The sequence below is a fragment of the Triticum urartu genome, chromosome 1A (genome assembly GCF_056163025.1).
Source record: "Triticum urartu cultivar PI428250 chromosome 1A, HENAU_Tu73, whole genome shotgun sequence".
NCBI lineage: Eukaryota > Viridiplantae > Streptophyta > Magnoliopsida > Poales > Poaceae > Triticum > Triticum urartu.
The window spans coordinates 326,092,642-326,164,730 of record NC_141873.1 but is presented as its reverse complement, the minus strand read 5'-3'; the positions used below and the strand labels follow the sequence as shown (position 1 = coordinate 326,164,730).

At 49.9% G+C, this 72,089-nt stretch overlaps 1 protein-coding gene across 1 annotated transcript; it reads right to left on the bottom strand.

Moving 5' to 3' along the window:
* Positions 1-51,149: 51,149 nt before the first annotated feature.
* LOC125509535 (aquaporin NIP3-1) lies at positions 51,150-55,763 on the bottom strand. Its single transcript, XM_048674524.2, has 4 exons — positions 54,836-55,763; positions 51,984-52,409; positions 51,817-51,878; positions 51,150-51,727 (listed from the first exon to the last, which is right to left on the bottom strand). Exons 1-4 carry the CDS (start codon positions 55,052-55,054, stop codon positions 51,532-51,534), a joined length of 903 nt encoding a protein of 300 aa, XP_048530481.1. The 5' UTR covers positions 55,055-55,763; the 3' UTR covers positions 51,150-51,531.
* Between the last annotated feature and the right edge of the window lie 16,326 nt (positions 55,764-72,089).

Genomic DNA, 72,089 nt, shown 5'->3' with positions numbered 1-72,089 from the left:
TCTATTATAACCTTGGAGGAGTATTTATTTTCTGCACCGACTGCAAAATTCCCTTTGCACTGAGTGGATGGATGGATGGGGGCATGTTTGTAGGGTGTGTAGAACCTGCAGGCCGCATGTGCCCATCATGCCATAAAATATACAATCTCTCCGTGTCATCATCTACAAAACTTGAGAAGTAAATAAAGGTAGATGGGGCTGATGTGCGGAATATCTTGGGCCATGGCCGCAGGGAAGGAAGAGGACAGCTCCACCTCCGTGGCTCCATGTTCGTGTTGGGAATCAGACTCTTCTTCCTGTTTTTTGTTCGTAGTACTTACTGGGCTTGCAGCATCAATGTCACTGTCTGGAGGAGCAGAGAAAATTTATGCGAGGGACGTGGTGGGCCTGGACCGCCGGTGGAGACGAGTTTTACACCTCCTGCATGGGGCGCCAGCGGCCCGGTGGTCGGTGGGGCGATGCAGACAGTCAGGGGAACTTTTTCTCAAAAAAAAAAAAGACAGTCAGGGGAACGGAAGTGAGATGGGCAGATGGGTTTTATTACAACCGAGGCATGCAAAACTGTGTAACTGCTTCTGCTTTGCAAAGTACAGTGGTGCCCATTTTCTGCAGGGGTCATTCACTTCATGTCTGTACATTCAATTCCTAAATTTTGCTACTACGGAGTACTAGTAGGCTGCAAGTATTTTTTTTACGTCATATTTCGCTCAATTATCCAGCATTCTTGCATGTGCCCACTTTATTATTAGTCGTTGTGAGTGGCTCCAGAATCATCCTGTACGTAAAAGAAGATGCAAAATTCAGCAATTATCAGAGGTTGGGTGCGACATATGCCAACAGATGGCTTATCATGGTGGGAGCGGGTAGAACGTCGCCGGTACCCGGAAGCGGGATGAGGCATAGACACGAACGCTGGCGTACTTTACCCAGGTTCGGGGCTCTCCTAAGAGATAACACCCCTAGTCCTGCTCTGCGGGGTCTTTGCATGATCACTAATGCAAAGGGAGTACAAGGATGCTCCTCGAGCTGTATGCTGGAGGTAGGAGAAGGCAGGGCTAGCTCTCTCCTCCCTGTATGATCTGGTCTAGTTCTAATGGGTGGAACCCTTTGCATGGGTGCCCTGGGGGTTTATATAGGCCTACCCCCTAGGGGTACAATGGTAACTGACTGGGCGCAGGGTCCAGCCGTTAGTCTCTTCGCCTGCCGGCCTTTCTGCTGACTGTTGGGGCCCGTCGACTGATGGGCCCCGTCGACTGGTCTGGTACGGAGCCGATAGGCCATACCCGCCACTTGCGGGTCTTGCCGGCTGCTGATTACTGTAGTTGTGCTTCTAATGACGCAGGCTTTGTCATGGGGTCGTGGCTACAGCCCCGCCGCCTGGCGGGCGATTACTGTAGCCACTCCTTGTCTCGTTTGGTTAATGGCGCGTGGGACCCATGGGAGGGGCAGGCCGGCTCCCTTCGGGTCCGACTGGTGGCACTCTTGCCGTCTTCTGAACTCTTGCTGACCGGTAGGGCCCGTCATCCGTGGACCGTACTGACAGGCCGTCGTGGGTGCAGGGCTCCGCCCACTGTTGCTGATGTCAAGGATGGCATGGCAACAGTGCCGCGCCAGACGGAGATCTCCGTTGGTACAGCGCACTGTGGCCTAGTCATCCCCTGGAAAAGGGGAGGGAGTGGGCTTTATTGTTGCCACTCCCCGTCCCATCCCCCTGATGAGGGCATGGGCTTTGTTGGTGCCGTGGGCCGACTCCCCGTGGCCGGCTTCTCTGGAAGCCGCCAGGCGGGAGTCGGCCGGTCTTGACCACGCCTCTAGGACTCGGCCGCATGCGGGTAGTCGACTGTTACTTCAGCCGGCCTTCACAAGAAGGCTCTTCATCTGGAGTCTTGAGGGGCGCAGTCAGCCCCGATGTCTTGAAAGGTTCGGGGTCTCGGGTTAGCCTACCCGTGGCCCATTACTTCGACAGTAGTCCCCGAAGTTGATGAGGCGCCACGACCGATCAGCCGAGGAGCCTCAACAGTTTCTTTCTCCGAGTGCTTGAGGTGAAACCTCGTTCGACTTCTGCTGGGCCGACTGGTAGGAGTCAGACTCGCCCAATTTGACTTGTCCAAAACTTTCAAACGCCCCGGCGGGATCCCAATGGCGTAGCAGCTAAGCTTCCAGGCCACCGCCCGTTTCAGGCCTGTCACGTGGCAACAAGCGGCCGGGCCAGTCTGCCCACCCACATGCGCGGCGGGACATGCCTACAGGCAGGGCCCGCCACTACCACGCCTCGGCGCGCGAGCGGATTCGCTGCGGCCGGGGTGGTCGGTTGAGGTTCCCGCGGAGTTACTGCGCGCAGTAACTTTGCGCGATAAACGTGGGGGCGTGGGGTAGTGGGCGCAGTAGATCCCACAACCGCCCCCTCGGCTTCGCAGCCCATGAGTCTATAAGTAGGGGGAGGAGGGGAAGCGGCGGAGCACGTGCGCCCCGCCTCCTCATACTTCTTCCTTTCCCTCTCGCCGCTGCGCCTCAAGCTACGTCGAGCGCTGCGGTGATCCATTCACAATGAGCTCTTCCTCCGCCGCCACGCCTCCTATGGCGCACTCCGACACCTGGGACGGTTCGGAGGTCCACGACGATCACGTCGATTTCCTCCGCAAGACGCGTCGGCTGCCCGGCGAGGACCTCGTGCGGGTCCGTCTCGCGCGGAGGGGGGAAATCTTGCCGGCGCCGCAGGAGGACGAGCGGGTCGTCTTCCGCTCGCACTGCCTACGCGGCCTTGGCCTACCGGCGAGCAGCTTCTTCCGCTCTTTTCTTGAATTATACGGTCTCCAGCCGCACCACCTTACCCCCAACACGGTGGTGCTGCTGTCCGCCTTCGTCGCCTTGTGCGAAGGCTTCCTCGGCGTTCTCCCCACCATCGAGCTCTGGGGGGAGTTCTTCTACTCCAAGCTCGGCACCCAAGCCGCAGGCATGCCGGCTCAGTGCGGCGCGTTCATCGCTGTGCGGAGGTCGGGGGCCGACAACCCGTTTCCCTCCATCAAGCTGATAAAGTCGGTGAAGATGTGGCAGCGGTCGTACTTCTATGTGAAGAACGTCTTCGCGGAGGGCGACTGGGTCAATCTGCTGGCCTACGTAGCCGACCCGCCAGCTGGGAGGCAGCCCAACTGGTCGTATCGGGCCAGGACGCTGACGCCCGCAGGAGCCGGCGCCATCGCGCGACTCCGAGTGCTGACGCAGTCGGAGGGCCTGACCGGGCTGGATTTGCTGGCCGCCTTCATGGCGCGCCGAGTGCTCCCACTTCAAGGTCGCCCCCACATGATTTGCCAGATGAGCGGGCATCGGGACCCGAGTCGGATGTGCACCAAGAAAATGCCTCATAAGGAGGTAGCCTATATGGTGAATTATCTTGCGAATTGCGACCTCAAAGAAGAGTGGCAGTTCGGCAAGGAGCCGTATTCACGTGACACCCCTCCGCATCTGGTGAGTCGTTTCTTTTTCTCTTTTTCTTTGACTCTCCTGACTTCTTCGTTGTCGAGTCCGTCTTGTCCAATCTGACCAGTCGGCTTTGGTAAGAACCCCCTCCTCCAGCCAGCAGCCGGCATCATGGGGCCGACCGTGAATTCCTCCTCGACCGGGCGGAGAGCGACGTTGACGACCCCGACTTGGGGGCGGTGGCCCTGGAGGACGACGCCGAGGGAGGAGGCGGCGTAGTGGGTAGCCCGAGACTCGGGCCAGTCTCGAGGACTGGCCTGACGATGACGAGGAGGTCGCCCCGTGCCACCAGCCAGGAGCCGGCCAGCCAGGCGCGAGCTCGTCTGCCGCGCCGGACGCCCAAGGCGGCGTTAAGAAGCGCAGGGCCAGGCCGAGCCTATTCGGCAGCCGGCCGAAGAAGCCCAAGGGCTCGGCCACGGCGACCAAGCGGGAAGAAGCGGCTGCAAAGGCCAGCCGCTTCCGCAAGGAGGTGAAGACGCCGCAGCTGGTTTCTGCGTAAGTGCTACCTTCCTTTGCGCCTTCACTTTTTCTTCGTTGACTCCGTCTGAAATTCCTTTTTACATTCTTGACTTTAGGGCCCCGCTCTCTCTTGAGAAGTCGGCCGCCGACTCCGTCATGAAGTCGGCGGAGACCTCCTCCACCACCCGGCGGATTGATCCGGCCGCCGACCTCCGGGAGGCGAGGGAGCGAAACGCGCGGAAGGCGCGCGAGGAGCGGGAAGCCGCCCGCCTGAAGAAGGCAGAAGCTGACAAGGCGGAGGCCGCCGCTCTAAAGAAGCTGGCGGAAGCCGAGGCCTCCAATGCGGAGAAGAAGCGTGTTGAAGAAGCCGCACACCGCCAGTCGGCGGTGTTCGTCGTCCCTCTGAACTCTACGCCGCCACCACCGGAGTTCACGGTGCAGACTGGGGAAGTCGGCGACGAGAACCCGATCATGGAGAGGGACGGCGACGACATCGCCACGCCGGACGTAATAGTGCCGCCACCGCCGCTGTCCGGGAGCGCGCCAGGCGGGCAGCCGGCGGACCGGTGCCGCCAACTGAAAACGTGGTGGCGACGGGCCTGGCTCTCGAGGCCGGCACACCGACGCGCCGCCGTCTCGTGAAGGCGGCCTCAGCGCCGCGCCCGCTGGAGACCGGCGCCGCGAGCTCCACGATCCCGGACATCGAGGCGACGAGCGCCGCGCCCACTGGGTGGGTGCGGGGAGGCGGGACGGGCCCGTTGATCCGGGCGCTTATGGACGTCCAAGCCAAGCTCCGAGTCGAGGGTGATGCCATCAAGAAATGCACCAAGGCGTATCTGGCATCGCGAGTAGCCATCCGGGTACGCGGCCTTCCTTCTTTGTTTTTGTTTCTTGTTCTTCTTTGTGGGGGTGCGCCAGCGCACCCACTGGGTGTAGTCCCCGAGTTTCAGGCCGACTGCTGAGCAGGTGGCTCGGAACTCTAATCGGCGAGTTCCAAGTACCAACACTTGTCTGAAATTTTGTCACAGGATTACCACAACCTTCGCGTGACCACCTTCAATGCCAACGTCGAGGAGCTGGCCAAGCGGACCGCCGGCTTGTTGGAAAGCCGGGGTGAGTCCTCTTCCTTCTCTGTGCGGGCGCGCTGGCACACCCGCGGGCTCTAGTCCCCGAGATTTGGGCCGACTGCTGAGCAGTCGGGCCGGATCTCCCCGGCAACTATTCTTCTTTGTTGATGACTGACACCTTTTTCTTCTTCTTCTGCAGAGGCCAATGCCGCCCTGCAGCAGCAGCTGGGCGAGGCCAACACTGCGCTACGTGTCAGGGAGGAGGAGTGCAACAAGCTGGCCGCAGAGCGTGATCTGCTGGCCACGCAACTGTCGGAGCAGAAGGAGCTGCTCAAAAAGACTGAGAGAGAGGCAGAGTATAAGGAGACTGCCCTCCTTGCCAAATTCGCGACCGAGCGCTCCTCCTGGACTAACAAGGAGGAAATGCTGGTCTCCGGCTTTCATGAGATCGAAGATCTTGTCGACGGTGAGCTTCCCCTCATTTTCCTTTTCTAAGTTGCCGACTGCTAGTTGAGTCGACCTCTAGTCCTTAATCTTGTTCTTCGTTCTTCTGTCTTGGCAGACTTCTTCCCCGGCCACTCGGTCGCTGCCAACCAAGCCATCGAAGCGGATCGCGAAGGGCGGACGGCGGACGGCGCACAGATCGCTGCCGACGCCCCCCGAACTCTTGGTGAGCAGATCCTGAGCATCAAGGACGCCTTCGGCCGGCTCACTGGATGCTGCGTCGGCTTCAACGTGTCGGCCCCCAGGCGATTGCCGCCTTGTGGCCGGATATGCAAGCGCCGCGCACCCCCAGTCGGACTGCCGACTGGCTAGAGGTAGCGGTTGGCCGCCTTGAGGCCTGGAAGGGCTCTTCGGCCCGGGCTAGAGCGCGCCGGGCCTTAGAGTTCGTCAAGGTGTGGTACCCTGGGCTGAGTTTAACCCAGCTAGCCACGTTCCGATTAGAAGCTCAGGCAGAGTTGGCGGTCGTGGAAGACGATCTCGTCAAGCGCGCAACGTCGATCGCCGAATACGCCGACACTAGCATCTTCATCCCAGAGCGGGCTGAGAACGGCAAGGAGGCACCGCCGGAGTGGTTCGGGCTGAACCCGGACGACGGCGAGGACTCGATGGAGGTGATTGACTCCAGTGGCGAGGAAGAAGGCGAGGCGGAGGAAGGAGACGAGGAGGAGGCGCCAGAGGTCGGAGCAGACGGCCAACCCCAGCTCGACCGCGCCTCTAGCAAGGAGCCGTGCCCAACCGAGCCAGCTGCTGCCAGAGACGACCAAGCGGAGACCAACCAGCCGGCCGCTCCAGCAACTGGCACCGCCGACCCCTCCGGTCCTCCGAATCCGTTTGTAGTTTCCTAGGCTGTCGCTTCATCTTTGCTTTTATCTGCTAAATAGTCTCGATGAAATTGTTAATTTGCACAATTCCACCCGCTGGGTGTATCTTGAACTTCTGTTTTGAAGATTCGGCCAAGAACCTTTTCTATGTAAATATTTCTCCGTGTTCTATCTCTTTTTGCCCATTGCTCTTTGGCTTTTTCCTTTGCCGCCTTCCCTTGGTTGCCGTCTTGCCAGTCGGACAGCCACTCTGCGGACTGTTGCTGGATCAAGTACTTAGCTTCTTTGGGAAGGCAAGTACTTGGCCGTTTAGAGTTTTTTAGCAAGTTGATTAGAAAACGGTGAGCCGGCTGCTCAAGAGTCGGTTGTAGAAGGCTGGAAGCCGGCTTAAACTATGTACATGCTTTGAGTCCTTAGCCATTTTTCATGTGGGCACCCATTCTACCTTACTCCTGCCCACCAGACAGTCGCTCTGCGAGCTGCGGCTTCTAACAGGAGACGGCTTAAGTGCCACACACTACTTGTCCGGCTACAGGAAGCATTTCATAGTATAAGACGGCAAGTCCCCGGGCCAACTAGTCGAACCCGGTGCCAAGCGGCATAACAAAGAATAACATACTCATAGGCATAATTCTTATCATATAGATAAAAGAGGGCAGTCCCCGAGCTCTTCTCGGGGGGCCCGAAGTCTTCGTACTTTAATACAAAAGGTAGCGTGGTACATACTGCATTAACTGTAAAATCTTCGGAGGAGATTTGCATTCCATGGCTGCTCCGTCTCTTTGCCGGAGTCGTCCCTCTTGCGTGCTCAGGGCTTCTGAGCGTCGATCAGGTAGTAGGAGTCGTTGCCCAACACTTTGCTGATGATGAAAGGGCCTTCCCAAGGTGCTGAGAGCTTGTGTTGGCCGGCTGTTCACTGGATCAGCCAGAGCACAAGGTCTCCTTCTTGGAAAGATCTCGGCTTGATCTTCCGGTTGTAGTATCGGCGCAGGCTCTGCTGGTAGATGCTGGATCGGCTGAGTGCCAACAGCCGGCCCTCTTCCAGCAGATCGATGCCGTCTTGACGTGCTTCTTCTGCTTCCTCTTTGGTGTACATGGTGATTCGAGGGGAGTCGAATTCTATGTCCGTTGGGATGACGGCTTCGGCACCGTAGACGAGGAAGAAGGGCGTGAAGCCGGTTGACTTGTTTGGAGTTGTGCGCAGGTTCCAGAGGACGGCTGGCAACTCGTCAAGCCAGCAGCCGGCCGAGCGCTCCAGAGGCTCGACCAGTCGAGGCTTGATGCCAGACAGGATGAGGACGTTTGCTCGCTCTACCTGGCCGTTGGACTGCGGATGGGCAACGGACATTAAGTCCAGTCGGATGCCCTGCGTCGCGCAGAAACGGGCCAAGGCACCTTTGGCAAAGTTTGTGCCGTTGTCGGTGATGATGTTGTGCGGTATGCCGTACCGAATTGTGATGTCGGAGATGAAAGTCACAGCGGTCGGACCATTCAACTTCTTGATTGGTTTTGCTTCTATCCACTTGGTGAGCTTGTCCACTGCGACAAGTAAGTGAGCCAAGCCGCCTCGTGCCGTCTTGAATGGTCCCACCATGTCCAGGCCCCAAACAGCAAAGGGCCAGGCAATGGAATAGTCTTGAGTGCAGAAGCCGGCTGATGTGGCTTGGAGCGGAACTTCTGGCACCATTTGCATTTTTGGACCAAGGCCTTGGCGTCTTCAAGAGCAGTCGGCCAGAAAAAACCATGGCGAAAGGCTTTGGCGACGAGTGCTCTTGAAGCCACGTGGTGGCCACACTCGCCTTGATGGATGTCCTTGAGAATTGCTTGGCCTTGCTCCGGCTCCACGCAGCGCTGGTAGACACCAGTGACACTGCGCCTTACAAGCTCTCTGTTGACTATGGTGTAGGCTGCCGCCCGGTGTTGCACTTGTCGAGCTAAGATCTCATCAGTTGGCAGCTCTTTGTTCACCAGGAATTTGAGGATGGGCCGGGCCCATGAAGGTGCTGCAATTTCTGCAACTATCAGGACTGTGATTTGGACGAGGGCGGCTGGGCCGGGAGGCGGCGGGTTGGAGTTGGTAGCCGCTTGCTGTGTCGGTGAAGTCCCCGGGCCGATTGGCGCAGTCCCCGGGCTGGGTTCTGAAGTCTCTGGGCCGACTGCCGCAGTCCCCGGGCCGGGTGCGACTGTCACGACCCCTGCGCCACCTGCCGGAATACTCATACTGTCTACAAGGGCTCTCGAGTCGGATCCGACTGCTTCAGGAGGAGCCGACACGAAGATAGAGTCTGACTCTGGTGATGGCTTGAGGAGGTGCTGAAGGGCGACGCCAGATGGTATTGCTTGATGGGTGGAGCCGATTCGTGCCAGGGTGTCTGCTTGGTCGTTGTCGTTTCTTAGTACATGTAGAAATTCGCATCCCTCAAAATATCCACTAAGTTGCTGTACGAGGAAGCGGTAGCTCACCATGTTTGCGTCTTTGGCGTCACAATCACCTGACGACTGCTGGACCACCAAGTCGGAGTCACCATAGCATAGGATCCGGCGAATGCCAAGCTCTTTGGCCAGCCGGAGCCCGTGAATGAGTGCCTCATATTCAGCGACGTTGTTGGGGGCGGCAAAATGGATTTGCAGCACATATTTGAGCTTATTGCCTTTGGGAGAGGTGAGGATGATGCCGGCTCCCAAGCCGGTGCGCATCTTGGAGCCGTCAAAATGCATTCGCCAATGGGTGGAGTCGGGTGCTGGCGGCAGATACTGGGTCTCGGCCCAGTCGACAAGGAAGTCGGCCAGCGCTTGCGACTTGATGACGGTGCAAGGCTGGTAGTAGATGGTGTAGGGGGCCAAATCTATGGCCCATTTGGCCACTCGGCCCGAAGCATCCCGGCTCCCGATGATCTCGGCTAGTGGAGCTGTGCAGACCACAGTGATTGGATGTTCTTGGAAGTAAGGCTTCAGTTTCTTGGCGGAAAAGTGCACGCCGTAGCACATCTTCTGGTAGTGGAGGTAGTTTTGCTTGGAGGTCGATAGTACTTCACTCAAATAATATACCAGTCTCTGGACTGGTAGTGCCTTGCCTTCCTCCTTGCGCTCTACCACGATGACTGTGCTGACTACTCGGCTGGTGGCGGCGATGTAGAGGAGCATGGGTTCCTTAGGAGTCGGAGCCGCCAGGACAGGTGGAGTAGTCAACATCTTCTTTAGTTGGAGAAAAGCTTCATCCGCCTTGTGGTTCCATTCGAAAAAAGTGGCGTTCTTCATGAGTTGGTATAGGGGAAGAGCCTTCTCGCCCAGCCGACTGATGAATCGGCTGATGGATGCCAAACATCCGGTGAACTTTTGTACGTCCAACAGTCGGCCGGGTACTTCCCTCCTCTCAATGGCCTTGATCTTCACAAGGTTGCATGCTATGCCGCGTTCAGAGTCCAGGAAGCCAAGAAGCTGGCCAGCTGGTACTCCGAAGACGCATTTCTTCGGGTTGAGCTTGATTTGAAATCGGCGCAAGTTCTCAAAGGTCTCCTTGAGGTCTTCCAGCAATGTTCCATGCTTCTCCGTCTTCATCACCACGTCGTCCACGTAAACGTGGGCGTTTCTGCCGAGTTGCTTGAGGAGGCACTTCTGCATGCAACGTTGGAAGGTGGCGCCGACATTCCTCAAGCCGAACGTCATGGTCAAGTAGCAGAAGGCTCCAAATGGCGTGATGAAGGCGGTCTTCAGTCTGTCGGCCGGGTTCAACTTGATCTGGTGATATCCTGAATATGCATCCAAGAAACTCAACAGCTCGCATCCGGCTGTGGAGTCTATCACTTGGTCGATCCTTGGCAAAGCGAACGGGTCCTTGGGGCATGCTTTGTTGAGGCTAGTGTAATCAATATACATTCGCCACTGCTTGTTCTTCTTCAGTACCAGGACCGAGTTGGCTAGCCATTCTGGAAAGAACACCTCCATGATGAAGCCGGCTGCCAGCAGCCGGGCTATCTCTTCTCCAACAACTCTTCTCTTCTCTTCTGACAAGCAGCGCAAGGGTTGCCTGACTGGCTTGGCGTCGGACCGGACATGTAATTTGTGCTCGGCAAAATCCTTCGGGACACCTGGCATGTCTTTGGGGGACCATGCAAAGATATCCCGATTCTTACGGAGGAAATCGACGAGCTCGCCTTCCTATTTGTTGTCGAGGTTTGCACCTACGACAGCGTACCTCTCTGGGTGCTCCGGGTCCAAGGGTATCTTCTTTGTTTCTTTGGCCGGCTTGAACGAGCCCTTAGCTTCTGACTCCTTGGGATCGGGCGACATCTTTGGCTGCCTGCTTGCCATCACCACAACCCGATCAAGGAGCCGCTTCTCAGCTGCGATCACGAGGGACTCGGCCAGTCGACTGCTTTCTGCTGCGCAGGCAGACGACTTCTTGTAGTCGCCAGTTATGTTCAGAATCCCCTTGGAACTCGGCATCTTCATCTTGAGGTAGGCATAGTGGGGGACAGCCATGAACTTGGTCAGGGCAGGCCGGCCAAGTAACGCATGGTATGGGCTCTCAAGGTCCACCACCTCAAACCAAATTGACTCTCGGCGGAAATTATCTTTATCTCCAAAGAGGACGTCAATCAGAATCTTGCCGATTGGTGAGCAGGAAAGGCCAGGAACTATGCCATGGAACACTGTCCGGCTGGATTGAAGCTGCCTCTGTCTGATTCCTAATTTCTCCATGGTATCCTTGTACAGGATGTTGATGCTGCTGCCGCCGTCTATCAGGACTCTGGAGAAGCGAGTAGCTCGCTTCTCCATGGCAAAGGTGGCGTCCAAAACCAAGGCATAGGAGCCGGGTTTGGGCATTACTTCCGGGTGGTTAGCTCTGCTCCAGCTGATGGGCTTCTCAGACCAATGCATGAACTCTGGTGTCTCAGATGCTACTGCATGCACCTCTTGCTGCTGCAGCCGCCTGCTGCGTCGATCATCGGCCACGCTGGTGAACATGACATAGGTTCCATGCTCTTCTAGGTACTCGTCTTGTATCGCACCGACTGGTCTGACCGCCAGCTGCTGGGGCGGAGGAGGCGGCTGCCCAGCAGGTGGGGGAGGCAAAAGGCCGTCTCCCTTGGCGAACCTGTTGAGCCAGTGGCACTTCCGAGTGGTGTGGTTGGACGGCTTCGCACCACTATGGAATTTGCAGGGTCCATCCAAAGTCTGCTCATATGAGAAAGCCGGCAGCCAGTTGGGCTTGCCGCCCTTTTGACGTTTGGGCGGAGGCTGCCCTTCCGGCTGCTGGTCTTCGACTGTCGCCACCTGCCGGCTGGTGGAAGTCGGCTGTGGGGCTTTGCGCTTGTGGTCGTTCTACTGTTGACGCCGACTGGCGTCTCCAGCCGGGGTTCGAGGATCCTGAGGAGCCACCTTGCCTGTCGCACTAACTTGGATCTCTATCTTCATGGAGGAGTCGACCGTGGCATATTTGTCTACTATGATCAGCAGCTTGTCGAGGGTCTCCGGCTCATCGCAGAGAAGCCTGTGCTTGAGGAGGGTGCCCTCTCGGCATCCTGCAGTGAAGTACTCAATGGCCTGCACCTCGTGCACGCCCTCGCAGGAGTTGCAGAACTCGACCCAGCGCGTGAGGTAGTCGCGAGTTGACTCGTTGGGGCCTTACACGCACAAGGAGAGCTGGCGAGGTTTGGGTGGCCGCTTGTACGTGCTGGTGAAGTTGCGGACGAAGGCGTCGGTGAAGTCGACCCAACTGTTGATGCTGCGGGGCTTCAAGCTGTTCAGCCATGTCCGGGTCGTGCCCTGGAGCATGAGCGTAACGTACTTCACGGCAACACGTTTGTTGCCGTTTGCTATGCTGACGGCCGTGGAGTAGTCAACTAGCCAGTCTTCCGGCTTCACGGAGCCGGTGTATTTGGGTGTGTCTCTTGGGAGCGTGAACCCTTTGAGAAAGGGATCGTCTCGAATGCGGGGGCCGAAACACGGCGGACCCAACTCATCTTCTTCTTCAAGCGCTAGGGATCGGTGGAGACGGTCGATCCGGTGGCGGGCATCATTCTCTCCGACTCCCTCTCGGCGACCAAAGCGGTCGCCGAGCATCGGGTGATCAACAGGCGGCGAGGAGACTCGCCTTTCCCTGCGAGGGGGAGGAGGCGGATAGTCGTCTCGTCGTTCCATTGCTCTTGGGCGGCCGTCTTGGTCGCGCTCTATGGTGATGCGAGTCCGACTGCGGCTCGCAGCCGGCTCCTTGTCCTTTCTTCCATGGACGCCACCAGTCGGCATCCGAGATGTCGCGCCTTGGTCTCGGCGGGGAGGCAGGTCGTCATTCTGCCGGTGCGGCGCATCAGTGCGGCAGCCGGCCTTGTTCTGCTCCGCAGTCGCGTCAAGGAGTCGCTGGACGCGCTCCGTCATCAAGCGACGTTCTTCGTCCTCGAATTTGTCCAGCTCGTCTGCCGCCGCCTGGGCGGCTCGGATGTTCTCCGCAGGCGTGGCGTAAACGAGGCGATTTGCCCCGAACAGGTTGGCGATGGCCACGCCATGCTGCTGGACCGTGCCAAGGCGGCTAGGTCCAGCTGGAGCCGGTGTGCCGCCCACAGCGCGGTCCATCTCGCGCTGGCAGGCCTCTGATAGGCGTCTCATGCTGGCCAGCTTCTTGGCACCTTCGACTAGCTGAAGGTGGCGTGCCTCCAGTGTCTCGGCGTCGGCGTCTTCGGGAATGGGCGCTGCCAGGTCTTGCACCGCCGCGCTGAGCGGGTCATAATCACCCCCGCCGGAGTGCTCGCCATGACTAATGACAAGCACTTCCGTGACGGTGCTTCCGCCGCTCTCCGCGCGAGGGAGCGGCTCGTCGTAGACCACCACGTTGGTGGGGAACGTGTCAAGCGACGCGGTGTCGGAGTCGACCAACATCGCATCGGTGGAGCCTACGGACTCCAAGTCCCCATCTGGCTTGCTGGCGACGTGGAGTTGATCGAGGAGGCCCGCGAGGAGGCTGTCGGGGCCGACTGTACCCATGTCGGATGCGGGCTTGTCGGAGAGGCGGACCCCGCCGACAAGATCGGCGAGGTAACTGGCCGTGCAGGCGATTTCAGCGCCATGCAGCGCGTCGGCGCAGACTCTGCTTGGCGTGCCGGGCTGGCTGCGCTCGCCAGGGAGGAAAAGGGTTCCCGTCCAGAATAGGTCTCCGGACGACGGTGCACCTGACCCCACGATGGGCGCCAAATGTCGGGGGTTGGGTGCGACATATGCCAATGGATGGCTTATCATGGTGGGAGCGAGTAGAACGTCGCCGGTGCCCGGAAGCGGGATGAGGCGTAGACACGAACGCCGGCGTACTTTACCCAGGTTCGGGGCTCTCCTAAGAGATAACCCCCCTAGTCCTGCTCTGCGGGGTCTCCGCATGATCACTAATGCAAAGGGAGTACAAGGACGCTCCTCGAGCTGTATGCTGGAGGTAGGAGAAGAGGCATGGCTAGCTCTCTCCTCCCTCTATGATCTGGTCTAGTTCTAATGGGTGGAACCCTTTGCATGGGTGCCCTGGGGGGGTTATATAGGCCTACCTCAGGGGTAAAATGGTAACTGACTGGGCACAGGGCCCAGCCATCAGTCTCTTCGCCTGCTGGCCTTTCTGCTGACTGTTGGGGCCCGCCGACTGATGGGCCCCGCCGACTGGTCTGGTACGGAGCCGACAGGCCGTGCCCGCCACTTGCGGGTCTTGCCGGCTGCTGATTACTGTAACTGTGCTTCTAATGACGCAGGCTTGGTCATGGGGTCGTGGCTACAACCCCGCCGCCTGGTGGGCGATTACTGTAGCCACTCCTTGTCTCATCTGGTTAATGGCGCGTGGGACCCATGGGAGGGGCAGGCTGACTCCCGGGGGCCGGCTCCCTTCGGGTCCGACTGGTGGCGCTCTTGCCGTCTTCTGGACTCTCGCTGACAGGTAGGGCCCGTCATCCGTGGACCGTACTGACAGGCCGTCGTGGGTGCAGGGCTCCGCCCACTATTGCTGATGTCAAGGATGGCATGGCAACAGTGCCGCGTCAGACGGAGATCTCCGTTGTTATAGCGCACTGTGGCCTAGCCATCCCCTGGAAAAGGGGAGGGAGTGGGCTTTACTGTTGCCACTCCCCGTCCCGTCCCCCATGAGGGCATGGGCTTTGTTGGTGCCGTGGGCCGACTCCCCGTGGCCGGCTTCTCTGGAAGCCGCCAGGCGGGAGTCGGCCGGTCTTGACCTCGACTCTAGGACTCGGCCGCATGCGGGTACTCGGCTGTTCCTTCAGCCGGCCTTCAGAAGGCGGCTCTTCATCTGGAGTCTTGAAGGGCGCAGTCAGTCCCGATGTCTTGAAAGGTTCGGGGCCTCGGGTTAGCCTACCCGTGGCCCATTACTCCGACAACAATTGACTCGAAACACGCTTTCACCCTGCTTTAAATAAAGGCATAGGACCAAACAATACAGTGTATTGAGAATTTTTTTATAACCCGATCAAATAGAAAAATCAGTAAAACTAGCTGGGAACGCTAAGAATGCAACAGTGTGCAACTAAAGCCTTCAACTAGACATCTAGAAGAAGCATAAGACTCGTCGTTGCTCCGAAGGAACACCCTCACTCATCGGCGACACCCCTAAGAGGGTCACGATGCGAAGCGTCTCCACCAATCTGTCAAACGAGGCGGACATAGGTTTTCTCCCTGAGTGTCGGAGGGTAAGGAGATGGCCAAGGCGGTGCCCCAAAAGGAACGCAACACCTACATGCCTTGTCAGCTTCGAGGAGCAAAGCGTTCGCTCGCCCCCATCCCCACCGTGTCGTGGTACCAAGCCACCCCACCATGATGGACCGGGAACACCAGATCAAGATCAAGCTTTGGCCGCCACCGAAGAGGAAAGCTTGGCAAGGATCGCCCACCATAGTGCAGCTCATCATCCACATGGCCGAAGTACACTAGCAACCACGCTGCTCGCTGTAGAGCCAACTCGTGTACCCACCATCTGGGGTAGGTGCCCCGACGTCCAAGGCCGTCTCCCCGGCACCGCAGACCACTAGATCGCCACCAAGGTTGCACCTTGGCACATACATCACTCACATAGAGCTGAACCTCCACCGGTCCACGTGAGGAGTGGACCTCTAGCACTAGGTGCCCGATCCTGCGTAGATCTAGCCCCAAACCGATGATGCGGCCAAGGACGGGGCTTGCCGATGACACCCAGCAGTACACCTACATGCCACCATCCCATATGTCACCGTGAAAGTCGAAATATCCTATTTGCCGCTCGCTGCGGCAAGTTGTTGGGCGGACGCACAGGGAGATCGATTGAGGGTTCGCGCGTGGGCCGGCCCATAAAATGTTTCGACGGTTCCGGTTTTAGAAACCTTCTCGCTTGTTCCTAGCCATTTTTTCCGGTTTTGGGAACCTTCTAGGAGCTTCCTAACACTTTTTTCTGTTTCTTTTTTGTTTTTCATTTTCCTTTTTCCTGTTTATTAGTCCCACCACCGCACGCCAGGTTGATTAGTCCAAAATTGTGTCATCTTATACTTTTCATTTTGTGTCGTAGTCGTAGGATTGTTTGAATTTGACTGTGTTCACGCACCCGTTTGTTTGATTTCACCGGGATCTTAGGTGAGTAGGTGGTTTGGAGTATTGAAGAAGAAAACACAAGAATATGGGTGAAAATCACATTGATTGGCGTAATGGGAATCTACCATAATAAGCAACGATCGAGCAAAGCAATTTCTAGCCACAATATAGCTTCAACGAGAAAGACGACGCCTGGTACAAGCACGCTCGCTCATACCATGTGGCTCCAACTCCATCTGGTTAACTATTTTACCTCGGTGGCTTCAGATCATGAATCAGAGATATAGAGAGATCATAAACTTCGCCAGAACCAAGAACCCTAGCCTCCAGAAGGGGTCTGGAGGGGGGATTGATTGAAGGGCTCCACCACGCCATCACCTCGATCAAAGAGACTCTGGCATCAACCTTCATCGTCACCATGACGTTATTCGTCTCTTTGTAGCACCAAACCCTAGGTGGATTCCTATGTGTATTACATTGATCTTTCATCCATGATTACCATAACTATCCCTTTGGTGCTTCTTGTCTCTATGTCTGAGTAAAGCCCCTAGCTATCAGGGATAATTAGGAACCCTAGTATGTTTAGGTATTGAACACTGATAGGATATATCATCCTTTGCATGTTTAAGTTAATGTTTTTCATGAATGTTGTGTAACGTCGACCACTCGATATTTTGCGTTTCTGGCCATGAAGTACATTACTGTAGTGGCAATGGTGGGATGCAGAGGTAAAGAGGTGACGATATTATCCTTCCTTCCCAGGGTAATTGATAGGGGAATAACGAAGAACCAACCATTGACCGTGTCCATGGGGTAATCCTAAATCGCCATTGCCATAACATGCCGTGGTGAGGAATGATGGTGTCGTGTGTGTCATATGGAGATACACAAGTAGCACGTATGTTGCACCAAGTTCCGCCCACTTATAAAAAGATGTAAGGTGGCTTACTTATCCGAACATAGAACTATGCATTTGCATATGTTACATTAATGTTTATGTTTTTGAGGGTCTGGGTTGTAGATGCCCAAAACATGAGTGTTTTTGTTCACTTCGGGGATCTTTGTTGTTTAAGAGACATGTTGACTTCAGTTGTTTAATGAAATCATGTGTCGGTATACCGTATACCCCTCGTGGTCTTGTGCAATCATGTGTGGTACAAATTACAAAACACAGATGACCGCTTGTGTGTGGCATACAAGGAAATTTGAATCAGCATATCTTGGGATTTGGTATTGGGGCATATCGGCGTGTTGGTATTTGGTACCATAGACCCGAGCGTCTACACCCTGCAATAGATTTCAATTCTCAGTTGGGTAACATGATAAAGCATGGTGCCAACGAGTCGGAAACCAAGATAGGCAGGACTTGCTCTTCTTTGTAACTAGAGCATAGAAGCTACAAACTATAATCGATAAAAAAAGGGCGCTAATAGGCGCCGGCGCACCGGCTGAAACTTTTGGCCGGTCTCGCGTGGGCTATTGGATCTGTCTAACACAGAGCGCGCAGAACCGCTCGATCTCGCACGTATCGGACAGGCTTGATGTGGACCCGGTTGTCGTCTTCTTCGTCCGCCGCACATCGTTGACTCTGGCCGTCGTCGCCGTCTGCCACACCCCGCGTTCCTCGTGGCTCGCCGCATCGGTGGCTCGCCATGGCTGCCGCTCGCCGCTCGTCGTCGCCGCTCGCCGTCGCCACTCGCCGCCGCTTGCCGTCTCCGCTGCATCAAAAAAGGTACCAACTGCATCAAAAACAGGCGGTGATGTCGGCTGTCAGGTCCAACAATGTCGGGGCCGCCAGTTCCAGCATCCGTCGCAGCACCATTGGTGCATAGAAAACAGTCATGTGCATCAACGACTCGCCGCTGCAGATTTTTCGTCGCCGGTCTCTGGTTGAAGCTTTTGAAATATATAGTTGAAGCTTTTGTGTTAACGATTGTAGCTTTTTGCGTTTCCTGTCACTGGTTGAAGCTTTCTATATCGCCGGTCGAAGCTTTTTTTCTAGCCGGTTGAAGCTTTTTTCGTCGCCGGTTGCAGCTTTTCTGATTTCCAGTCACCGGTCACCGCCGTGAATGGTGGTAACAATTACTGTCTATGGTAGTAGCAAACATTCTGTGTGGTTGCAGCAAAACTTTGTCGTGGCTGTCAAAGGGTTGCATCTTCTTCATGAATGATGTAGCTTTTCTTTATCGTTCGGTTGAAGCTTTTTACATCAAAGGTTGTAGCATTTTATATAGACGGTTGTAGCTTTCCTCGATAGCACTGAACGCTTACAGCTTTCTGTATATACGGTTGAAGCATTTTTAATCTTGGGTTGAAGCTTTCCTGCCAACGGTTGCAGCACTCACCAGCCTCCCCAGCTATCGCGCATCTCTGATTGAAGCAAAAAATACCATCGGTTCCAGCAAAAAATCTCTATGGTAGTAGCAAAACCAAAACACAGTTGTAGCAAAAAACGGTCATCCGCCATCTCGCCGTGACGTCGAGGTTCCAGCAAAATTTGCGCCGCGGGGTGCAGTCCTGCCATGGCTGGTTGCAGCTCCGGTGTTGCCGGGTCCAACGAGGTAGGGAGAGCTCCGATGCACGCGGATCCACGCGGGTCTGGTCGAGGGCGGCCAGATCTGCTGAACGGCGGCGCGCCTGGGAGGCCCGCGGCGCGGGGCGATGCATTGACCATGACATCGGGGAGAAAGAAAGAGAGAAATGCGCGAGAGGAAAAAGAGAAAAGGGAGGACTAGTCGTCTCGGGTCCATCGCACCACGTGGCTGCTCGCGAGTGGGTCGCATCGCGCGCGCGTGGACTGGACCGGCCGAACCTTCGGCTGGTGCCCCGACGCCAAACGTTTCCCTAAAAAGAAGCTCGCGTCCACACACGACTGCTCCGTGACGTGAAAACGACTATTTCTCACCCGTACTGAGATGTAATGCAGTCTCGCCTCTGGGTGCAAGGTAGTAGGCTGGACCAGTACTGTAGCACATTTGCCTCAAGTTTTTCCCCCTTTTTTGTGTTTTCTTATCGATTTTCATTGTATGCATCGGTTTTTCATATTCTTATTTGTTTTTTGGGTTTTCTTTATTTTTTATGTATTTCTTTATTTTTTCCCTATACATTATACATTTTTTGGCATAGATCAAGATTTTTTTCTAAACGTTCATCATATTTAAAATACATGATTAATTTGTTAATACATGTTTTGATGTCTAATTTTCTTCATATGAACACATTTCATATACATCTGAAACATTTTTGATACACGTTTAACATTTTTCAAATATATGATTAACAAATTTTCAAATACATGTTTTGGAATATATTTTTGAATGTGTTTTAAATTTTTTCAAATACATGAGGAATTATTTTTTGAATTATGCAAAACATTTCTATAAAACTATGTGAACATTTTTTGCATTGTATTTAAAATATTTTAAATGCTGCGAACATTTTTGAAATGCGTGAGCATGCCCTAAAATTTCACATATATATTTTAAATTGGTAAGAAACATTTTTTGAAATTACTAGATCATTTTCTTACATTGCATATTTCTTTTTGATATTGTCAGATACATTTTTTGAAACAACTGGACATTTTTATAATGCTACGAACATTTTTAAAGGTGTCAACAATTTTTTAACCTACACTAACGAATGTTTTGCATTGCGTTAACATTTTTTATATTCACGATTTGAATGTTTTAAAGCAATTTGAAGGTTTTAGAATACCTGCATTTGTAATATTTCTATTGAAAATATGGCGGGAAAACAAAATAAAAGTAAAAACTACCTAACCTGCAGGTGATACATAGTAGGGGAGGTAACTTCCTTGAGCAGAGAGCTTCTTTGGTCTCGGAACAGGCCATACATAGACGCTTCCAACTTTACAGCCTGTGCCTTCATGTGACAGGTTGCCCGTTGGATTTAGGCTAGCACACGGGGAAGCCTGGTGTCGGGGGGAGCCCCAGATGAGCTGGCCCAGCCACGTGGGAACCCACGGCCTCCTTATTTGTTTTTTCCCTATTTTCTGTTCTTGTTTTTTTGCTTTATTTTTGTACTTTTCTTTATACTTTAAAATATTCTACATATAAAAATATATACAAAATACACTCTTCAAAAATACATTTGAAAAATGGTGAACAAGTATTTGAAAAATATTGAATAAGCATTTAAAAAATACTACCTCCCGCCCATAATATAATAACGTTTTTGACACTAGTGTAGTGTGAAAAACGTTCTTATATTTTGGGACAGAGGTAGTATTAAACAAGTATTTCAAAAATGTTGAGTAAGTACTGAAAATTTTGAGCCAGTATTTGAGAAATGTTGAATAAGTATTTAAAATTGTCGAAAGAGTACTTGAAAAATGCTGAACAATTTAAAAATATTAAATAATTAATAAAATGTTAAACAAGTATTTGAAAATGTTGGATAAATATTAAAAAGTGTTGAACATGTATTTGGAAAATATTGAATAAGTATTAAAATGATTAAAATATATTAAAAAATGTAGAACAAACTTTCAGACAATGTTGAACGTGTACAAAAAAATGTTGATCACTTCTTAAAATAATGTTTTTGACATATGCAAAAATGTAGAGTGAAAACGAAAACAAACATAAGAAAAAAACAAAAAATAAAGAAGAAAATAGAAAACCAAACAAAAAATTGGAGAAAATAAAGAAAAAACGGAAAGAAGAAAAACGGAAAGACTGGCTCGGGTCGCCTCAAGTAGGGTGTGTTCCTACAACTACCAACTAAAGTTGGTGGAGTGGTGTGAACCAACCTCTGGTTGAGATGGTTAGGTGGACAGTGGTATCTTCAACCCATCAGGGTTGAAATCCTGGTGCTCGCATTTATTCTGGATTTATTTCAGGATTCCGGCGATACGCTTTCAGTGGGAGGAGACGTTCCCGTCGACTACAAGGTGCCTACAGTGACTTCGTAAAATCTCAAGATGATATGCCGGCTCAATCTGTCGGAGGTGCTCATAGGGATAAGGTGTGCATGTGTACCATCATAGGGATGAGTGTATGCACATTTATATGAGCGCTTGCGTCTGTACTATGTTCAAAATAAAAGTTGGTGGAGTGGCTACCAGCCTTGGCGATACGCTTCAACGAGGATTCTCTACCGTCTTGCTTAATGCGAGAAATAGCACCATGATGGGCCGGCCCATGTAGAGCCAGATTAGATCGCATATTATTTCCTCTGGTTCGCTCGATTGCATTTGAAAAACAGAACGAAAAAATTCGTAAAAATTGAAAACAAATCATGAATTAAAAGTGTTTATGGATTTTGACAAAAAAGTTCATCAAAAATGTAAAACATTAGTGGATTTTGAAAAACAGTTCATTGAATTTGAAAAATAGTTCATCAAATTTGGTAAAAGTTCATCAAAATAGAAAAGTCATCAAATTTTGAAAAATATCATCAAAACTAAAAATATTTTCTCGATTATTTCATTGATTTTGAAAAACATTAATCAAAATTGAAAAAAATTCCATTGAAATCGAAAAAGTTCATCAATTTTTTAAAACAGTTCATCAATTTGAAGAAAAACTTCACATATTTACAAAACAATTCATCAAACCAGGAAGAAACATAAAAGAAAAAAGAAAGAATAGAAAACCAAAAAGGAAAACAAAAAAGAAAAAAAGTAAGAATAAAAGAAGGAAAAGGTTGTAACTTATCAGACCCCACTAGGTGGCGGGGTGGTTGCACCGGCGTACCTCGTTGAGGTAGGTCGCTGGTTTGCAAAATACACAGTAAGAGCAACTCCAATGGAGTGACTCATTTCGTCTGCCCGCGTCTGTTTGGATCGGCGCGGACAAAAGTGGCGGCCCAACGCGTCGACCCAAACGGACGTGTGTCCATTTTTCGTCCGAGGGTGACCTATTCCCGGTCCAATTTTGAGTCCGATTTGCGTCGGCGCGGACATGAGATGGACGCGCGCGCGCGCCTACTCCTCTCCCCGGGCCCGTCGGTCGGTGGCAGCCATCACCATTTCCCCCCATTTTCCCCAAAACGCTCCCACCCGCGCGCTCCCACCCCCCAACCAGCCATGGAGGACGCCATCGACCTCGACGCCGCCGCCGGCCTCGCCTCCCTCGCCTCGTCCGACGCTGTCGCTCCCTCCGGAAAAGGCAAGACTCGTGCCCCGTGCAAGACCGCCGTCGCGACCAAGCCGAAGAAGACGCTGACGCCCAAACAACGGGCAAGGGAGTCGGCCAAGAGGAAGGGCCGGAGACACGCCGCGGACGCGAGGGATGAGGCCGCCGCGCAGGCCGCCGCCGTCGCCGCTTGATACGTCTCAGTCGTATATTCTTTTCTAAATACTTTTGCCCTTATTTTGGACTCTAACTTGCATGATTTGAATGGAACTAACCCGGACTGACGTTGTTCTCAGCAGAATTGCCATGGTGTTATTTTTGTGTAGAAATAAAAGTTCTCGGAATGACCTGAAAGTCAACGGAGATTATTTTTGGAATATATTAAAAATACTGGAAGAAGAATCCACGCCAGGGGGCCCACACCCTGTCCACGAGGATGCGGGGCGCGCCCCGTGCCTCGTGGGCCCCCTGACGCTCCACCGACCTCAACTCCAACTCCATATATTCGTGTTCGGGGAGAAAAAAATCAGAGAGAAGGATTCATCACGTTTTACGATATGGAGCCGCCGCCAAGCCCTAAACTCTCTCGGGAGGGCTGGTCTGGAGTCCGTTCGGGGCTCCGGAGAGGGGAATCTGTCGCCATCGTCATCATCAACCTTCCTCCATCACCAATTTCATGATGCTCACCGCCGTGCGTGAGTAATTCCATCGTAGGCTTGCTGGACGGTGATGGGTTGGATGAGATTTATCATGTAATCGAGTTAGTTTTGTTAGGGTTTGATCCCTAGTATCCACTATGTTCTGAGATTGATGTTGCTATGACTTTGCTATGCTTAATGCTTGTCACTAGGGTCCGAGTGCCATGATTTCAGATCTGAACCTATTATGTTTTCATGAATATATGTGAGTTCTTGATCCTATCTTGCAAGTCTATAGTCACCTACTATGTGTTATGATCCGGCAACCCCGAAGTGACAATAATCGGGACCACTCCCGGTGATGACCGTAGTTTGAGGAGTTCATGTATTCACTATGTGTTAATACTTTGGTCCGGTGCTCTATTAAAAGGAGGCCTTAATATCCCTTAGTTTCCAATAGGACCCCGCTGCCACGGGAAGGTAGTACAAAAGATGTCATGCAAGTTCTTTTCCATAAACACGTATGACTATATCCGGAATACATGCCTACATTACATTGATGAATTGGAGCTAGTTCTGTGTCACCCTATGTTATGACTGTTACACGATCGATCGCATCCGGCATAATTCTCCATCACCGATCCAATGCCTACGAGCTTTTCATATATTGTTCTTCGCTTATTTACTTTTCCGTTGCTATTGTTACAATCACTACGAAACCCAAAAATATTACTTTTGCTACCGTTACCACTACTATCATATTACTTTGCTACTAAACACTCTGTTGCAGATATTAAGTTTCCAGGTGTGGTTGAATTGACAACTTAGCTGCTAATACTTGAGAGTATTCTTTGGCTCCCCTTGTGTCGAATCAATAAATTTGGGTTGAATACTCTACCCTTGAAAACTATTGTGATCCCTTATATTTATGGGTTATCAAGAACATTTTCTGGTGCCGTTGCCGGGGAGCATAGCTCTATTCTTTAAGTCACTTGGGATTTATATCTGCTTATCACTATGAGGAACTTGAAAGATCAAAGAACCAAGATCTGTCTCTCAACTACGAGGGGAGGTAAGGAACTGCCAACTAGCTTTGCACTTGATTCACCTTCTGTTATGAGTAAACTTGCGACACCTACACATGCTATTGATTCTGGTAGGTCGCATGTTATTGATGATGCCACTTCTGCTTTGCATGATACTTATGATGAAACTACTTCTATGCTTGATACTACTGTGCCATTAGGTGAATTTCTTGATGAACAACTTGCTAGGCCTAGAGAGAATGAAATTATTGAAACTGATAATATTGATGAAAGCGATGATGAAGATTCTCCCCCTAGATATGAATTGCCTGTTGTGCCTGAGGGTTATGTTATGGATGAAGAAACTGCTAGAGACTTTCTTGCCTGCATTGATAGAAGTGATCTTAAGAAAGTATTAGCTAAGCTGAAAGAAAAATCTCTGAATGCTAGAATGGAATATGATCTTGCTTATGCTACTTCACCTATCTTTATAACTGATAAGGATTATGATTTCTCAGTTGATCCTGATATAATTACTTTGGTTGAATCTAATCCTTTCTATGGCTATGAATCTGAAATTGCCGTGGCACATCTTACTAAATTAAATGATATAGCTACCCTGTTCACTAATGATGAGAAAACTCGCTACTATTATATTCTTAAATTATTTCCGTTCTCATTAAAGGGTGATGCTAAAACATGGTTTAATTCTCTTGATCCTGGTTGTGTGCGTAGTTCCCAGGATATGATTTACTACTTCTTTGCTAAATATTTCCCCGCTCATAATAAACAAGCTGCTTTAAGGGAAATATATAATTTTGTGCAAATTGAAGAAGAGAGTCTCCCACAAGCTTGGGGGAGGCTTCTTCAATTACTTAATGCTTTGCGTGATCATTCTCTCAAGAAAAATGAAATACTTGATATCTTTTATAATGGACTAACCGATGCTTCCAGAGATCACCTGGATAGTTGTGTTGGTTGTGTTTTTAGGGAAAGAACAGTTGATCAAGCTGAAATTTTATTGAATAATATGTTGACCAATGAAAATAATTGGACACTTCCTGAACCAACTCCTAAGCCAACTCCGAAGAAAAGGGGTATTCTACTTCTCAGTCCTAAAGATATGCAAGAGGCAAAGAAATCTATGAAAGAAAAAAGGTATAAAGGCTGAAGATGTTAAGAATTTACCTCCTGTTGAAGAAATACATAGCCTTAATTTGCCGCCTGTTGAAGAAATGCACAATCTCGATAACCCGACACAGGTAGTAAATGTAAACTCTCTCTATAGATATGATAAAGCTGAAATCCCTCCTGCTAAGTTTTCTAGCCAATGTTTTGATGAATTTGATAAGTTTATGGTTAAGAAAGAAAATTTTAATGCTTATTTTGGTAGACAACTGAAACACAATGCTTATATGATTGAACACTTGAGTGATTATATGGCTAGTGTTAAAGGTGAACTTAAACTTATTAGTAAACATGATTCTATGGTTACTGAGGGAGTCCTGGATTAGAGGGTGTTCGGATAGCCGAACTATACCTTCAGCCGAACTCCTGGACTATGAAGATACAAGATTGAAGACTCCGTCCCATGTCCGGAAGGGACTTTCCTTGGCGTGGAAGGCAAACTTGGCGATACGGATGTTCAGATCTCCTACCATTATAACCGACTCTATGTAACCCTAACCCTATCCGGTGTCTATATAAACCGGAGGGTTTTAGTCCGTAGGACAACATACACATCAACAATCATACCATAGGCTAGCTTCTAGGGTTTAGCCTCTCTGATCTCGTGGTAGATCTACTCTTGTATTACCCATATCATCAATATTAATCAAGCAGGACGTAGGGTTTTACCTCCATCGAGAGGGCCCGAACCTGGGTAAAACTTCGTGTTCCTTGCCTCCTGTTACCATCCGGCCTAGACGCACAGTTCGGGGCCCCCTACCCGAGATCCGCCGGTTTTGACACTGACATTGGTGCTTTCATTGAGAGTTCCTCTGTGTCGTCGCCGTCAGGCTCGATGGCTCCTACGATCATCGATAGCGATGCAGTCCAGGGTGAGACCTTCCTCCCCGGACAGATCTTCGTCTTCGGCGGCTTCGCACTGCGGGCCAATTCACTTGGCCACCTGGAGCAGATCGAAAGCTACGCCCCTGGCCATCAGGTCAGATTTGGAAGTTTAAACTACACGGCTGACATCCGCGGGGACTTGATCCTCGGCGGATTCGAGCCACTGCCGAGCGCGCCGCACTGTCCCGACGAGCATGATCTAGCTCTGCCGCCGAACAGTGCCCTGGAGGCCGCACCCGCATCAGCTCCGATACTTAATTCGGAGCCAACTGCGTCGATCGAGGATGGGCGGTTGGACGCCGCCTCGGGGGATGCGATCCCAACGGCGATTGAGCCGAACATCAGCCCCGCACTCTGCGAGACTCATGACTCCAAGGAGCCGGACCCCTTTCCGGACTCCGAACCCTCCGTGCCCCGGCCAATCGAATCCGATTCAGCGCCGATCATGGAGTTTACTGCCACGGACATCTTTCAGCACTTGCCTTTTGGCGATATTCTGAAGTCACCGAAGTCTCTCTCTTTATCAGGAAAGCCCTGGCCGGATTGCGGCCAGCAAGGAGGGGATTCGGACGATGAAGAAATTCAAAGCCCACCCATCACCCACTTTGTAGCCACTGTCGACGATTTAACCGACATGCTCGACTTCGGCTTAGAAGACATCGACGGTATGGACGCCCATGAAGGAGACAGTGAAGAACCAGCGCCTATTGGGCCCTGGAATGCCACCTCGTCATATGACGTATACATGGTGGACGCACCAAAAGATGACGACGAGGAGCGGAAGGACGCACCGAAGGCTTGTTCCCTCGAAAAGCAGTCAAAGCGGCGACGCAAGCGCCGCCCCAAATCCCGCCTCGACGGAAATAGCGATCACACAGACCCAGCATTGGAGCAGGGCGAACCGCTGCCGGATAATGGCAATCCGGATAATCAAACCGAACAAACAAATCCTATTAAGGATAATGGTCCGGACGACATAACGCCGGACAGACACCCGGAGCAGCAGACTGCCCGTAAAAGGCTTGTTGCCACCGCGAGGAGTCTGAAAAAACAGAAGCAAAGTCTCAAGGCTGCGCAAGACACACTCCATATTAGATGGAGCAAAATACTCAACACAGTAGCAAGGTACGGCGACAATCGCCCCTCCAAGAGCTACCCAAAGCGGAAGCTGCTACCCGAATTCGATGAGGAGGCCGCAGACCCCCCACAACCAAATATCAAAGTAGCCACCTGGTCGGATAGACGACCCCTCTACCAACACAGAGCGGCATACAACGCCGCTCACAATACAACACGCGACCCAGGCGAGGGTTCGTACCCAAAGGACGGCGCAACAAGATCCATCTATGGACCACGCAAGCGCCCCCCAGCATACAATGCAACACAACAAGTATCCGAACAACGCGGCACACCCAACTACAGGGGTGCCGCACACCCCCTGTGTTTCACCGATGAGGTGCTGGACCATGAATTTCCAGAGGGATTCAAACCCGTAAACATAGAGGCATACGACGGAACAACAGACCCTGGGGTTTGGATTGAGGACTATATCCTTCATATCCATATGGCTCGAGGAGATTATCTCCATGCAATCAAATACTTACCCCTCAAGCTCAAAGGGCCAGCTCGTCACTGGCTCAAAGGCCTCCCCGAAAGCTCCATTGGAAGTTGGGAAGAGCTCGAAGACGCCTTTCGGGCAAATTTTCAAGGGACTTATGTCCGACCTCCGGATGCGGATGATCTGAGCCATATAACTCAGCAGCCCAGAGAGTCAGCCCGAAAGCTTTGGAATAGGTTTCTTACTAAAAAGAACGAGATTGTCGACTGTCCGGATGCCGAAGCCTTGGCGGCTTTCAAGCATAGCGTCCGTGACGAATGGCTCGCCAGACACCTCGGCCAAATTAAGCCGAGAACGATGGCCGCATTAACAAACCTCATGACCCACTTTTGCGCGGGTGAGGACAGCTGGCTAGCTAGATGTAGCACCAGCGACCCCAATACATCGGAAGTTAGAGATGGAAACGGGAAATCACGGCGCAACAACAATAACAAACGCCGGAATAAAGAAGACAACACGAAGGGCACGACAGTAAATGTCGGATTCAAAAGCTCTCGGCTAGGTCAAAAGCCGCCCACTAAAGGCACCAGGGATGAACTGTCCAGCCTCAACAAAATTCTGGACCAAGTATGTCAGATCCACAGTACCCCGGGTAAACCTGCTAATCATACCCACAGAGAATGTTGGGTCTTCAAGTAGTCCAAAAAGCTCAACGCCGTACACAAAGGGGAGGACACACCAAGTGAAGACGAGGACGAGCCCCCCAAGCACGACACGGGGGAACAAAAGAAATTCCCACCAGAAGTCAAAATAGTAAACGTACTACACATGATCAAGGGAAAAAACAATGCGGCACCCCCAGGAAAATATACCCAAGTGCCTGTCACCTCGAAGTCCTGCCAATGGTCGTCTCAACCGATCACTTTCGACCATCGTGATTACTCAACAAGTATCCGACACGCATGATGGGCTGCCTTGGTATTAGACCTAGTAATTTGCGGATATCACTTCACACGAGTCTTGATGGACGGCGGCAGCAGCCTAAACCTAATATACCAGGATACAATCCACGGGATGGGGTTAGACCCAACACAAATTCGCCATAGCAATACTAACTTTAAAGGAGTAACGCCAGGCCCAGGGGCTTGTTATACGGGCTCCCTCCTACTACAAGTTATATTCGGCTCCCCCGATAACTTCCGTCGCGAGCATTTAACCTTCCACATCGCTCCGTTTCAAAGTGGCTATCAAGTACTGCTAGGACGCGAAGCTTTCGCTCGCTTTAATGCAATACCACACTACGCCTCCCTCACACTCAAGATGCCCGGTCCACGTGGCATCATTACAGTGCACGGAGATATCAAGTGCTCTCTGCGCGCCGAAGAGAGTGAGGCTGCCTTGGCAGCCGAACATTAAAGACGTCCGGACCAACGATTGAGTCCGGCACCGCTATTTACACTGAATAAGTGATCACACCCCTATTTGTCAATACAAGGGGCTCAACGCGCGCAGACAAGTGGCAATTTCTTATCATCTTCAATTATACAGGGTTTCTTTAAAAACTATCTTTTCGCACGACAACTCTTTCACTTAACTTCCTCTCTTTTACAGACGATCATCGTGCTACACCCGTCCAGGATACTGCACAACGGAGACACAGGCGCAGACGTGCAGCAGGGACCCGCTCAAAGGATTCTTTTTAGATTAAGACCCTGCGTAAACCTTTTTTACTGTCTCTTGTTGATACATATCCACCGTTGTGAAGGATGCTGACGTCTTGGCATGTGGCCACGCCAGAACAATGCACGTACCTGGACACAAGGGGCTTCTTACAAAGGCCATTATTTAGGCCCGGTTTATACCACAAAGACCGAATACCTTAGGGAGTGTTCGGCGTCATGAGTTTGGCCCTATATGCATCAGCTCCAAATCATTGTCTTTGGTCAAATGTTGGGTTTGCCCAGCTCCTGTGTTTTGGTGCCTTACGTTCCGCTTTACCGGCTAAGGTAGCACCAGGAGAACTACTGCGATTGTGCCCTGGTTCATCCGGATGAGCACCTCAGTAGAGAAAGCCGAAAACTGACTATCATGATATAGCGTGAGACTGGTCAACCACTCGATGACCTGTGGGAATGTTAGAATTCCTCCGCTTTAACGAAGGGTCGTTCTCCGGCCAGGCATATACGCACCCCGAGATCAGGAGAGTGCGGAGCCACCAGGGGCTATCTAGTAGCCCCACTGTCAAACTCCTATGGCTAAGTGAAAGTGTTAAAGCATTATAGTCCGGTTGCCTCGCTCGTTCCGCTATCACCTCCTTAATAGGACCAAGACGTTGGGTTAAGTGTGAACGCGTGTTTTTGCTAGCACCTCCGCATTATATGCGTGGGGGTTGAAGCCGACGACTGCAATCTTTCAGGTTATACACACGTGTACAAAAACGGCCGCCCAGGAGGCATCATATTACTTTTAGGCGAAAGTATAAAAATAGCCTTATAAAACTCTATAAAAGCATTTCGCTTACAATGAGATTACATATCACTCAAACATAATATTTTTTGAGCATAGGGTCTCTACCAAACGGGCACCCTCAAGAACTTCTTCAAAGTAGTGCTCAGCAGCCTTTCGGCCTATGGCCGAATCCCGCGCTGCAACATTGGTAGCATCCATCTCCGCCCAGTATGCCTTGACATGGGCAAAGGCCATCCGTGCGCCCTCTATGCACGCCGACCTCTTCATCGCATAAATGCGCGGCATCACATCGAGTAACTGCTGCACCAAGCTGAAATAGCTGTTCGGTTTTGACCCTTCCGGCCATAACTGATCCACAACAGACCTCATGGAGAGTCCGGACAACCTATTTAGTTCGGCCCATTCGGCTAATTGGTCAGTCAATGAAAGTGGACGCTCGGGAGTATGGAATTGTCTCCAAAACAGCTGGTCTACTCCACGGTCCATCTGACCCTGGAAGTACTTGGCCGCATCGGCAGCGCTCGCCGCCAAATCCATATACACATCCTCCAAGCTCCACAGCCGATCCAGGGGGGCATACCGTGGATCTCCGAACTTCCTCCGCAACATAAAGGATTTCCCAGCTACAATATCCTCGGCTTCCCGCAGCTCCTCCTTCTTTGCCCTCATAGCAGAGCGGAGGTCCTTTCTCGTCGCAGCAGCCTTCTCAAGGTCCGATGCCTTCGCCTGGTTTTCCTTTTCAAGAACCCGGCAACGGTCGGCGGCGGCTTTTAATTCTATGGCCATCTTGGACATCTTGTCTCGGCTCTCGCCATGTGCGGCCTTCTCGGCTTGCAACTCTTCGGCCGCCTTTAAAGCAGCCGCATTACCCAACCTCGCTTGTTCCTTGGCTTGGGCAAGTTCTGCCCGCAAGGCTTCAACATTGGCAGCCCCATCTGCAGTCACAACATATTAAAGATACTGGCATCATGCTACTCTTCCTATGTGACGTTCACCAGATAATGACACTTACCCTGTGCCTCGTCAAGCCTTTTGTTAACAAGCTCGATGTCGGCGTCTGCCGCATCCAACTGCCGTTCTAAATGGGCAAAGTCGCTAGTCCGGCTAGCCACCGGAGCTTCCATCACCTGCACATCGAGGCAGTATGGTTATTACCTGGGAATATGATCCTCTATTCGTCGTCGTTTCCGACGACAACCAGAGTCTCAGGGGCTACTATCTACACAGGGCACACCTAGTATGTGCAGGACTATCATACATTATTTTACGTACCTCAAACCCTATCAATAGACTCATAAAAGCTTTATGCAATCAGCTTTCGGCGGATGAGATTCTCTCCATCACCGTATTCATCAGCACACGGTGTTCATCTGAGATGGCCGCTCGCCCCACCAACTCCCTCAGAACATCCGACCGCACACTAGACGGTGCCGGACTCATTTGTCTGCTCTCTTCGGGAGCCGGACACTGAGAACTTCGGGGGTCGACAGGATTATCTTCTGGCCTCGCCGGACTCGGAGAGGCCCTCCGCGACGACACTTCAGGGTCGCCCGCTTCCGGAGCGGAGGAGTCCGGAGGGGGCGTTTCGCTCTCCATCATCTCTGGAAGAAGATCCCCCGAAGATGAGCTCATTTGAGAGGGGCTAAGGCCCGAACTACAAAGATACATGCAGCGGTTATCTTCTCAGAAGAAAAGACGACATATCTGTACTATTAAGGTATTTTGGGTCACTTACGACTCGTGGGAGAATCGATCCCCTCGCGGACTTTGTGCGGCAACGGCGCCCCCGAGGTAGGACCCTCTGTGGGAAACTTCTTCCCTCGTTTGGAAGTTTCGGCTTCCGAATCCCCGGGCGCAGTTCTTTTCCTCTTCTGGTCGTCTTCCTTCATGGAGACGCTCGCTCCCTCGGCTAGAATGGGCAGCGTTGAGGGCCCGCATCCGCCCGTATTACCATCCATAGTATTTTCCTTTAAAGGCTCCGGGCAGGGTGCGGTCTGGAGCATCTTCTCCAATACCGGATTTTCCAAACCCTCAGGGAGGGGGGCCGAACACCGAATCAACTTCGCCTTTGTTAGCCAGTCCTGGTCAAAAAGCAAACTCTCAGAAATAACTTCATAACAAAGGAGAGATAGTATGTTCGGCCGGAAGATGCCTTACCTGTTCGGTGGCGCGGTTGCTACTCAGGCCCGCGTCCTCGGTGATTTCTGGACACTCCACCTGAGGTCCAAAGAACGACTTGTACATCTCGTGCGTCAGGCCGAGGAAATTTTGAATGGCGCGCGGTCCCTCGGGATTAAACTCCCACAAGCGAAGAGGCCGGCGTTTGCAAGGCTGGACTTGGCGAACCAGCATAACTTGTGCTACCACAACCAAACTGAAATCTCCATTAAAGAGATCTTGAATGCCGCTCTGCAGTATAGGCACATCCTTGGCCGGACCCCAGCTCAATCCTCTGCTAATCCATGGCATCAGTTGTGGTGGAGGGCCCGGGCGGAAGACAGGGGCGGCCGCCCACTTGGCACTTCTAGGAGTCGTGATGTAGAACCACTCCTGTTGCCACAATTCAGACACCTCTGTAATGGAACCTTTGGGCCATGCAGCTCCCGTCATCTTGCATATTGAGGCACCTCCACACTCCGCATGTTGCCCCTCGATCATCTTCGGTTTTACTTCAAAGGTCTTGAGCCATAGGCCAAAGTGAGGGGTAACCCGGAGGAAGGCCTCGCACACGACAATGAATGTCGTGATATGAAGAAAGGAGTCCGGAGCTAGATCATGGAAATCTAGCCCGTAGTAAAACATCAAGCCCCTGACAAAAGGATCCAGTGCAAGGCCTAGACCTCGGAGGAAGTGGGAGACGAACACGACGCTCTCGTTGGGTTCGGGGGAGGGGACGGCCTGCCCCCGGGGAGGCAGCCGATGCAAAATCTCGGCGGTCAGATATCTGGCCTCCCTCAACTTTTTGACGTCTTCTTCCGTGACGGAAGAAGGCACCCATCAGCCTTGAAGGCTAGATCCGGACATGACTGAAGGTCCGGAGCACCTGACCTGAACTCTGGGTGTTTGAGCTTGAGGTGGGGGAAGGATTCAATTGAGCACGGGAGGGAAAAATAAAAGGCCTCATCCCTTTATAAAGAGGGTGGATATCGAGCGTCCTCCCCGTGTCCGTTTGGACTTGCCTATGATCTAGGAGTCCTAGAAGCGGTTGGGTTACCCACGCCCGTATTGATGAGAATCCTGTAATAAGGGGACACGATCTCTGCTTTGACAAGACGTGCCAAGGAAACCGCCTCGCATAACGCGCTAAGATGGGACGGTAAAACGGTTCAATAAAAGCTTGGCCGTGGTGTGATGTCACACTACGGAATACATCAGCAGATTAAATTTGTGTAAATATTATTCTCTATATGGCAATATGTGGAAACTTATTTTGCAGAGCCAGACACTATCTTTGTGTTCAAAATCTTCTATGAAGTACTTGGAGGAGGAACCCGCCTTGCAATGCCGAAGACAATCTGCGCGCCGGGCTCGTCGTCATTGAAGCCTGGTTCAGGGGCTACTGAGGGAGTCCTGGATTAGAGGGTGTTCGGATAGCCGAACTATACCTTCAGCCGGACTCCTGGACTATGAAGATACAACATTGAAGACTCCGTCCCGTGTCCGGAAGGGACTTTCCTTGGCGTGGAAGGCAAGCTTGGCGATACGGATGTTCAGATCTCCTACCATTATAACCGACTCTATGTAACCCTAACCCTATCCGGTGTATATATAAATAGGAGGGTTTTAGTCCATAGGACAACATACACATCAACAATCATACCATAGGCTAGCTTCTAGGGTTTAGCCTCTCTGATCTCGTGGTAGATCTACTGTTGTATTACCCATATCATCAATATTAATCAAGCATGACGTAGGGTTTTACCTCCATCGAGAGGGCCCGAACCTGGGTAAAACTTCGTGTCCATTGCCTCCTGTTACCATCCGGCCTAGACGCACAGTTCAGGACCCCCTACCCGAGATCCGCCGGTTTTGACACCGACATTGGTGCTTTCATTGAGAGTTCCTCTGTGTCGCCGCCGTCAGGCTCGATGGCTCCTACGATCATCAATAGCGATGCAGTCCAGGGTGAGACCTTCCTCCCCGGACAGATCTTCGTCTTCGGCGGCTTCGCACTGCGGGCCAATTCACTTGGCCACCTGGAGCAGATCGAAAGCTACGCCCCTGGCCGTCAGGTCAGATTTGGAAGTTTAAACTACACGGCTGACATCCGCGGGGACTTGATCCTCGGCAGATTCGAGCCACTGCCGAGCGCGCCGCACTGTCCCGACGAGCATGATCTAGCTCTGCCGCCGAACAGTGCCCTGGAGGCCGCACCCACATCCGCTCCGATCCTTAATTCGGAGCCAACTGCGCCGATCGAGGATGGGCGGTTGGACGCCACCTCGGGGGCTGCGATCCCAACGGCGATTGAGCCGAACATCAGCCCCGCACTCTGCGAGACTCATGACTCCAAGGAGCCGGACCCCTTTCTGGACTCCGAACCCTCCGCGCCTCGGCCAATCGAATCTGATTCGGTGCTGATCATGGAGTTTACTGCCGCGGACATCTTTCAGCACTCACCTTTTGGCGATATTCTGAAGTCACTGAAGTCTCTCTCTTTATCAGGAAAGCCCTGGCCGGATTGCGACCAGCAAGGAGGGGATTCGGACGATGAAGAAATTTAAAGCCCACCCACCACCCACTTTGTAGCCACTGTCGATGATTTAACCGACATGCTCGACTTTGGCTTAGAAGACATCGACGGTATGGACGCCCATGAAGGAGACAGTGAAGAACCAGCGCCTATTGGGCCCTGGAATGCCACCTCGTCATATGACGTATACGTGGTGGACGCACCAAAAGATCACGACGAGGAGCGGAAGGACGCACCGAAGGCTTGTTCCCTCGAAAAGCAGTCAAAGCAGCGACGCAAGCGCCACCCCAAATCCCGCCTCGACGGAAATAGCGATCACACAGACCCAGCATTGGAGCAGGGCGAACCGCTGCCGGATAACGGCAATCCGGATAATCAAACCGAACAAACAAATCCTATCAAGGATAATGGTCCGGACGACATAATGCCGGACAGACACCCGGAGCAGCAGACTGCCCGTAAAAGGCTTGTTGCCACCGCGAGGAGTCTGAAAAAACAGAAGCAAAGGCTCAAGGCTGCGCAAGACACACTCCACATTAGATGGAGCAAAATACTCAACACAGCAGCAAGGTACGGCGACAATCGCCCCTCCAAGAGCTACCCAAAGCGGAAGCTGCTACCCGAATTTGATGAGGAGGCCGCAGACCCCCCACAACCAAATATCAAAGCAACCACCTGGTCGGATAGACGACCCCTCTACCAACACAGAGCGGCATACAACGCCGCTCACAATACAACACGCGACCCAGGCGAGGGTTCGTACCCAAAGGACGGCGCAACAAGATCCATCTATGGACCACGCAAGCGCCCCCCGGCATACAATGCAACACAACAAGTATCCGAACAACGCGGCACACCCAGCTACAGGGGTGCCGCACATCAGGGGGAGCTAGCACCTGGCCACGAGGGTCCAGGGCTCGCCCCTGCCTCGTGGGCCCCTGGTGGCCCCCTCCACTTATTCCAGCCACCACACACTCCTTCTTCCTCCCCAAAAAGTCACCAACCAACTCAAGCACGAGTTCTAGCTCATATTGCTGCCATTTTCGATCTCCTAGCTCAAAGCTTCATTCACAAAACTGCTTTGGGGGATTGTTCTTTGGTATGTGACTCCTCCAATGGTTCAATTAGTTTTTGTTCTAGTGCTTTATTCATTGCAAGTTTTTGCTGCTTAGGTGACCCTGTTCTTGAGCTTGCATGTCAAATTTATATGGTCAAACGTAGTTTTAATGCATGATATGGCCTCTAGGCACTTGTAGGAGTAGTTGCTATCAATATTGTTGAGTTTGGTTCACTTTTATTTTTGAGTTACTAAAAATTTCAGAAATTTTTTAGAGGAAGAAATATGTTTAGGAAAATGTACCAAGGTGGTTCTTTAAGGAAGCATGGACCCAGACGCGCAATACGCGATGCGGACGATGAACCACCAAGGGGCGCTCAAGTGCGGCCTTGTGAATGGCCGTCAGAGGATTTCATGGTCCAAGCAGGAATTAAAGAGGAATTTGATGCTTATGTGCGTAATGCTGATCTGGAGAGCTTCGAGGCAGGTAAGTGCCGACAATACCTCTATTTAACTGATTCATTTGTGAGAAGGTTTAAATTTTCATCCTCGCGCAATTCACAAACTGTCCTGTTTGATCTTTATGATAAATCTTATACCATGGATTTAGAGGTTTTAATACTACTTGCAAACTCCCACAATGGGGTAGTGCTAGTGAACCTAGCAATTCCGAGCTTAGAGATTTTCTTGCTAGTATTACAGTGGGGGAATCTAGAGATGTAACACAAGCCACCATAGGGAGCATTCATTTTCCCGCTATACATTATTTTGCTCTCTTCATAGCAAGGTGCATAAATGGTAAAGATGAAGCATGGCACATGTGTGTACCTGATCTTAGCGTTCTCAGGAGCGTTGTTTTAGGAGATAAACAATACAACTTGGGGGCTATTGTTGCACATAGGTTGCATAATAATAGTATTCATGGAGATTTCTTTGATGGAATTTATGCAACTCGTATAGCTAACTTTCTTGAGATACCCATACGTGGAGATGATATTGAGCTGCCTTCTTATCTAGATTATGATGCTATGGTTCATCATCAGTTTTTTGAGAGGAACGACCAGTCCCTCCAGTACCGACTAATCTTTGACAAACGACGCACATATCACATCGCTCTCCCTACTCCCGCTTTCTTTGACTTTCAGGCAAAGGGGAGATATGTTATAACCAGGGAGGAGGCGAACGAGTATAAGAGGAGGACGGAGACAGCTCGCCTCCAAGCGGCAGATCATGAGGCAATAGCTGTTGCATCTCAGTACGACCCCAACTACAACTTTGGATATCCGCCAGGCCAGCGGTGGCACTAGACCAACTTAGGCCAAAAGCCTAAACTTGGGGGAGTACGTACTTCTCACCGACATTACATTCCTGTTCACACACTCATGCTCGTTGTCGGTGCTCATACTTTTGCATTATAATATCCATGCTAGTTTATTTCCCTTTTTATGCTTTCTTCTTGTGTGTTTGATAAACCTTAAGAAAAACAAAAAATAGTTGTAGCTTTTAGCTAGTTTACTTTTCATGTTGTAGTAATAATTAAAAGAAAACCCAAAAGATTTCTCGTTCTTATTTTGCTTGTTGGGAGCTTTCCTGTGTAAATAATTTTGTTTCTTTTCTTTGGGGGTCAAGAGGAGAAGACCATAATGAAAATGTTGAGTGGCTCTCATATGCATTATTGTTGATCTAACAAAGAGCCCATGTTACCTTGTCTTCTCTCTTGAATTGAATGCTTGCAGATTCCAGCTTAGTGCAATGCACATGCACTATTATTATTATCCACACTATTCGGTCGTGCAAGCGAAAGGCAATAATGATGATATATGATGAACTGATTGAGATGAGAAAAGCTGGTATGAACTTGACCTCTCTTGTTTTTGTAAATATGATTAGTCCATCATTCCTGATTCAGCCTATTATGAAAGAAACATGTTTGCAATGACAATTAGAGATTGTAGTTGCTTATGCAATGCTTAATTAGCTAGGAGTTTATAATGGTTTACCTTGCGTGCCAACATGCTATTAAAATGGTTGTGATGTGGTATGGTAGGGTGGTATCCTCCTTTGAATGATTCGAGTGGCTTGACTTGGCACATGTTCACACATGTAGTTGAAACAAAATCAACATAGCCTCTATGATATTTATGTTCATGGTGAATTATATCTTACTCATGCTTGCATTCGGTGTTGATTAATTTTAATGCATGTTCGTGACTGTTGTTTCTCTCTAGCTGATCGCTTGCCAGTATTTTTCTAGCCTTCACTTGTACTAAGCGGGAATACTGCTTGTGCATCCAACTCCATAAACCCCAAAGTTGTTTCATATGAGTCCACCATACCTGCCTATATACGATATCTACCTGCCGTTCCAAGTAAATTTGTATGTGCCAAACTCTAAACCTTCAAATAAACATTCTGTTTTGTATGCTCAAATAGCTCATGTATCAACTAGGGCTGTCTGTATCTTCCATGCTAGGCGGGTTATTCTCAAGAGGAGTGGACTCCGCTCCTCACTCACGAGAAAATGGCTGGTCACCGGGATGCCCAGTCCCATGCTTTATGCAAATCAAATCAAAATAACTGCAAACAAAACTCCCCCGGGACTCTGTTAGTTGGAGGCACTCGTTGTTTCGAGCAAGCCATGGATTGATGCTTGTTGGTGGAGGGGGGGGGGGTATAAACTTTACCATTCTGTTTGGGAACCGCATATAATGTGTGTAGCATGGAAGATATCGAGATCTCTCGGTTGTTATGTTAACAATGAAAGTATACCGCTCAAAATAGTATTCATATCTATTTCAAAACCGAGCTCTGGCACCTCTACAAATCCTTGCTCCTCTCTGCGAAGGTCCTATCTATTTACTTTTATGTTGACTCAACATCCTCTTATTAAAAAGCACCAGTTGGAGAGCATCGTTGTCATTTGCATCCATTACTGTTAGTTTACATTGAGTATGACTTGACTAGATCTCTTTTACCATGAATTACAATGTCTAGTCAGTCCTTGATCTTTAAATGTGCTCTGCATTTATGTTTTGCGGTCTTAGTAAGGGCTAGCAAGATACCATCTTGTTATATCATATAATGATTGTTTTGAGAAAGTGTTGTCATCCGAGATTTATTATTATTGCTCGCTAGTTGATTATGCCATTGATATGAGTAAATATGAGACCTAAATGTTATTGCGAATGTGGTTAGCTCATAATCTTTGCTGAAAACTTGAATGCTCGCTTTACATATTTACAACAACAAGAGAAAACAGAGTTTGTAAAAGTTTTTCTTTATCACTTTCAGTTTATCAACTGAATTGCTTGAGGACAAGCAAATGTTTCGCTTGGGGGAGTTGATACATCTCTGTCGTATCTACTTTTCCAAACACTTTTGCCCTTGTTTTGGACTCTAAGTTGCATGATTTGAATGGAACTAACCCGGACTGACGCTGTTCTCAGCAGAATTGCCATGGTGTTATTTTTGTGCAGAAATAAAAGTTCTCGAAATGACCTAAAAATCAACAGATATTATTTTTGGAATATATTAAAAATACTGGAAGAAGAATCCACGTCAGGGGGCCCACACTATTGGGTAGCGTAGTAATTTCAAAATTTTCCTACGCACATGCAAGATCATGGTGATGCATAGCAACGAGAGGGGAGAGTGTGTCCACGTACCCTCGTAGACTGAAAGCGGAAGCGTTAGCACAACGCGGTTGATGTAGTCGTACGTCTTCACGATCCAACCGATCAAGTACCGAACACACGGCACCTCTGAGTTCTGCACATGTTCAACTCGATGACGTCCCTCGAACTCCGTTCTAACCGAGCTTTGAGGGAGAGTTCCATCATCACGACGGCGTGGTGACGATGATGATGTTCTACCGACGTAGGGCTTCGCCTAAGCACCGCTACGATATTATCAAGGTGGATTATGGTGGAGGGGGGCACCGCACACGGCTAAGAGATCCAAGAGATCAATTGTTGTCTCTCTAAGGGGTGCCTCCCTCCCCGTATATAAAGGAGTGGAGGAGGGGGAGGGGGCTGGCCACCCTAGGCGCGCCCCATGAGGAGTCCTACTCCCACCTGGAGTAGGACTCCCCCTTTCCATGTGGGAGTAGTAGAGGAGAGGGGGAACGGAAAGGGGGGCGCTGCCCCCCCCCTCCTTGTCCAATTTAGACTGGGGGAAGGGGGCGCGCGGCTGCCCTTGGCTGCCCCTTCTCTTCTCCACTAGGGCCCAATAGGCCCATTAGTCTCCCCGGGGGGTTCCGTTAACCCCTCGGTACTCCGGTATATGCCCGAAACTCCCTGGAACCATCCGGTGTCCGAACATAGTCGTCTAGTATATTGATCTTTATGTCTCGACCATTTCGAGACTCCTCGTCATGTCCATGATCACATCCGGGACTCCGAACTACCTTCGGTACATCAAAACACATAAACTCATAATATAATCGTCATCAAACTTTAAGCGTGCGGACCCTACGGGTTCAAGAACTATGTAGACATGACCGTGACACGTCTCCGGTCAATAACCAATAGCGGAACCTCGATGCTCATATTGGCTCCCCCATATTTTACAAAGGTCTTTATCGGCCAAACCGCATAACAACATACATTGTTCCCTTTGTCATCGGTATGTTACTTGCCCGAGATTCAATCGTCGGTATCTCAATACCTAGTTCAATATCGTTACTGGCAAGTCTCTTTACTCGTTCCGTAATACATCAACCTGCAACTAACTCATTATTTGCAATCCTTGCAAGGCTTATAGTGATGTGCATTACTGAGTGGGCCCAGAGATACCTCTCCGACAATCGGAGTGACAAATCCTAATCTCGAAATACGCCAACCCAACAAGTACCTTCGGAGACACCTGTAGAGCACCTTTATAATCACCCAGTTACGTTGTGACGTTTGGTAGCACATAGAGTATTCCTCCAGTAAACAGGAGTTGCATAATCTCATAGTCATAGGAACTTGTATAAGTCATGAAGAAAGCAATAGCAACATACTAAACGATCAAGTGCTAAGCTAACGGAATGGGTCAAGTCAATCACATCATTCTCCTAATGATGTGATCCCGTTAATCAAATGACAACTCTTTGTCTATGGCTAGGAAACATAACCATCTTTGATTAACGAGCTAGTCAAGTAGAGGCATACTAGTGACACTCTGTATGTCTATGTATTCACACATGTATCATGTTTTCGGTTAATACAATTCTAGCATGAATAATAAACATTTATCATGATATAAGGAAATAAATAATAACTTTATTATTGCCTCTAGGGCATATTTCCTTCAGTCTCCCACTTGCACTAGAGTCAATAATCTAGATTACACAGTAATGATTCTAACATCCATGGAGCCTTGGTGTTGATCATGTTTTGCTCGTGGAAGAGGCTTAGTCAACGGGTCTGCAATATTCAGATCCGTATGTATCTTGCAAATCTCTATGTCTCCCACTTGGACTTGGTCCCGGATGGAATTGAAGCGTCTCTTGATGTGCTTGGTCCTCTTGTGAAATCTGGATTCCTTTGCCAAGGCAATTGCACCAGGTCACAGAAGATTTTCATTGGACCCGGTGCACTAGGTATGACACCTAGATCAGATATGAACTCCTTCATCCAGACTCCTTCATTTGCTACTTCCGAAGTAGCTATGTACTCTGCTTCACATGTAGATCCCGCTATGACGCTTTGTTTAGAACTGCACCAACTGACAGCTCCACCGTTCAGTATAAACACGTATCCGATTTGCGATTTAGAATCGTCCGGATCAGTGTCAAAGCTTGCATCGATGTAACCATTTACGACGAGCTCTTTGTCACCTCCATAAACGAGAAACATATCCTTAGTCCTTTTCAGGTATTTCAGGATGTTCTTGACCGCTGTCCAATGATCCACTCCTGGATTACTTTGGTACCTCCCTGCTAAACTAATAGCAAGGCACACATTAGGTTTGTTACACAACATTGCATACATGATAGAGCCTATGGCTGAAGCATAGGGAACATCTTTCATTTTCTCTCTATCTTCTGCAGTCGTCGGGCATTGAGTCTTACTCAACTTCACACCTTGTAACACAGGCAAGAACCCTTTCTTTGCTTGATCCATTTTGAACTTCTACAAAACTTTGTCAAGGTATGTGCTTTGTGAAAGTACAATTAAGCGTCTTGATCTATCTCTATAGATCTTGATGCCCAATATATAAGCAGCTTCACCGAGGTCCTTCATTGAAAAACTCTTATTCAAGTATCCTTTTATGCTATCGAGAAATTCTATATCATTTCCAATCAACAATATGTCATCCACATATAATATTAGAAATGCTGCAGAGCTCCCACTCAGTTTCTTGTAAATACAGGCTTCTCCAAAAGTCTGTATAAACCATATGCTTTGATCACACTATCAAAACGTTTATTCCAACTCCGAGAGGCTTGCACCAGTCCATAAATGGATCGCTGGAGCTTGCACACTTTGTTAGCTCCCTTTGGATCGACAAAACCTTCCGATTGCATCATATACAACTCTTCTTCTAGAAATCCATTCAGGAATGCAGTTTTGACATCCATTTGCCAAATTTCATAATCATAAAATGCGGCAATTGCTAATATGATTCGGACAGACTTAAGCATCGCTACGGGTGAGAAGGTCTCATCGTAGTCAATCCCTTGAACTTGTCGAAAACCTTTTACAACAAGTTGAGCTTTATAGATAGTAACATTATCGTCAGCGTCAGTCTTCTTCTTGAAGATCCATTTATTCTCGATGGCTTGCCGATCATCGGGCAAGTCAACCAAAGTCCATACTTTGTTCTCATACATGGATCCCATCTTGGATTTCATGGCCTCAAGCCATTTTGCGGAATCTGGGCTCACCATCGCTTCTTCATAGTTTGTAGGTTCGTCATGGTCTAGTAACATAACCTCCAGAACAGGATTACCGTACCACTCTAGTGCGGATCTTACTCTGGTTGACCTACGAAGTTCAGTAACAACTTGATCTGAAGTTTCATGATCATCATCATTAACTTCCTCACTAATTGGTGTAGACGTCACAGGAACCAGTTTCTGTGATGAACTACTTTCCAATAAGGGAGTAGGTACAATTACCTCATCAAGTTCTACTTTCCTCCCACTCACTTCTTTCGAGAGAAACTCCTTCTCTAGAAAGGATCCATTCTTAGCAATGAATGTCTTGCCTTCGGATCTGTGATAGAAGGTGTACCCAACAGTTTCCTTTGGGTATCTTATGAAGACATATTTCTCCGACTTGGGTTCGAGCTTGTCAGGTTGAAGCTTTTTCACATAAGCATCGCAACCCCAAACTTTAATAAACGACAACTTTGGTTTCTTGCCAAACCACAATTCATAAGGCGTCATCTCAACGGATTTCGATGGTGCCCTATTTAACGTGAATGTAGCCGTCTCTAAAGCATAACCCCAAAATGATAGCGGTAAATCAGTAAGAGACATCATAGATCGCACCATATCTATTAAAGTACGATTACGACGTTCAGACACACCATTACGCTGTGGTGTTCCGGGTGGCGTGAGTTGCGAAACTATTCCGCATTGTTTCAAATGTAGACCAAACTCGTAACTCAAATATTCTCCTCCATGATCAGATCATAGAAACTTTATTTTCTTGTTACGATGATTTTCAACTTCACTCTGAAATTCTTTGAACTTTTCAAAAGTTTCAGCTTATGTTTAATTAAGTAGATATACCCATATCTGCTTAAATCATCTGTGAAGGTGAGAAAATAACGATACCCGCCGCGAGCCTCAACATTCATTGGACCACATACATCAGTATGTATGATTTCCAACAAATCAGTTGCTCGCTCCATAGTTCCGGAGAACGGCGTGTTAGTCATCTTGCCCATGAGGCATGGTTCGCAAGTACCAAGTGATTTATAATCAAGTGATTCCAAAAGTCCATCAATATGGAGTTTCTTCATGCGCTTTACACCAATATGACCCAAACGGCAGTGCCACAAATAAGTTGCACTATCATTATCAACTCTGCATCTTTTGGCTTCAACATTATGAATATGTGTATCACTACTATCGAGATTCAATAAAAATAGACCACTCTTCAAGGGTGCATGACCAAAAAATATATTACTCATATAAATAGAACAACCATTATTCTCAGATTTAAGTGAATAACCGTCTCGCATCAAATAAGATCCAGATATAATGTTCATGCTCAACGCTGGCACCAAATAACAATTATTTAGGTCTAAAACTAATCCCAAAGGTAGATGTAGAGGTAGCGTGCCGACGACGATCACATCGACTTTGGAACCATTTCCCACGCGCATCGTCACCTCGTCCTTAGCCACTCTTCGCCTAATCCATAGTCCCTGTTTCGAGTTGCAAATATTAGCAACAGAACCAGTATCAAATACCCAGGTGCTACTGCGAGCTCTGGTAAGGTACACATCAATAACATGTATATCACATATACCTTTGTTCACCTTGCCATCCTTCTTATCCGCTAAATACTTGGGGTAGTTCCGCTTCCAGTGACTAGTCTGTTTGCAGTAGAAGCACTCAGTCTCAGGCTTAGGTCCAGACTTAGGTTTCTTCTCCTGAGCAGCAACTTGTTTATTGTTCTTCTTGAAGTTCCCCTTCTTCTTCCCTTACCCTTTTTCTTGAAACTGGTGGTCTTGTTGACCATCAACACTTGATGCTCCTTCTTGATTTCTACCTCCGCTGCCTTTAGCATTGCGAAGAGCTCAGGAATTGTCTTATTCATCCCTTGCATATTATAGTTCATCACGAAGCTTTTGTAGCTAGGTGGCAGTGATTGAAGAACTCTGTCAATGACACTATCAACAAGAAGATTAACTCCCAGTTGAGTCAAGTGATTATGATACCCAGACATTTTGAGTATATGTTCATTGACAGAAGTATTCTCCTCCATCTTGCAGCTATAGGACTTATTGGAGACTTCGTATCTCTTAATCCGGGCATTTGCTTGAAATATTAACTTCAACTCCTGGAACATCTCATATGCTCCATGACGTTCAAAACGTCGTTGAAGTCCCGGTTCTAAACCGTAAAGCATGGCACACTAAACTATCGAGTAGTCATCAGCTTTAGTTTGCCAGAGTTCTTAACGTCATCAGCAGCATCTGCAGCAGGCCTGGCACCCAGCGGTGCTTCCAGGACGTAATTCTTCTATGCAGCAATGAGGATAATCCTCAAGTTACAGACCCAGTCCGTGTAATTGCTACCATCATCTTTCAACTTTGTTTTCTCAAGGAACGCATTAAAATTCAACGGAACAACAACACGAGCCATCTATCTACAACAACATAAACATGCAAAATACTATCAGGTACTAAGTTCATGATAAATTTAAGTTCAATTAATCATATTACTAAAGAACTCCCACTTAGATAGACATCCCTCTAATCATCTAAGTGATCACGTGATCCAAATCAACTAAACCATAACCGATCATCACGTGAAATGGAGTAGTTTTCAATGGTGAACATCACTATGTTGATCATATCTACTATATGATTCACGCTCGACCTTTCGGTCTCAGTGTTCCGAGGCCATATCTGCATATGCTAGGCTCGTCAAGTTTAACCCGAGTATTCTGCGTGTGCAAAACTGGCTTGCACCCGTTGTAGATGGACGTAGAGCTTATCACACCCGATCATCACGTGGTGTCTCGGCATGACGAACTTTGGCAATGGTGCATACTCAGGGAGAACACTTTTATCTTGAAATTTAGTGGGCGATCATCTTATAATGCTACCGTCAATAAAAGAAAAATAAGATGCATAAAAGATAAACATCACATGCAATCATTATAAGTCATATGATATGGCCATCATCATGTGCTTGTGATTCTCCATCTCCGAAGCACTGTCATGATCACCATCGTCACCGGCACGACACCTTGATCTCCATCGTAGCATCGTTGTCGTCTCACCAACTATTGCTTCTACGACTATCGCTACCGCTTAGTGATAAAGTAAAGCATTACAAGGCGATTGCATTGCATACAATAAAGCGACAACCATATGGCTCCTGCCAGTTGCCGATAACTCGGTTAAAAAACATGATCATCTCATACAATAAAATATAGCATCATGTCTTGACCATATCACATCACAACATGCCCTGCAAAAACAAGTTAGACGTCCTCTACTTTGTTGTTGCAAGTTTTACGTGGTTGCTACGGGTTGAGCAAGAACCGTTCTTAACTACGCATCAAACCACAATGATAGTTCGTCAAGTTAGTGTTGTTTTAACCTTCTCAAGGACCGGGCGTAGCCACACTCGGTTCAACTAAAGTTGGAGAAACTGACACCCGCAGCCACCTGTGTGCAAAGCACGTTGGTAGAACCAGTCTCGCGTAAGCGTACGCGTAATGTCGGTCCGGGCCGCTTCATCCAACAATACCGCCGAACCAAAGTGTGACATGTTGGTAAGCAGTATGACTTGTATTGCCCACAACTCACTTGTGTTCTACTCGTGCATATAACATCAACGCATAAAACCAGTCTCGGATTCCACTGTTGGGTAACGTAGTAATTTCAAAATTTTCCTACGCACACGCAAGATCATGGTGATGCATAGCAACGAGAGGGGAGAGTGTGTCCACGTACCCTCGTAGATCGAAAGAGGAAGTGTTAGCACAACACGGTTGATGAATTCGTACGTCTTCACGATCCGATCGATCAAGTACCGAACGCACGACACCTCCAAGTTCTGCACACGTTCAACTCGATGACGTCCCTCAAACTCCGATCCAGCTAAGCTTTGAGGGAGAGTTCCGTCTGCACGACGGCGTGGTGACGATGATGATGTTCTACCGACGCAGAGTTTCGCCTAAGCACCGCTATGATATTATCGAGGTGGATTATGGTGGAGGGGGGCACCGCACATGGCTAAGAGATCCAAGAGATCAATTGTTGTCTCTCCAAGGGGTGCCTCCCTCCCCGTATATAAAGGAGTGGAGGAGGGGGAGGGGCCCGGCCACCCTAGGTGCACCCCATGAGGAGTCCTACTCCCGGTCCCCCCTTCCATGTGGGAGTAGGAGAGGAGAGGGAAGGAGAGAGAGGGGGAAAGGAAAGGGGGGCGCCGCCCCCCTCCTTGTCCAATTCGGACTGGAGGAAGGGGGCGCGCGGCTGCCCTTGGACGCCCCTCATCTTCTCCACTAGGGCCCAATAGGCCCATTAGTCTCCCCGGGGGGTTCCGGTAACCCCCCGGTACTCCGGTATATGCCTGAAACTCCCCGAAACCATTCCGGTGTCCGAACATAGTCGTCCAATATATCGATCTTTACGTCTCGGCCATTTCGAGACTCCTCGTCATGTCCATGATCACATCCGGAACTCCGAACTACCTTTGTACATCAAAACACATAAACTCATAATATAACCGTCATCGAACTTTAAGCGTGCGGACCCTACAGGTTCGAGAACTATGTAGACATGACCGAGACACGTCTCCGGTCAATAACAAATAACGGAACCTTGATGCTCATATTGGCTCCCACATATTCTACGAAGATCTTTATCGGTTAAACCGCATAACAACATACGTTGTTCCCTTTGTCATCGGTATGTTACTTGCCCGAGATTCGATCATCGGTATCTCAATACCTAGTTCAATCTCGTTACTGGCAAGTCTCTTTACTCGTTCCGTAATACATCATCCTGCAACTAACTCATTAGTTGCAATGCTTGCAAGGCTTATAGTGATGTGCATTACCGAGTGGGCCCAGAGATACCTCTCCGACAATCGGAGTGACAAATCCTAATCTCGAAATACGCCAACCCAACAAGTACCTTCGGAGACACCTGTAGAGCACCTTTATAATCACCCAGTTACGTTGTGACTTTTGGTAGCACAGAAAGTGTTCCTCCGGTAAACGGGAGTTGCATAATCTCATAGTCATAGGAACTTGTATAAGTCATGAAGAAAGCAATACCAACATACTAAACGATCAAGTGCTAAGCTAACGGAATGGGTCAAGTCAACCACATCATTCTCCTAATGATGTGATCCCGTTAATCAAATGACAACTCTTTGTCTATGGCTAGGAAACATAACCATCTTTGATTAACGAGCTAGTCAAGTAGAGGCATACTAGTGACATTCTGTTTGTCTATGTATTCACACATGTATCATGTTTCCGGTTAATACAATTCTAGCATGAATAATAAACATTTATCATGATATAAAGAAATAAATAATAACTTTATTATTGCCTCTAGGGCATATTTCCTTCACACACCCTGTCCACGAGGGTGGAGGCGCGCCTACCCCCCTGGGCGCGCCCCCTGCCTCGTGGGCCCCCTGAGGCTCCACCGACCTCAACTCCAACTTCATATATCCGTGTTCGGAGATAAAAAAATCAGAGAGAAGGATTCATCGCGTTTTATGATACAGAGCCGCCGCCAAGCCCTAAACTCTCTCGGGAGGGCTGATCTGGAGTCCGTTCGGGGCTCCGGAGAGGGGAATCCATCGCCATCATCATCATCAACCTTCCTCCAGCACCTATTTTATGATGCTCACCGCCGTGCGTGAGTAATTCCATCGTAGGCTTGCTGGACGGTGATGGGTTGGATGCGATTTATCATGTAATCGAGTTAGTTTTGTTAGGGTTTGATCCCCAGTATCCACTATGTTCTGAGATTGATATTGCTATGACTTTGCTATGCTTAATGCTTGTCACTAGGGCCCGAGTGCCATGATTTCAGATCTGAACCTATTATGTTTTCATGAATATATGTGAGTTCTTGATCCTATCTTGCAAGTCTATAGTCACCTACTATGTGTTATGATCCGGCAACCCCGAAGTGAAAATAATCGGGACCACTCCCGGTGATGACCGTAGTTTGAGGAGTTCATGTATTCACTATGTGTTAATGCTTTGGTCCGGTACTCTATTAAAAGGAGGCCTTAATATCCCTTAGTTTCCAATAGGACCCCGCTGCCATGGGAGGGTAGGACAAAAGATGTCATGCAAGTTCTTTTCCATAAGCACGTATGACTATATTCGGAATACATGCCTACATTAGCATTGATGAATTGGAGCTAGTTCTGTGTCACCCTATGTTATGACTGTTACATGATCGATCGCATCCAGCATAATTCTCCATCACCGATCCAATGCCTACGAGCTTTTCATATATTGTTCTTCGCTCATTTACTTTTCCGTTGCTATTGTTACAATCACTACAAAACCCAAAAATATTACTTTTGCTACCGTTACCACTACTATCGTATTACTTTGCTACTAAACACTTTGCTGCAGATATTAAGTTTCTAGGTATGGTTGAATTGACAACTCAGCTGCTAATACTTGAGAATATTCTTTGGCTCCCCTTGTGTCGAATCAATAAATTTGGGTTGAATACTCTACCCTCGAAAACTATTGCGATCCCCTATACTTGTGGGTTATCACGCCGTGCAGCAGGAGTTCACCAACGCCCGTGTCGCGGCGGCAACGAGGGAGGCGCTCTACATGCTAGGGGTAAACCCTAGCCAGCACAGCCTCGTCCAAGCCGCCGTCGCCGTGGCCAGCACCGGCTCGTCGGCGTTTCCTCGGATGGTGCTGCCCGACTCACCCCGCACGTCGGCTTGCAACCCGGTCCCCGGCTTCCACGTCTACCCGCAGGCCTCCCACCTCTCTGGGGAGTGCTCACCCGACGTGAGCATGGCCGCGCCTTCCACGCCCGCGCCCGCGCCCATCGACCTCAACGCCACCCCGATGGTCGGTGGCTCGTCATCTGGCGGCACGAGGAAACACGCGCGGCAGACGCTGGCCGACGGGCTCCCGGACGCCCGTAACCTGTTCGAGGAAATGTCGTCCGCCGTCGACGAGTACTACATGCAAAACCTCATCTTCGAGGGTGGTGCACCGGGCGCTGGCTACGATCCCGACGAGACACAAAGCCAGGACGGCCGCGGGGCGTTCACGCCGGCCGCTGGCTATGATCCCGATCAGGCGGCCTTCATGCGTGATCAGGTCGGCATCGACCTGGACGGCTTCCCCCTCGACCACGAGTTCCCAGACGACTATGGGCTAGAGGAAGAGGACGAGTGCGACATCGAAGTGGAGCTTTTGTTCGAGGATGAGCTCGCCAACCAAGCCGTCGGTCCTAAGCCGAAGCGCAAGAGCAAGCGCACGAAGGCGTACATAGCTGCCGAGGACAAGCTTCTTTGCAAGTGTTGGCGAGACATTGGACAAGACCCAAAGACGGGCGCCGAGCAAAAGCATTCAACCTTTTGGACTCATGTGCACCAAGAGTTTCATGAGCGCAAGAAGTTTCCACCTTACCAATTTGTGAGCACGTGCGGGTGGGTCTCCATTTCCAAGCGGTGGAGGGTGATCCAGCAAGAGTGCAACAAGTTTTGCGCCACCCTTGAGAGCGTCAAGGCCCGCCCCGTGAGCGGCATCGGCATGCAAGACATGGTATGATAGCAAGCAAGCCACCCTCTTTTGTGTCATCAAGATCATCCTTTTACGTCTTCATTTGCTATCACTTGCCCATATGCTTGCATGGAAACATTTTGTAGGCATTTCAAGCTTTGGAGGCATTCAAGGTTCAACACAATGGCAAGTGCTTCAACCTCTCCCATTGCTATCGGGTCATCAAGGACGAAGAGAAGTTCAAGGTGCAATATGCCGCACTCAAGGCACGTGGGGGGGGGGGGGATAAAGCCGTGGAGGATGTTGGGGAGGGCGAGCGGCACGGCTGCGGGGGAAGACCAACTCCAAGAAGGAGGACAAGCGAGATGCGGCCACCAACGCCTTGATCGCAAGCGTGGACGGCATGATGAATAAGAAGGACTCAAGGGAGGAGGAGCGTCGGCGTTTCAAGGCGGAGCAAATGGATGCTTTCATGAAGATCCAAAGGAGGAGGCTTGATCTTGACGCCGAGAAGCAAGCCAAGATGTTCGAGCTCGAGGCGGAGAAGTAAGCCAAGATGCTAGAGATCGAGGCCGCCAATGCCAAGACCAAGGCAAAAGAAGTGGCTCTTGCGAGCATGATGACCGGGGTGGAGATCATGAAGGTGGATCTCAACACCGCGTCGCCAAGGAAGAGGCCGTGGTTTGAGAAGATGCAGGCCGACATGCTCAAGTTCGACGACGAGTGATCTATGGCGGCGACGGCCATCTTTTTTGTATGCCGGCAGGTGTGCCGGCATGACCACGGGAGCCGCGATGGCGTGATCGAACTCAAGTCCCACCCTTTTTTGTGTGCTGGCATGTGTGCCGACCGGTTGGCGAGTGCGCCAGCATAAACTGTGGTGATATTTTCTGAAGCCGGCATTGTATGCCGGCGCTGGCATGATGCCGGCATGAGACATGGCCGCTGACATAATCGGCCGCGGGCCCTTTTTATTTAAAAGTTTAATGCGGGCATGAAATGGGTCGGCGCGTTGGGCGTACTGTCGACCCAAATGCAAAACTAGACGCACTGCCAATCCAAACAGACAAATGCGCCGTCCGTTTAGGTTGATCCGTTGAAGTTGCTCTAATGGGTTCCTGAACCGCCAAATAGGAATTACCCTTCGCGCGTGGAGTCCGTGGAGCACGGAACAAAGAGTAATTTGACCAAAATCATAGAGATCAAAGGAATAGCCGGGGCACACTTTTTTTTTTGAAAGAGGAAATGCAGACGGGATAGCCTAAAAAAAGGAAATGCGGACGTATACAACTTTTTGTAGAAATAGACGGTAGTACATTCAGACAGCCAGATGCCCGGCCGTCAGCCGGCGCATGGGCGTAATGTTTATTCTGACACGCCCGGGCGCACATATATATAGGAGTAAATAAAGCACAAGTCCACGCCGTTCTGGACGTAGCAGAAGTGCAGAACGGCGTTAATTCATTTATTACAATCAATCACGGGACCCAATCCGTGGCACTGGAAGTCTGGAACATGGAAATCGTACGTAGGAGTAGATGTTACCGGCGTCCGTACGCACCCGGCTGTTGCTGCCCGATCGACAGTGCCATAGATCAGCAACCAACCGTGCATGCACGGGCCGGAGTCTGCGTGCACATCGCGTCAGCGCCGGAAGCTGCGCTGCGGGCGCGGCGTCTCGCCGTTCACGTCCCTGAGCTTGACCAGCTTGTACACGCCGGCGCCGCACACCGCACCCAGCGTCGGCGCCACCAGGTATATCCACAGCTGCCTGTAGTTCCCCGCCGCTACCGCCGGCCCCAGCGTCCTCACCGGGTTCATCGACCCTCCCGTCGTCGGCCTGCCACACGCGCACGCTCAGTCATCATCAGAGGCCACGCGATATCCCTGGAGATTCACATGCATGCATGCTACGTTGCATAAACTTACCCGGCCACGAGGATGTTGAGCGTGACGGCGGCTCCCACCGCGATCCCGGCGAGCTCGCCCACCTGCACGCAACGACGGGAAAGAGAATCACATCACACCTGAACCGTGCAGAAGCAGACCGAGCACTCGGCGACGAGGGGTTCAGTCATGGTGAGCTAGCGACGTACTGCGCGGGTGTCGGTGGCGACCGCGGTGACGACGAAGAGGAGGTTGAAGGTGATGATGAACTCGGTGAAAAGGGCCTGGGCGGTGGAGATGGAGACGTCGGGGACGGTGACCCCGCCGGAGAGGAACGGGTGGAAGACGCCCTTGAGCGCGAACCCGGCGCAGATGGAGCCCAGCACCTGGGCCGTCACGTAGGCGGGGACCTGGAGCCAGGGGAAGTGGCGGAACGCCGCGAAGGCGATGGTCAGGGACGGGTTCAGGTGCGCGCCGGAGATGTGGCCCGTCGACAGGATGATGGTCGTCACCGCCAGGCCCGCGCACGCCGCGTTCCCGAACGGCGAGATCACGCCGCCGTACTTCTGGTTCACGATCGGCGCCGCCGTCGCGAAGAAGATGAGGATGAACGTGCCCACGAACTCCGCGCCAAGCTGCACCATTGTAAATTCGCGGGTCAGATTTCAAGGACTCGTGGGTCATGGCAAAGAACAAACAAAGCCCAGCCCGTATAAGATTTTTTTTCCTAGCACTAGTACCATTTCCTATTATTTTTTATCCGTCTGTTCGACTGTCAACTGTGAAGTTGCGTTCGAATTCAGCGGTCTTGATCATCAAGCACTAAATAAAAGTTGAAATGACAAATTGTATTTGCCATCACATGCCGATACCCCGTTGGATTTTATTTTATGTATGCTCCCTAGTTTTTCGTAAACCATCATTCTCCAATAATTTTACGCAGAGTCGCAGACAGAGTCAGATCGGACATGTCACAGGTGATCGAGATGTCCAAAGGGAAACAACCATTCTCGTCGGAGTGCTGCTATGCAGACGATACATGTTGCACGAAACATGGACGATAGTGCAAATCAGACCATGCATGGAAAAAACTAGGTGCAACACAGCCACTCGATTAAACATATCGTGCGTGAATCGTTCAGCGGTATCGTTTGTGAAGTAGTTTCGTTCTCGTCGCTCACGGGTGGCAAAGGCTGAGACGATGTATTGAGTCAACTATGAGTTTTGGACATTTTGTCCTCTCATGTCACGTCCAGGAGCAGGAACCTTACCCGAGAAATAATTGTACTTCAACTCCAAGCAAAGATCACATCGTCTTATCAACGGTGTCATTGCATGGCAAATCTGTGTGTAGTGTAATGTTTTTCAGAAAGTTGTTGTGCGTGACAACTAAACTTAGACATCCTCGGGTTATTAAAATTGTCATTGAAAATGTTCTATTTGTCATGGCCAAATTTCGAACATTCGGGATTTATCATTTCCGTTTTTTAGGGGCAGAGGTATATTTTCATCTAGTGCGTGCATGTTGATGAAAAAGAAGTGTGGCTCAACTAACATTAGTATTTTTTAAGGCTAAAACACGCTTACTCTTTATTGCTCAATAATGTTTACAGGAATACCTATCCACCCATCATCTGGGAATCAGCCCATACAGTACAAGAACAGCCTAGTTCCCGAACAAAACCCCAATGCCCGAATGTCCATGTTAGGCCCATGTATGTTTGATTTGCCCCAGCAGAGAAATATCAAGTCCACTAAAAAAGACAGAAGCCATTTGTGGCTTGGTCAAGTAGCCAACTTCAAAGGTTTGTATAGAGCTAGCAAACTCATTGCATTGTACAGGTTGGGTACCCCTTCCAACCCTTTTTGTAAGGTTACTTTGTCATAATCCATTTTTGTGTGTGTTTGACTACATTTGCAGGGAATCTGTCAATGACTGCAATAGTAAATAAATAAAATATGAAAATAAATTTCCTGATGGATCTAATAATACCGACTCGATTTCGTAGGTGTTAATACTTTTTTTTATGAACTTCGTAAAGAAAACACTTTCTTAAAAAAACCACCTTATAAAAAGTAATGGAGAGAGTATATAAATACTTCTCCAAAGTATAATGCCACTTATCAAATTGGAACTCTCCTATTTGTTCTTTTTACCAAAAAATTGTGAAGTTAGCACAATTTTCATGACCTCAAAAGAAAAATACTACAACCACAATATCTTATAGCAAAATATTTTGCGAAGAGTTTCCCCTGTAGTTTAATACTCTTAGAACGAAATTGATATAAAAGCATGTTCCCATACTTTCCTTTAAAAAAAGGAGCATGGTGATATTAAAAGATCTAAATTTTCAAAGAAGGCATAATTTCCAGCCACTCAGCTTAATTTTTTAGACGTTAGAATACATTGGACTGGTTTACTTCAAATCCAATTTGTACTTTGCTATTTGTACAAGTGACGCACTCCTGAAATTTTAAGATCTCCGCAAATTATTTTGCCTCGAGCTCACTAGAGGAGTGGCTATCCGGGTTGTTAGGGAACATTATTACTTCAAACCTTTTTTTTTATTTCTCAAAAAAAAACCTTTTTTTAACACATGATGGCTTTGGGGTTAAAAAATAATTATGTACAGACAGAAAATAACAGATGAATGGTATGGCGTCACAGAGTTTACAAGCATATCTCTCGATTACGCGCCCGCAGTGGCAGGCCCAAAATTTGTGCACCTGACCTGCGCACGCGAGTCATGGCTGGCTGCGTCGTAGACTCTGGCCATACGTTGTGAAACTGGCTGTGTGCATGCATAACATTGTACCGTCCCGTACACAGCCAGATACTATTACATACGGAAAATGTCTCCGGCACAGTTTCGGGAAAGAAGAGAAATCCATTTCCAGATACGGAACTCGTAAAAAAAAGACGCTCACAAGAACAGCAATATATACTCATCCATGGGGTGACCAACAGAAGATCGAGTAAAACAAAATATTGCAGAGAGAGACCGAATATAGCGTGACAATGTGCGCACGTGCATGGCCGCGGGTGCGACGTCCGGCGTACCTTGCGGGGGAGCGAGACGTCCGGCGCGGGGATCTCCAGGACGCAGGCGCTGGGCGACATCCACGCGTCCACCGGCAGGCACCTGCACCGCGGCATCGACTTGCGCTCGTACGACAGCGAGTCCACCCGCGGCCCCGCGAACAGCGGCGCCGGCGTCCCCGGCGTCGCCGGCGCCGACAGGTTCGGCGTCTCCGCCCCAGTTGCCGCCGCCGCCTCCATCACACCACTCTGCTAATCAACTCCCTCTCTCTTTTTTTGGGTGTTTTCAAGAGGAATGCGGCGGTGGAATGGAAATAGGAGGCTCACTAACTACATGATTTGACGGTTTTCGCGAAGGCGATGGTGCTACGGCAATGGACGGATTACCTCCAGCAGGATCGCAGGACGGCGACTGATGGCTACGACTAGCGATGCATGATTGGAGTTTCTGTCAACTTTTTTTGGTTGGTTTTTTGGCTGGGTGGCAAGCAAAGACGGCGGACAAATTTACATGATCTGGAGGCTTTTCTAGATTTCGTGCTAAGGTCTCAGTGCGGGTGAATCCAGCCTACTAGATATGCAACCCTGCAGCCTTTTGAAACTACTAGGAGGGAAGTGACTGATTTTTTTTTGTGGTTTTTTGGTTGGATCTGGGTCGATGCTGAAGATCGATGGTGTGCTCTACATGATTCGCGGGTTTTTCTCAAGGTTTGGCTAAGGGATCGGAGGGGGAATGCTGTCCGGCTCTATCTCAAGAGCAGCAGCGATCACTCTGGGATTGGAGCAGAGGGAAAATGGAGGCGCATTCGGGTTGCGAGATCAAGAACGGGAGTGGAAATGGAGGTGGTGTCAATGGCGGTCGAAGGCGAGGAGGAAGGAGCGGTGGGATATGGGAGGGACGGAGTGGGTGTGGACGGAGCTGTCTATCTATATAGCCCAACCACGAGAGCACATGAGGCGACGGATCGAGGTCAATGGCTTCCTCCACTTCTCGAGGCATCTTTCTCTCCCCAACTGCTCTTCAATAATGCACGCCGACTAATCACAAGCCACGGAGGGGATCGAGATCGCGCCATCAAGAAATCCCTGAATTAAACGAGTGATGATCGTAGCATTACTTTAAGACAAGCAAACAAGCAGTGGAGTGAGGCTCCACTGCTTCATCAGATAACTGCCAAACTGAAGAGAACATGTTCTGAAGCCATCGTTCTTCATCGATCAAACATTGCGGCGTGGCGCCGGCATGCAAAGAGTCGCTTCAATCAACGTACTAGTACTGGCATTTTGCTCCGTTATTGTGCTGGCGCGACGTTGATCATTGCCCCTTGTTTAATCGGATCCCCGGTCAAATGATGCTGTTGTTAAACTATTGCATGATATCACCCGGTGTTTTTGGAACCATGCGCGTGCAGTTTGATCGAGGAAATGCTACAATATGATATCACCTCGGTGTCGGCCATGCATGTAGGAGGACGCGCAATCAGGCGATCTTTCACTCTTCTGAACCCGAAGGTTCCTTAACCATACTATACATCCATGGTCGCACAACAAAATTATTTACCCTAGCACGCCGAGCCATTGTCCTCGATTTTTACCGTGCTACTAAGTACTGGAGCTCCTACACTGCTAACGACATACTGTATACCTGCCCAGAGAGTTACTAAGACTCAATCAGAGGAAAATAAAAGGAGTGAGGGCCTGTCCACTTGATCCTGTCATGTGCTGTGTTGGTTTTGCAGCACGACTGTACACATGTTCATGCTGCATTACTGGTGTGTGGTCTTGGCAATGTCCAGATCACGGTAGTCACCTACCCTCACAATCTCCACTTGCTCAAATCTATGTTTGGTTACCTTTTTAATACCTCTTTGACTGGGAACAGCAGGTAGTATTCAGTATCAGGTAGTACACATTCACTTCATGACAGTGGCATCGACACTTCACCTCCGTTCCAAAATGTGGATAATGCGATCAAGCCGTCGAGATCAACGAATCCAGTGATGGGAACTTGAATCTACTGCCATGAATGATGATTGACGAATACCGGGAGATCAGATCGATGAACGGCTGAAACAAACCTCACCGGTTTGAAATCTGAACAACAGAGAGTGCAGCAAACTGTGTCCTTCTCGACCAGACAGCTTGTATGAGTGCTACGCCAATCATTAATTTTTGCTCGATGATACACCGCCAATCATTCTGTGGCTAATTAATCGCAAAAGCCTCTTCCTTAAATGCCCTGCGGGCCAGATCGAAGAAATCATCATCTTTCCCTGAAAAAAAGAAAAAGTTTGAAGAATCACAGACGTCCCGATTTGACAAAGGGGCTTTTCTCTCAAGAACGTACGTAACCTAGGTTAGCTTAGCTGCTGACACCGCGATTAAAAGATTGTGCTTGCACCGTGGACCGACAATTGTCCGCGGAATAAAGCTTTGCGCGGCAGATCTCACGATCCCGCCGATGCATAGTTTCGCCCACTAATCCACGCGCGCTTTATTTACACTCCGCGAATAGTTCGGTGTGCACAAGCATCTGAAGCAAAAAGCGCAGCGCATCCGAAGAAATCAAATGGGCAGCAGCTGCAGCAGAGATCAGATCGAGCGTTACATTCTTCTGCAAGCTCAGTTTCCTGACGCCAATAGCCACGGTATGATCGGCGGCACACGTTTCAGACGATGCCTTCCTTGGCTAGCCACTGACACTTGACGCCGTAGGGCAGGACGGTACTGGCGGAATGGCGTGTTACCCGGGCGGCGGGTGACTCCTCGCTGCAGATAAGCGGACAGATTCGCATGTCATCATGGAACGACGAGGGAGAGGCGAGGGGCAAGCAAAACCTCACGCACGCCGCTGCTTTCCCCGTCGTTTCGTGCTCTAGTCATGGAGCTAGCTAGCGGGAGCTGAGAGGGCGCGTCGTGGCTAGTAGCTTTGTGCGAGGTTAGCTTAGCTCCTAGCGCCTTTGTGTGACCTGCACTACACGGATGGATGGATGAATCCATGGACCAAAGTGGCAGCAACTGTTCCTACAGTGGGCTATCTATGCCTGCTTTTGCTCTGAGCCATCGGTTGGTTCAGTCTGAACAAGCCCCTCGCTGAAACGGCACAGCTCTAGTCATTTGGTCGATGCCCGACGGAGCAATGCGGACTAGACAGCACCCCCCTTGCTTCGCGTTAAAATCGCCGGTGTGCATTGACCAGGCTGCACTCTCCAGACGCGATCCTTCGTAGTGTACCGATCGATACATGTAGGAGTGGCCTTGATCGTCAGAGAGAAAAGCGAAAGCACTGGATCGATGTAGGGTTTTGCTTTTGCTTTTCCCTGGAAATTGAAATGATCCGTCAGCAATGAGATCCAGCGGCACGCGAAGGAATAGCCGCTCCCACGCCTGCAGCTACCTGCATCATCATCATTTCCCCTGTTGAACCTGCCCTGCCGCCGGACCCTGGCTCAAAGTACCAGTACCAAAGTCCACCCAGGCCTTGTTTCTTTCTGCAGCACCAGGAGGGCCCTCGGTGGCGCCGGCCACTGCTCCCCTGAGAACGAAATGTGCGGCGAGGAATCGCTCGCTCCGATGCCAATCGATCGCGCGCACCATCACGCCTGGTTTCTTTCTGCTGGATCTGATCTCTCGCTCGTAGCATGTACGTATGTATAATAACGATGTATAAAGGGCCGAGGTCTGCAGCTGCATGCGAAATTGCCAATGTTCTCGTCATTTCGTCGTTCATTCTTCTGCCATAATCATGATGAGGCCGGGCAGGGAAAGTCTGGATGCCTCTCGACGCTCTGTTTTCAGACGGAAGAGGTGGCTGACTGAAATTGCAAGTGCACGCGAGCAGAGCAGGGGTGGGGGATGGAAATGGAAGCGTACATTGCGACCTACATGGAGCCTGTCTTATCATGTCGATCATAGGCTCGAGGCTGTGATGGCGTAGATCGATAATGGCGATGTGACGCCGACCTAATCGTGCAGTTTGTCGTGTGATTCGTCTCGAATGCTTATGGCAGTTCACGAGGTCGCGTCATGGAAAATTACTTACTGAGCGCGCACTGTCGCATGCAGTTGGGACAAAACCGTGAAGTGGCGATTTCTTTGTAGAGGCAAACACGCACGGTGGTACTACCAAACAACACCGTAATCGCTAACCATCCCACGCGACTCTACTGTTCTTTTTTCGACCACATTCCAGAGCTGGCCGTGGATTGATAGGATGTCGATCATAATTGTTTCTTCTTCGTGCCGCTAATAGTAGGCTCACACTAGTGCCGTAAATGATTCTTGTTTTGCTGGCAGGGTTCGCATCGAGTTTGGGCCATACATGGCTCCTTTTGCAACCAAACACCTAACAGCTTGTCTAACAACTACACGGTCGGCTTACTCACTGAAGAGCCCAATTAACTATGGATGAAAGTACGTATTCTGTACCTAGTTTATACGGCAGAGAGTATCGTGCGATCACCGGATTAATTACTCAAAAAGTGCGAGAGATGCCCATTGGCATACACTGAAAAGTGGCTGACGAAGAAAACGGAACTCTTTCTTAAAAAAGAAGAAGAAAACGGAGCTACAAAAGCGTCTCGTCAGTTGTCGTCAGCGCCAATCTTCCTCCGGGCAATGATGCTCGCAGGAGAAAGAAGGGAAAGCGGAGGGAATTTGTGCTCCGGGAGGTTCCATGAGTTGGCTGGCGACAGATGCCAATGTCTAGCTACCAGCAGCAGCGCGCATTCAGGGCCACGGTGTGGCACATGGACATGGAATGTATGTATGGTATCGGCGATGCACGCAGCAACTTGCAGCAGGAACGGCGGTGCTGAGGAGGGCAGGTAGGAGAGCTCGATCTGCGCTCTTATCCGTTGGTCGATGCTTTGCACTTGGCACTTTCCATGGCTGGCGACGGTGCATCCATCCACTGTGCGAGGAGACCTGGCTCCAGCGTGAGTGATTAGGAATTTTCAGGCAGGATCGTTTCCCGATCGAAAGCCTGAAATAGAAAGCCCCGGCAGGTCGGGCACATGCCCATGCACCACCACCACATGAACTGAACCGAAAGAGAGCATCATTTGATCCCAGCGTTTGCTGCTGGCCTCTAGATTTCCCTTTAGCCTCCTTCCTCACGCCGTCGAGATGAGACGAGACGAGAACAGTGGTCGTCGCAGCAGGCTGCACGGATCGTTCATGCATGCGTGCGTGCATGAGCTAATGGGGGACAGCGGGGAGCGAGGGGGACTAGAGCGTCAGAGTATTGCTCGAGTCTGAAAGAACCAACAGCGCCGCTCTGGTCCTCAGGTTCAGAGCACCCACCACACCACACACGAAAAGGTGTGACCGGCGACCAGTCGATCGATCTCTCGTCTCTCACGGGGCAATAAGTTCGCCGACATCTTGATCACAAGCACAGATCGATCGCTATTCAAAAGTAGGAGCAGATGCTGATCGAATAAGCGCCAGGTACAGATTGTACAGCCCCAAGAGAGGATGGCGCGAAAGAAGCGGGAGAAGGGCATCCTGATCTACGCGCCCCCGGCGAACGGGCTACTTGTTTGGTTAGATCACGGTAGCTGACTGTTGCCCGTTTACTTGTGTGGTTCCGCTGATGATATGATGCGACACGCGCGGGTCAAATCCGGTGTGGTAGCTAGGCGCGGGCGGAGCCGAAAGGGCTTCTCCACTGGTGGTTTCTTCTTAACCAGAGGGAGGATTCATTTGGATTCTTACAGCGTACTGGGGACTTGGGGGATGCGTATTTGTGCTCAGGAACAACCTGATGTGAGAGAGGATTTTCCCACGCGGCGGACACCCGTATGAAACCGAGCTAACCGTATACCTTCTTTTACTAACAAAAGGGCCCGTGCGATTGGAACGGAAGAAAAAATATATACATTCTTTTACTAACAAAAGGGCCTGTGCGTTGGAACGGAAGAAAAAAATTCATAATCTTCAATGGCCATGATCATATTTCGCTGCACCACCGAGATACACTATCACTCTCAATTTCGTGAAATCATGAACATTTTTTTAACTTGTGAACATATTTGAAATCATGATTTTTTTAAAAACTCGTGTACACATTTAAAGATTTCAGAACATTTTCTAAAATTCAGAACAATTTTTGAATTCATGAACATTTGTATAATATTTGTTAATATTTTTTAAGATTGTGAACATTATTTTAACATTTTTCTTAAATCAGTGAACATTTCTAGGATGGACGAAAATTGTTTTCGAAATTGGTGTAACAATTCTTAAAACTGACGATCATTTTTCCGATTTAACGATTTTTTTATTTAACAAACATTTTTTGAATCAGCGAACATTTTAAGGGGCCATGCGTTGTAGCAATAGAATTTTGTAGATACACTATCACTCTTACTTTCGTGATATCATGAACATTTTTTTATTATAACAAATATGCTCTTGCGTCGCAACAGGAGAAAAATAATTAGATTATGCAAGGATGAGATAAGGACTTTTAAAATATCATTTCATAAATTACATTTGAATCATGTCATGATGAGATACCAGACATTTAAAAAGTCATTACAAAATCTGAATATGTGATGGTCTCATCAAGACTTGATTTCCTATAGCGCCACAGTGAAATATATTCTTTTGCGGAGCAAACTGTATTGCTGGACCCTGCCTAAGCTAGATTGATGAATGATGTGTCTCGCCTTGATCTAATGTCGCGGCAGAAGAACATAATTATGTATGGAGGCAAATTAGACATTTAGTCATTTTCATGTAGCTTACAAAAACTAATCCATAGGAAGTTGTGCTAATTTTTTTGGGTTCAGTACGTGACAGTAAACCTTTTGTTTACCCAGCGCACGATGTATTAATAAATAAAATCATAAAACAACCTCCACAGATCCCTAAACAACAATTCTATGTAAGCACCAGTTCATTTTGTTCGTTACTTACAGATCGATTTGATTTTTTTTTGAATATTTTATAAAATTTCATGGATTTTTTTTCAAATTCCTGAGTATGTTTTGAGTACACATCCATTTTTTAAAAGTCGTGAACCTTTTTAAATCTCATGAACATTTTGTTCGTATGTGAATTGTTCTGTAGTATGCCAACAATTTAAACATCAGACATTTTATGATTTTTCAATTAATTTTCTAAATTTGGATTTTTTGGGAATCCTGAACTAAGTTAAAGAAGAAAACACAAAGACATAAATAAGAAAAGAAAAGGCAAAAAACAAAATGGAAAAAAGGGAACGTCACAACTCGCACATGGGCTGGCCCATGAACATGCGGAGGGAGGATAAGGCGTGCTTGCTATAAGTCAGAAAAAGAGAGAAAAATGGGGACCGGGGTCTTAGCCACCGCGATGCTAGTGCCGTTACGATATATATAAGGGTACACGATATATGAACTGTAAGAGCATCTTCAGCCGTTCGGCACCCCAGGCTGCCGAAAAAGAGCGGTCTGAGGGTGAACCGACGCTAGATTGGCTCCGGGGACGACCTAGCTCCCAGCCACGCCTCCAGACGGTGCCCCTCAAGCCGCGGTAAATTCAAATTTGGTCATTTCCGCTCATAAAAAACGCCACATGTTCGGCGATCACATCGGCCTAGTTTGGCGATCATCTTGCCATAGTTCGGCGATTGAATGGAAAAGTTCAGCGTACAAAAAAAAGAGGGCGGGCGTACACTGCATCACACGGCGGGCTCGTCCTCCGGCGTCATCGGCGTGGGAGTGCGCGGGCTAGGCGGTGTCGGAGCTGCTTCTGTGCTGGGCGGCATCAGCGCGGATTCTGTGCTGCTGGGCATCGTGGAGGCATCATCGCCTGGGTTTGGTGGCGTCATCGGCGTGGGGGTGGGAGTTGGCGGCGCCGTCGACGGCAGCTGGTTCAGGATGAGGCCGCACTCCGCCAAGTGCCACGCCTTGACCGCCTCGTCGTTGCTCTGGAGCATGTCTGCCCCGCCCATCAGGAAAGCCAGGTTTGTGTTCCTCTTCTTCGCGACAACGTTCGTCTAGAGTAGGTCGAGCTTGACGGCGCTGCTCGTCACCAACGCCGACCACCGTGCCTCGGTCTTCTCTTCACATAGGGCGGCCTGGGACTGTGCGTTGGCGAGGCAATGCTCGATGGACTCCTACACGCGTGCGGTAGCCGAGTCGGCGTGTTTCCCCTTCTTGGCCCCCTTGTTGCCCTCGGGGCGCCCTTCACCCGCGCCCGGCGTCGGCGCGTCTGGCTTGTAGGTTTCCTTGGCCTTGGCGAGGGTGCGCCGGACATCCACCTACTTGTCGCACTTCTCGATCCGTTTGAAGACATGGAGGTATTTGAAATCATGGTCGCCACTGTCCTGCCGGAACATGCCGAACATCCGCACAAGCTGCGCCGAGGGACTACCAGTGAGCGGCGCGCACCGGCGAAATGGAAAAGGAGAGGCCGGCGATCCATACCCGATCCTCGACGCTGGTGCCGCTCTCCGGGCGAGTCGTAATCTCCTCGACGATCCCATGCCATTTGTTACGCGCCAATTGAATGAGCCCCCAATGGTTCGCCATTGCCTTCGCCCCGCGCTGCATGTACACGCCTTTGAAGTAGGGGTCGTTGAGTTTGCGCTCATCGAACTCGACCTTGATGCGGTCCCAATACGTGTCGAAGCTCTGGTTCGTGCCAGTGATCGGGTCGAGGCAGACAACTTTCCACGCTTCGGTGAGGCACTCGTCCTCCTTGGACGCCCACTTGATGCGCGGCTTGCCGGTCCTGGTCGCCCCCTTCCTCTTCTTCCATTTCCTCACTAGAGCAGGCGCCGGTTCCTCCTCCTCCTCCGCCTCCGGCTCGTCCTCGCCGTGCTCGAGCTCGCCGTCCATGTCGCTAGAGATCCTTTCTCGACTCCCTGCGAGAAAGCAATCCCAGAGCCATACTATCCAGGTATCATCACAATCCAATTCTCATCTCAAGTATCCAGTTCTAGTTGTATCGATCGGGATACAACTCCAAGTGTCCGTTACCGTAGGGCAGGCTATCGATAGATGTTTTCTTCCCTGCAGGGGTGCACCAACTTACCCACCACGCTCGATTAACTCCGGCCGGACACACTTTCCTGGGTCATGCCCGACCTCGGCCAAACAATATGCCGCAACCCGACCTAGGCTTAATAGAGAGGTCAGCACGCCGGACTAAACCTATGCTCCCAGGGGTCATGGGCCATCTCCCCGGGAACTCCTACACGTTTGCGTACGCGGCCGATGAGCAGACCTAGCTACCTCCTTCAACAAGGAAGGTGCTTACGCAGTCCAACCCGGCGCGCGCCGCTCAGTCGCTGACGTCTATTAAGCTTCGGCTGATGCATACGACGCAGAACGCCCATACTATGCCCACGTGATGGTTAGTGCTATCAGGACAGAGGCCCCTCGGATCAAATATCCAAATCGTAGTGGATTAGGAACGCGCGGTAACAAGCAGAGACTCATGAAAGATGTGACCCCGTTGCCCCGTCTCGAGGACTTGCGGCAAGGGCTAGGAATGCCCGGCCACGCCTCGTAATTATCTCGCGGGCACCCTCCAGGTCAACCCGTCTCCACCTCACTCGCAATTAACACTACTAGGAAAAAGGCTACTAGCAGCGTGGGTACCCGCGCTACTAGTATCATGCTACAACTAATAGTTAGTAGTAGCGCGGGGTAAACCTGCGCTACTACTAACATTTTACTAGTAGCGCAGATGTCACCCGCGCTACTACTAATGAAATAGTAGTAGCACGTCTATAGTACCACACGCTACTAGTATCCTGAATACTAGTAGCGCTCCATTTCACCCCCACGCTACTACTAACTAATTAGGAATTAAAAAATAAAATCCACCAATTCCATTTTATGCATACAATTCTAACAACTAAAACAAGCCCAGATTTGTAATAAACTAGCAGCATTACACATCATTCCAAATCGAAGATTTATATTAAACCAGGAGCATTAGAGCATATCCATACATCTACACTTATTGCCTAGTCACTTATTCCAAGCTAGTGCAAACACAGTTGAAAGCAAACAAAAATGCATAAAAACACCAAACAGTGGCATTCTATCCCTCCAAATGATTTGCTCCCTCTCCATCCTTGCAATCATCTTCTTCTCCCTTATGTGCTTCTCCCATTTATGAATCCAAGATTTCTGTAAAGAGCAAAGAACAAATAAAATTAAATTTCAGCAGACATATATTTCCTTGCATGTTGTGATGTATAGTATCTACGGGAATAAATATACGAAAACAAAAAGTGAGTGATTTCTATTAACAAGAGATCGCCTATGTAATAGCTACAAACAAATGAAATTAATGTCTAGATAATATATATTGCCAACCAAGCCTAGATGAACTATATATTGTAGGGGGGTAAGTATGGAGAGGCAAGATCTTAGCTATGGAGAAGTTGTAAGAACGCAAGGTTTACGAGTTCAGGCCCTTCTCGGAGGAAGTAATAGCCATACGTCTCGGAGCCCGGAGGCGGTCGACTGGATTATGAGAGTATGAATTACAGGGGTGCGAACCCTTTACACTGAGGAGGGGGTGGCTTATATAGAGTCCGCCAGACCCCTCCGGCCCTCAGTTATGCAGGGTTTTAAGTACATTAAGGTCGGGCGTTACTGGTAACGCCCCTAATAAAGTGCTATGATGACCATAAAAGCTACTTAATGACCGACCGTTAGCGCGCGGAGTGACTTTAGGTCTCCTGGCCGTCGGGTGGTTGGATCTTGGTCGAGTGGTTGCTTCTTGGTCGAGTGTCTTCGAGTCCGTCGAGTGAAACACCGCCAAGTCGATTGAAATGTGATTTCTTCTGGAGGTGTCCTTGGGTAGGTCAGTTTGGACAGGTCCATGGCCCTACCCTAGGTACATAGCTTCATCATTAGCCCCCGAATGGATCGAGGTTTGAGTGGGAAAGGGTTTGAGCACATCTCCGACTCATTTTTCATGTCGTGAGCATACCTTGTTTCAGATCAATGGACCAGAGTGATGACAACAACTTTCTTTCCAGTCACCTTGATCCATTCTTAGGTTTTGTCGAGTGAGTTCTTATACTTGAAGAGTTCTGAGTGACGGTGCGGAGGAGATCTTCGGTCCGACGAGTTGTTCTGCTGCCCGCGGATTTGATGGGATCCAAATTTCGGGAAGCGCGCGGGATGAGAGAGGTCGCAGTAAACGGATGGGATAGCGCGGAGCCGCCTCGATCCCTGCGCCACCTTTTTCGCCACGTATCGCGCGTGCGATCGCCACGGGATTTGGCAGGGCCGTCCGGGCCTACCAGTCAGCCACTCGGAAGCAGCCTCATATAAGGTGTTGGGCCGGGGCTCTGTTCCGCACGCCACCATTCTCTCTATGTTTTCTCCCGATTTCTCCGCCACCCTTGCTCCCGTCTCGTCGCCGGATCTCCGCTCGAGCTCGAACTGCCACCATGGGGAAGGACAAGACGGCGGCGCTGGAACGCGCGAAGAAGGCAACTGCGAAGGCGAAGGGTAAGCGGACCAACCAGGGCGGATCCTCGTCGAGGTCCGGCCTGCCGGCGGGCTGGATCCAGGGCGACTGGATCCGCTCGGCAATCACGCAGGACGACCTCGACGACCTGGTGGAAGGGGGATTATCCCCCACAAGTCGGCTCGGCTCCCGGGAGACGAAACTGAGCCGCAACCCAGAGAGGGTGAGTGCGTCCTCTTAGCAACTCACATAGATCGTGGGTTCTCGCTGCCTCCCCACCCTTTCTTCCGGGGTTTTTTGAACTTCTTTGGGGCTCAGCTCCACCATTTTACTCCGAATACCATAGTCTATCTGGCCGTTTTCGTGTCTATGTGCGAAAACTTCTTGGGCTGTCGACCGCACTGGGGGCTCTTCAAACATATCTTCACTTGCCGTTCCCAGTCGGTCAAAAAAACCAAGTCAAGTGACGAGAGGACTCGGGTTATCCAGATGTGCGGTGGTCTGGGGATCCAGATGAGGAGCAAAAGTACCTTCCCAGCGATGATCCTTCCTGACTCGGTCCGGGGCTGGCAGTTGACTTGGTTTTACTGCAAGGATCAGCCGACCCCTGGCCAGTCGACTGGGCTTCCTCCTTTCTCCTTGGCTCGAGTGGAGAAGCCTGCTCCCCTGAAGATAGTTCCAGAAGAGAAGGCGCAGGTCAAGGAGTTGGTCGAACGGGTCGTCCAGCTCGTCCGCGACGGAGTGACCGGGATGGATCTGCTGGAGGTCTTTCTCGGTCGACGCATCCAACCCCTTCAGGCGCGCGATCATCCGATGTGGATGTATTCTGGGCTCGAAGATACCACTCGGATCCACCCGGAGGAGGTCAGTGAGGATACCTTGGAGAGCTGGTTGAGAGGAATCACTGGCAACAAAGACAACCCTCGGGGATCCAGGAGGGTGATTCCATTCGACAACTCGCGTCAGCCGGAGCAGGTATGTTTCTGTAAGTAAATTTCCGACTCTCCATGTGATGTCCCGTTTGCGGTCGACTGAATGTCTTCTGATTGTTATTTTTTCAGGCCCTCATTGAAATGTACTTGATGCCCAATGGAGAGCAAGGGCAAGACTTGGAAGGCGAGGCGAGCGGCGGCGACAGTGGCGAGTGGACTTCTGATGGTGAAGAGGATGGAGAAAGCGAAGACTCAAGCGATGAAGAAGAAGTTGAGTCGCCTCCTCGCAGGGAGAGGCGATCCAAACTTGCCCAAGAACGACCGAGCGTCCGTGAAAAGGCGACTGCTCAAGCTGGTCAATCTTCGAAGCGTCCTCGGATCTCTTCTCCAACCCTGACCGAGAAAGCGCCCAAGCACCCCAAAGTTGCGGAGCCGAAAATCCGGAAGGCGTTGCCGAAGATTAAGATTGACATCCCCGTCGCTTCTGCGTAAGTGTCTTCCTTTGTATACACTCCACGCTCAGCGCCGTTTGTTTTTCTTGTTTTAACCGGACGAACTTTGGAACTGCCAGCGCTGCCACTTCTAGGACCTCAGCTTACAGGGATGATGATGAGGTGATGGAGGATGCGGTCACGTCAAAACTGGGTATGTCTCCTGCCATACTGTCTTTATTTTGGTCGATTCAACTGCAACGTGTACCATTGGGTGATGTGATTTTGATGATTGAACTTTGCATAGCTCCCAACGTTATTGACCTCCCTGATGATGATGAAGAGCCCGAGAGGCCTTTGACGAGGAAAAATAGGCAGGATCCTACAAGCGAGGCGCCACAGTCGACGCCAAGGACGAAACCAGTCATTCAGGACACTGGCGACGCCAATCGGGGTTCTGTTACCTTTGATGTGCCACTGTCGAGTGCCTTGCCCTCTTCGTCGACTGCTCAGGCTTTCGTCGACCCACCTTCAGTTTTTGTGACCCATCATGTCCCGGAGGACGAAGCGAATGCTGCCAAGGAAGCCATACGTCAGGCGGGCATCATGATGGAGAAGATGAGGATGGTGCGGGACGCCAGTCAGGCTGCCTACGACGCCAGCTTGGCCCTTCAAAGCAATGTTCAGGTTAATTGGTCACTGCTTTTTTTGTTAGGATATGTTATCTGAAGACTCTTTTCCGAAAATCTTTGCATCTGTACACCCACTGGGTGCGTCGATTGATATTTTTGAACCGGTGGGGGCACGCTGAGTGCACCCACTGGGTGTAGTCCCCGAGACTACGGTGGACTGCTGGCAGTCGACTGTAGTCGTTGTATTTTTTCGAATGTATAAACCAAACTGGTAGTTTGTCTCTTCCACTCGGTCTGGTTGAGTGGGGTCAGAACCGGTGGGGGCACGCAAAGTGCACCCACTGGGTGTAGTCCCCGAGACTACGGTGGACTGCTGGCAGTCGACTGTAGTCTGAGTTCTACTTTCTCTCTTTCTGCCTCTTTTTTTTCTTTTACTTCCTGGACTCGACTTCGGCGGGCCGGTCGAGTGGGATCAGAACCGATGGGGGCACGCAAAGTGCACCCACTGGGTGTAGTCCCCGAGACTATGGTGGACTGCGGGCAGTCGACCGTAGTCTTAGTATTTATTGCCTTTGTTGTTTTTCACTGTAAAATAACTTCTCCTCTTTGATTGCAGAAATCTTGTGATATGGGAGCTCGCTTTGCTGATTTGGAGAAACAGCAGATCCAACTGAACCTTGACTTGGAGCTGGCCAAGACAGAGCTGCAAAAGGCTAAGGATGGTGCCAATGGTAAGACAAGTTTGTCGACTGGTTTGTCTTGGGCTTGAGTACCCTTCTGCTCTTTCTGAATCAAGCACCATTTCTTTGCAGAAAAGCTGAGAGAAGCTTTGGCAAAGAAGGGCTAGGATCTGGCTGCTGCCCGAAAGGAAGCTGACGACAGAGTCACTCTGGCCGAACAGAAGCTGGCTTCGGTCGGCTAGTTGGAAGAAGAGAGTACCAGGATGAAGTCTGCTCTGAATGACTTCAACAAGGAGTGCTCGCGCTGGAAGAAGGCGAATCTCGTCCAGGGCGAGAAAATGGAAAGCATTGCTCGCAGGAAGGATGATCTGGAGAGCTATCTGAGAAGTCTTGCCAAGAAGTTGTTCATCAAGCTTGAAGGTGCACATTCTATTCCGATTGATTTTTTTGTGTCGACTCAGTGTACGAAAATTGACTTATCCTTGGATCGTGAATGCAGAGTTTTGCCAGAACTTTGAAGAGGAGACTGGGCGGATCGAACCAGGTTTGGATCCAATCAACTCTCCCGTGAAAGATGAAACTGCCATGAATCTGCTCTGACTGGAATCTCACATCGACGGTGCCGTGGACTACTTGGCTCGACTGAAGGTCGCCATGTCACGGATCGACCCGACACTTTGGCCAAAGGCCACACTCCAAAACGATCTTGAGTCTCTGATGACTCGACTTAACGGAATCCCTGATCGAGTGCAGGAGTGGAAGAAGTCTTCTGCTCGGCGTGGCGCTGATGTGGCTCTATCTTTGGTTCGTGTCCACTGCAAGGAGGTAAGACAAGATAAGCTGGCCGCAATCAAGGTCGCCAACACCCAAAAGCACGACTTCCGAACTTTTATGGAGACTTTCATTGCTACCGCCACTCGGATTGCCGATGGTGTCGACCTGGACGAGTTCGTCAAGCCTGCCAGCCCTCCTCCTGCGGAGTGAACAAACTTTTATGCCCCGCCTTAAATTTGCCTCAGAATGCCGAGTGGTTTTTGTAACTGTTAAACTCTTTCGGGCTGAATGCCTGAGCACTTTGACTTGTGGTCCGGACCCTTTAGGATTTATCTGAACTCGGTTTATCGTTGAATATCTTTATGAATCCCCCGTCGAGTGGAAATAGTTCTTCTTTCGAGACAACTTTTTTGTACTTGTGGCGCGGCTCCGAAGGGGAAGGTAGCAGTCGACCTGCACCTCGTTACTGCAGAGCAGGATGGAGTGCACGTTGTATTTGTGGCGAAGCTCTCCAAGGAGGAGGTGGCCGTCGATCTGCAGCTTGTTACTGCAGAGCGGGATGTGTTTCGTACTTTGGCGAGTGAAGGAAATATGCCCTAGAGGCAATAATAAAGTTATTATTTATTTCCTTATATCATGATAAATGTTTATTATTCATGCTAGAATTGTATTAACCGGAAACATAATACATGTGTGAATACATAGACAAACAGAGTGTCACTAGTATGCCTCTACTTGACTAGCTCGTTAATCAAAGATGGTTATGTTTCCTAAACATAAACAAGGAGTTGTTATTTGATTAACAGGATCACATCATTAAGTGAATGATCTGATTGACACGACCCATTCCATTAGCTTAGCACCCGATCGTTTAGTATGTTGCTATTGCTTTCTTCATGACTTATACATGTTCCTATAACTATGAGATTATGCAACTCCCGTTTACCGGAGGAACACTTTGGGTGCTACCAAACGTCACAACGTAACCGGGTGATTATAAAGGAGTACTACAGGTGTCTCCAAAGGTACATGTTGGGTTGGCGTATTTCGAGATTAGGTTTTGTCACTCCGATTGTCGGAGAGGTATCTCTGGGCCCTCTCGGTAATGCACATCACTTAAGCCTTGCAAGCATTGCAACTAATGAGTTAGTTGCGGGATGATGTATTACAGAACGAGTAAAGAGACTTGCCGGTAACGAGATTGAACTAGGTATTGGAATACCGACGATCGAATCTCGGGCAAGTAACATACCGATGACAAAGGGAACAACGTATGTTGTTATGCGGTCTGACCGATAAAGATCTTCATAGAATATGTAGGAGCCAATATGGGCATCCAGGTCCCGCTATTGGTTATTGACCGGAGACGTGTCTCGGTCATGTCTACATTGTTCTCGAACCCGTAGGGTCCGCACGCTTAAGGTTACGATGATAGTTATATTATGAGTTTATGCATTTTGATGTACCGAAGGTTGTTCGGAGTCCCGGATGTGATCGCGGACATGACAAGGAGTCTCTAAATGGTCAAGACATAAAGATTGATATATTGGAAGCCTATGTTTGGATATCGGAAGTGTTCCGGGTGAAATCGGGATTTTACCGGAGTACCGGGAGGTTACCGGAACCCCCCGGGGAGCTAGATGGGCCTTATTGGGCCTTAGTGGAAAAGAGAAGAGGCAGCCCATAGTGGGCCGCGCGCCCCTCCCCTCCCTTGGTCCGAATTGGACAAGGAGAGGGGGCCGGCCCCTCTCTCTCTTTTCCCCCCTCCACGAGTCCTATTCCAACTAGGATTGGGGGGGGGGAATCCTACTCCTAGAGGGAGGAGGACTCTCCTGGCGCGCCCTATGTGGCCGTCCGGCCTCCCCCCTTTAGTCCTTTATATACTGAGGAAGAGGCACCCCAGAGAAACACAAGTTGATCCACGTGATCATATTCTTAGCCGTGTGCGGTGCCCCCTTCCACTATAGTCCTCGATAATATTGTAGCGGAGTTTAGGCGAAGCCCTGCTGCAGTAGTACATCAAGATCGTCACCACGCCGTCGTGCTGACGGAACTCTTCCCCGACACTTTGCTGGATCGGAGTCCGGGGATCGTCGTCGAGCTGAACGTGTGCTAGAACTCGGAGGTGCCATAGTTTCGGTGCTTGATCGGTCGGGCCGTGAAGACGTACGACTACATCAACCAAACGCTTCCGTTGTCGATCTACTAGGTATGTAGATCACACTCTCCCCTCTCGTTGCTATGCATCACATGATCTTGCGTGTGCGTAGGAAATTTTTTGAAATTACTACGTTCCCCAACAGTGGCATCCGAGCCTAGGTTATTTATGTTGATGTTATATGCACGAGTAGAACACAAGTGAGTTGTGGGCGATATAAGTCATACTGCTTACCAAC

Bases quoted from the DNA above. Each gene is read 5' to 3' on its own strand.
- LOC125509535 (XM_048674524.2), bottom strand. From the start codon at position 55,054: ATGGAGGCGGCGGCGGCAACTGGGGCGGAGACGCCGAACCTGTCGGCG. The intron at 51,879-51,983 runs GTACGTCGCTAG...CGTTGCGTGCAG, and splicing joins TCGCCACCGACACCCGCGCA to GTGGGCGAGCTCGCCGGGAT. The intron at 51,728-51,816 runs GTAAGTTTATGC...CGCGTGTGGCAG, and splicing joins CTCAACATCCTCGTGGCCGG to GCCGACGACGGGAGGGTCGA.